This window comes from Akebia trifoliata, chromosome 7, assembly GCF_017979445.1.
Source record: "Akebia trifoliata isolate Shusen 1 chromosome 7, ASM1797944v1, whole genome shotgun sequence".
Lineage (NCBI taxonomy): Eukaryota > Viridiplantae > Streptophyta > Magnoliopsida > Ranunculales > Lardizabalaceae > Akebia > Akebia trifoliata.
In genome coordinates, this window is record NC_141381.1 from 12,923,387 (window position 1) to 12,995,475 (window position 72,089).

General features: G+C 37.0%; 1 protein-coding gene and 1 long non-coding RNA gene across 3 annotated transcripts; one reads left to right on the top strand and one right to left on the bottom strand.

Moving 5' to 3' along the window:
- The first annotated feature begins 33,561 nt into the window (after nucleotides 1–33,561).
- On the top strand, nucleotides 33,562–38,603 carry LOC147398237 (uncharacterized). The gene is made up of 6 exons (XR_015180152.1): nucleotides 33,562–33,718; nucleotides 33,817–33,910; nucleotides 34,169–34,223; nucleotides 35,635–35,704; nucleotides 35,902–36,004; nucleotides 38,360–38,603. It is a non-coding gene; the product is annotated as an uncharacterized LOC147398237 (long non-coding RNA).
- A 3,466-nt stretch (nucleotides 38,604–42,069) lies between these two features.
- LOC147398238 (DDB1- and CUL4-associated factor homolog 1-like) lies at nucleotides 42,070–57,028 on the bottom strand. Of its 2 annotated transcripts, none has more exons than XM_086447394.1 (14): nucleotides 56,660–57,028; nucleotides 53,649–53,730; nucleotides 53,326–53,442; nucleotides 53,051–53,226; nucleotides 52,033–52,954; nucleotides 51,862–51,959; nucleotides 51,360–51,780; nucleotides 50,681–51,274; nucleotides 50,404–50,583; nucleotides 49,702–50,256; nucleotides 45,552–45,662; nucleotides 45,265–45,383; nucleotides 43,608–45,180; nucleotides 42,070–43,043 (listed from the first exon to the last, which is right to left on the bottom strand). In XM_086447394.1, exons 1-14 carry the CDS (start codon nucleotides 56,839–56,841, stop codon nucleotides 42,318–42,320), a joined length of 5,856 nt encoding a protein of 1,951 aa, XP_086303520.1. In that variant the 5' UTR covers nucleotides 56,842–57,028; the 3' UTR covers nucleotides 42,070–42,317. The 2 variants fall into 2 exon arrangements, with proteins under 2 accessions (XP_086303520.1, XP_086303519.1); XM_086447393.1 differs by having other exon boundaries at nucleotides 51,360–51,783.
- Between the last annotated feature and the right edge of the window lie 15,061 nt (nucleotides 57,029–72,089).

Here is a 72,089-nt window from a genome sequence, read left to right on the forward strand (position 1 = left end):
CACACACCTACCAAAAATAAATAAATAAACAATCGTCTAAGAATAGATCGGCAATCTTTCTACTTCCACAATTATTAATCCATTCTTAATAACACCAACCTTTAAGATTTATGATCACCCTAAACAAGCCTTGTTTAAACCATAAAATTGATGTTTGATAGAACCATAATATACCAAAATATCCGATATTCAAAGTCCAAACGCATAATTGATAATCGAACAATAAAAGATAAATAAACAACATAAACTGAACTAAAAAAAAATATAAACAATAAAAAATAGAATAAAAATAAAATAAAAATAAAAAACTAGGTCAATATGGCAACATACCCATACTTGGGGTTTTTCAAGTCTGATCCTCAATATCCCCAGTGGAGTCGCCAATGAAAGCGCCCTCGATTCGCGGGGTGCGCGGATCGGCTTTTGACCCTTGAGGTTTGGGAGTCGCCACCTAGTTATTGTGGTCTAGGAACCAAACTGACTCTAAAATGGATAAAAACTAATCTACTACAGAAAATCTGAATCCGGGGATCATGTTACGGGGTTGGAAGGTGTTAGGCACCAACCCCGCCCGACCATTGCCGGTCTCTACTTATCCCAAATAAATCTACATCGTTAATGACAAACCTAGATTAAAAAAATAATAAAAAAAGCTTACCTTTGATCTGCAAAAGTACTATTCCCTAAGATCTGGTGAAAATGGCTCCTTGTACCGTATTCCTTACTTAGTTCTATCTCCGGATCTGATTTCTGATCTCCTAGGTAAGGTATCTCCTTCTTGGATCTGGGTGCTTCGAATTTGTTGTGGATTTTTGGGATGTTTTTGAGAGGTTTTTTGGTGTTTTTTAGGCTAAAATCAGAGCAGGGGTGTTAGGTAAGGAGTTGGGGCTCCAAAATTAGGGTTTTGGAGAGGTTGTGGAGGCTTCTTCACCTACTTTTCCTAGGGTTTTTTCTTTGATACGAAAATAGGGTGTGGAGACTCCTATTTATAAAGTTTTTTAGGAGAATTAGGGTTTCATTAGGGTTTCTTTTAGGGTTTCAATTAGGGTTTAGACTTTGGTCTAATGAGATGGACTTAGACTTTAGGGTTTTGACTTTTAGTCTTATGAAATTGACTTGATTAGTTTAGATTAGAGTTTTGATTTAGGGTTTTGAATTTTAGTCTTATGAGATTGAATTTTTCTAAAAAAATCAACTTTTTGTTTCTCCGATCAAATAATTTAGAAAAAAAATCTTCTGATTTCCCGTCGAAGTCTCGATTTTTTTTTTTTTTTTTGATTCTAAGATGGGTAGATTAATTTAAAACCAAAAAACAGGAGCTTGGTTCATCGATTTTGTCGGAACCACAACGCATATGGAGCTTTCGAATATGAACCCAGCCCCAACACAGAGTGTGGAGTTCTCGGTTTCGTTTTTATTTTGGTTATTTTTTAAACAATGGTTGGAGGGGTTTAGGAACTTTATTGGATCTGTTTTCATGGAGTTAAAATCTGGAATTTTTGAATTTGCAAAATCTCAATCGATTGTTAAAGGTGTTGACGATGAGAGGATGGCTGAAATGTTTCTAACCGCTAATCGATCATCTTCAAAGTCAATCCGGTTGATTTAGTGATCGGAAATCAACAATGATGATGTATGGTCCATCAAGACCTTTATTGTTTTTTTTTCTTGTTGTTCCTACCCTTCGATCAGTTGAACCTTCACTGATTTTTTCTCTTGAGTCTCTTACATCAGATATTAGATTATTCCACATTGGTTTGATTTAAGGATCATTTTGAGTAGAGAGACTTTGGAGTTTGGACTCTTCTCGAAATTTCTAAGGGTAAAAATCATCATATCATAAGAAAAATCACTTTCAAAATTTTTTTTGTGTAAATTCCCTTTTATTTTTTTTTTTTTAAATTTGATTTTAAAAAATATATATATAAAAAATAAAAAATAAAAAAATATAAGTTCAAGAATAATCATGGTTTTCTATTTCAACAATTATCATCATCGTTCTTGGTACGATATTATTTGGAATCTCAATTTGATTTGGATCACCCAAAATGACCCTTGGTTGGACTATAAAAATTACAAAATCATGCTTATTGCAATGATCGGATTTGATTCATTATCATATGCCATATTTATCGATTAATTTACCATGATCAATGTATGAAGGTGATGTGCATGTTTAGATCTTAAATCGGACCATATTATTAGTTTATGTTAATCACCCTTCTAACATGCCATAATCTTGCTTGAAATACACGTTTGATATTGATCATATTGTTGATCGTGATTAAATATTCATGTGATTGGAATGATGTTGATCTTGATTAAAATTTCATATGAGTTGAATGGTGTCGATCTTGATTAAATGTTCACGTAATCTGATGTATGATGGTATGATCAGGCCCATGGGCCCATTTGTTTAAAAAAGGCCCCAGGCACACCCCACCCTGTTTCGCACACACCACATGCACGTTTACTGCTTTACTCACTTACACGTCCCATTTAACCAACGTGGCACTAGTGCGTGGCCCGGTCTCTTCGGAGATGCAACGTCATTCATGAAACCCACAACTCCAGCCACGTACCTTAGGGTATATCAAACTGGGGCATCAATATTGTCTGATCAGGTGATTCTGAAAGGTATATTGATGCACCCAGGCTGGAGCGACCTGAGCCTTTGACCTATTGTGAGCCACACAGTCACATGTCCCGATTGCCAACGTAATACTAGTACGTGGTCAGTCCCCTCGTGGGATGCCAAACCATTTATGAAAGCTACAACTCTTGACTCGTACCCGTAGGTATAAAAGATAATCTAAGTATATCAATTGCACTTCTTGGTCAAAATCGGTGCCTAAGCAAGATCTTGCCCCGCTGTACCCTACTGTACGAGGGGGATAGACTACGTCTATTCTAGACGAAAGGTATTTAAGTGGGCCCTTGCTCAGCATTGTGCACCACCTCTCAACTGGAGATCAAACTGGCTGTTTTTGGCTTCAGAGAAGTGAATTGAGGTTTTAGATTATCACCTATACGGTATATCAAACTAAGTCACCACGTATCGAAAGGTATATAGGTGTGCTTGGGCAAGGGTGGCTAGATGAAAATGCATTGCACGTAGTAAACTTAGAGTCTAGAAACCTTCCCAGTAGGTCATGACTCAAACTTATTGTGGGTGTTCCCGGGTTGTTATTGAATGAATGCATGTGATTGATAAATGTATGTGAGTGATGTGAATAATAAGATCAGAGTGTATGATTGCCCTCAAGGATCAAAAAAAAAAATTTTGAAAATTAAAATGGGTGCACCGACCCAATAAAGAATCCATTCTTTTACAATAATGACCCAGTCCATCCCGATCCAACAATCATGATGGACCGGGCCAGTTAAATCAAAATGGGAATCGAATTTTCGAAGAAGAAAAAGAAAATATTTTTCAGAAAAGATTATTTTCCAAAAGAAGTGTTCTTTAGAATAAACGTTTTTCAGAAAAAATATTTTCCAGAAAATATTTTCCATAAGAATAAGATTTTCTGAAAGAAAAATATTGATCTTTTACATGAACCATTGGAAGAGTACTAAAATACCCTTTTGTGTCAAACCAGGATGCTAGTCGCAGGCGATAACCCAATCGATCAGTTAGTCAAAACGACCGTTGTAGGGATGCACCCTGTAAAGAAGATCAATTTTGGGAGATTCATGTTGAGGAGTGCTCTTTACTTCCATGAGTTTGAGATAGACTGGAACCTCCTACGTGCTATGGCTAAGCGTTGGAACCCCTATCTTCACATATTCCATATGGGGTATATGCATTTGTGCCTCACTCACGAAAATTATTGCGGCATCATGAGGATATCCACTTCAGGACCTCTAGTCAGGCCCTCATTGAAGACCGGATATTCTGGTGAACTCTCCACAGGACTAAACATTTCCAAGGAAGAAGCCAAGGCCTTAGTTCATAATGGGAGATTGAACTTAGTACCTTTACTGGGCCCGTATCGCTCCCGCAGTCACCCTATCAATGTAAAACCCGAAGCCTGGCGAGCTACTAGAGATTATCGATTGTGCCTAGGAATCCTAGTCCAATACATACTGACCTCTAATAGTGATGGCCAAACTATCCCTGAGTCCTTCATAGATATAGCCTCTCAACTCTCAAGGAAAGCCAACCCCGTCCCTCTCATCCTAGCTGAAACTTTCTCAGGTTTAGATGCCATAAAAAATGGTGAGCGGGAAAGCTTCAAGGGAAGCCCTTACTTGCTCTATATGTGGCTTTGTGATCGTCTCAAAATCGTAGAGGTTCCTTCAAACCTCGAATATGGGCCAGAACATTTTTCCAAGAGAAACCTGTTAGTGCGTCACAACTCAGTCAAAACTTGGAGCAAATGGTTAGACTCTCGCCTCACCTGTCATATTGATTTTAGGTGCCCTTGGTGGATGACTGATCCCCCTGTTCTAGGAACCAAAGGATCCTACTATGTCCGTCTGATTGGTTTAGAAGAAACATCTTTCTACCATCCTAATCTAATCCCAGAACAGTACGATGTACCTACAGAGTTATCCTTACCTCAGCACAAAGCTTTCTTTTCCCCCGAGCCTTTAACTGAAAAGTTAGTACACCTCATTGAGAAAGCTTGGAACAAGCGCACCTTAGGGTATCCAGACGGACCAGCAGAATTCAGAGAGCCAGTTGTTAGAGCCAAGAGGGTCAAGCCTGATAGCAACCCTAATGACCATCAAGACAAAACCAAGCGTCCATGTAAAAATAGTTCAAAACAAATTTGTTGAAAGATGTTTTAATAAGAACATATTGTTTATCATTTTCAATAAAACTATCTTTCTTTTCAAATAAATATTTATTTTTCAAATACTCATTGTGTGAATGGATTAATTAATGGATTGGTGCACAAACCTCAATAAAATGATTCTTAAAAATGTTATCAAGGGGGTAATACCGAAATTGACTAAGTTTACCTTTGATGGGGTCATATAGGATTATCATTGCGCCCAAACTCAAGCGTCCACCTCCTAGTTGGAGTCGTAAGTCTAGTCGGTTAGAACGAGCTACGGTACCAAGTCAACAAGCAGAGATGGCTTTAGAATCTGAACTTACAGAGATCCGTAAGATCTTGGCAGCATTTGCCAATGATATCACCAGCATAAAGGGCAAAGTGGAAGTGCTAGAACAGACCTCGGAATCAACAGGCAATCCCTTAAATGATCCGAAAGGAAAGAAAGTAGAAGAGAGACGTCCACATGAAGTCTTCGAACTCAACGGAGATGAAGAATATGTCAATGAAAATTCGATGTTAGCTAACAGAATGTCTCAATTAGAATCGACTATGAAAAGTATAAAAGGCATCGATGAAATTGCAGCAGGTATTGAAGCTCTAAACCGTATCCCTAGAGTTCATCTGCCCGAGAAGTTCATGATGCCAGAAATGGACAAGTTTAGTGGTATAGGGTGTGCAAAACACATCTTAAGGTGTATGTTACTAACATGCGCACTATGGGGCTCAGTGACGAACATATGACGTTGTTGTTTCAGAGGACTTTATCAGGGTCAGCACTACGTTGGCTAATGTCTCAAGATCCAGTTATTGTGGGCACCTGGGAGAGCATGTCAAAGGCCTTCTGGCACCAGTATAAGTACAGTACCGAGATTGAGACTTCAAAAAGAGATTTGGAGGGACTAAGCAGAGAAATGGTGAGACATTTACTGATTTCATTGGTCGTTGGAGGGCCAAGGCTGCCCAAATGTGGGATAGACCGTCAGAGAAAGAACAAGTAGCGATTATCCTAAAGAACCTCTCGCAAGGAAATGCTCAACACCTAGTGGCCCAATATCTCCCTACTTTCGAGTCTTTGTTACAAGCCGGGAGCCAACTTGAGGACGCTTTTGCCTCTGGGGTTCTTTCTAACCCCTCAGATAACAAGCTTAAGAAACCCTATATTTCTAAACCTAGTACCAACCATGTCTACATTGCCAACACATCATCTACCCCAGCTCAACCCCCAGCCCGGACTAATAACCAGGTTCACCCAAGTGAACCTCGAACTCCACGTCAATTTACCAATTTAGGGATAACCCTTACCGTAGCTTTGCAAAAACTATTGAAAAAAGGGTTGCTTACCCCGATTCAACCCCGGCCTTTACCAAATCCCTTGCCAGCCGGACACAATCCCAACTTATTCTGTGAATTTCATCAAAATCCTGGCCATCACACAGATCGATGTATCACCTTGCGCCATGCCATTCAAAACCTGATTGATAACAAAAAGGTCACAATCCCTAGTCCACCAAATGTCACCACTAATCCACTACCTGCTTATCAACCTCCACCGACCCTGAACATGGTTTCTCACACACCATTGCCGTTCGATCCCGTCTCTCTTATCCATCCCATCCAAGTCAAACCACCTAGTTACCCCCTTGCCGGGATAGCCTTCACTGATGAGGTTTTCACCACAAACTATGAACCATTTGATTTAACCTCAGATGATACGTATTGTTTATCCCCGCCTCGATACAGTAGCCCCGCATTCACCAGTTACTTGTTGGCTCAGATGAACTTGAAAAGTCCTGTACCTTCAACGGATGAAGATCCATAATTGCTGACTGAAGATGATGAGCATTTCTCCCTCTCTTACGATGAAGTTAGACATATGACTCGAGGGAGAAGAGTCTTTAAGCCACAAGAACTCTATGTTGATAATCCGGCAACCCTGGCAAGAAGAGAAAGAGAAGATCCTATCAAAGAAAATATCGAAGAAGATAACTCTGTGATCAAGCAGTTGAAGAAATCAGGGGCCAATATCTCAGTATGGGGTTTACTCATGGCTTCCACTGCCCATAGGGAGGTTGTTCTCAAAGCATTAAATACCGCCCAAGTCTCCCTTGACACTTTCCCAGATCAGCTGGCCAACATAGTAGGGACAACCTATGTGGAAAATATCTTATCCTTCTCGGACTCCGATCTCCCAAAGGAAGGAGCAAACCACACTAAACCATTGCACATCACAGTTGACTGTAACGGGATGAGGGTACCTCTGGTATTGATTGATAATGGGAGTGCATTGAATGTTTGCCCTTTGAAGACCGCCATTTGCCTTGGGTTTAAAACTGAAGATCTCAAGCCCACTAATCAAGGGGTTAGGGCCTATGATAACACTAAAAGGGACGTACTGGGAATTCTGCACCTTCGATTGTCCACGGGCATAGCTGAATTTCTGGTAGAATTTCAGGTCATAGACATCCAGTCCTCCTTTAATCTGTTATTAGGAAGACCGTGGCTACACCAAATCAAAGCCATACCTTCCACGCTGCACCAGAAGGTCAAGTTTATCAGAGATGGGCTAGTGATCACTCTCCATGGAGATGCTGAAATCGTAGGGATCATAAATAGTACTGAAGCTAAGGATGAACCGCTGCTTGAGATTCAGCCAGAATAACAAGGAGTTGAGCTCAGTGGGTTCGAGTTTGAGAAAATATGCTCAGTCCAATGGGATCAAGCCATGAAAGAATATTTTCCAATGAAAAATACTTCTAACTGCAATATGGCCAATATATTCAAGAAAATGAGATTTTTCCCTGGTATGGGCTTAGGCCGCAAGCAGCAAGGTATTAAAGAGGCACCAGTGATTAAAGAGGTCATTGGCACATTTGGGCTAGGATATAAGCCTACTAATGAAGATTGGGCCCAATACTGGAAGACAAAGCGAGACAAGGCAATGGCGAAAAGGCAAAGACGAACCATGGATCTCATCAAGATGAAACCTTATCGTAAGACCCTTAATGGTTATTTTGTGAAGGAAGGAGAAGATTTTCGTTACTGTGGGTTCCCCGAGCCATTCATTGACCACATCACAGGTACTCGTCTACCGAGGTTTGAGATCTTCTTTGGTATGGATTGGCCTGAAGAGGAAGCAAGCACAGAAGTTGAAGAGAAGAAAATTGAAGACTGGCAGTTCAATCTAGACTCCCTCAACATCGACCAGTTATTCATTGAAAATCACAGTGTCTTGGTGTTGTCAACTGAGAAGGGGATCCCAAATCCTTAGTCTGCAATCAAACCCGCCGTAGGGTGTCTCTCTAGCTATCATGTAATTAGTCCTGTATTGCATGTCAAGACTGGGTCTGTCAGTCCCCTTAGTCCTGTTCAGTCTGACATGCCAGATGAGTCATTTGTTTCTATTGAGTCAAGTAAGTCCACTATCGCTGCTAAGTTAAGTGAGTCTGTCAAGTTGGCAATGAGTCCTGTTACCCCATCTTCTTTTAATGAAATGAAAGAAATTCTTGATTACCCCGAGCGCAATAATAATTTAACTAATAATCTGACTTCAGAGAGAATCTTCTGATGAAGAACCTCCCCCTGAAATAATCAAATTACTTGAACAAGAAAATGAACGTCGGGCTCAACCTCCAATGGAGAAAGTAGAGGTTATCAATCTCGGAACAAAAAAAAATCCTCAAGAGATTCGGATTGGGATCACATTATCCCCCGATGAACGCAAAGGGATAGTAGAGTTGCTCAGAAAGTTCAAAGACGTGTTCGCGTGGTCTTATGAGGATATGCCGGGAATAAGCACAGACATTGTTCAACATCGGATTCCGTTATATCCAGATGCTCGACCCATTAAACAGAAACTTCGACGTATGAAACCAGAATGGACTCTTAAAATAAAAGAAGAAGTTACGAAGCAGATTAACGCTGGATTCTTAGAAGTAGTAGAATATCCTGAGTGGATTGCCAATGTCGTCCCGGTGCCAAAGAAGGATGGAAAAGTCAGGATGTGTGTGGACTTTAGAGATCTAAACAAAGCAAGCCCGAAGGATAGTTTTCCTTTACCACACATAGACGTTCTAGTAGATAGTACAGCAGGGCACGCTTTATTGTCCTTCATGGATGGTTTTTCGGGGTACAATCAGATAAAAATGGATCCTCGAGATATGCAAAAGACGTCATTTATCACACAGTGGGGAACCTTTTGCTACAAGGTTATGCCTTTTGGTCTGAAGAATGCCGGAGCCACTTATCAAAGAGAAGCCACGACTCTACTACATGACATGATACACAAGGAAGTTGAAGTCTATGTAGACGATATGATAGTCAAGTCCAAAGAACGACTGGGGCATGTTGTTGCTTTAGAAAAATTTCTCACGAGGATTCAAAAGTATAAACTCCGTCTCAACCCGCAGAAATGTGTGTTTGGAGTAACTTCTGGAAAATTGTTAGGATTTGTGGTCAGTCAAAGAGGGATCGAAGTAGACCCTGTGAAGATTAAAGCTATCCAAGATATGCTACCGCCGGAAACTGAAAAGCAAATTCAAGGTTTTTTAGGCAGAATCCAGTATGTCAGTAGATTCATCGCTCAACTCACCAACGTCTGCGAACCTATTTTCAAGCTCCTCAAGAAGAATGAACCAACAGTTTGGAATGAGCAATGTCAAAAGGCCTTCGACCAAGTCAAGGAGTATCTCTTGAACCCGCCTATTTTGGTTCCACCCACACCGGGTAAACCACTTCTTCTTTATCTGTCAGCCACAGAAGAAGCTATGGGATGCATGCTGGCACAATATGACAAGGATACTCGCAAAGAAAGGGCTATCTATTACATCAGTAAGAAGATGTTAGAGTATGAACGAAAGTATTCCGTCTTGGAAAAAACTTGCTTGGCTAGTATGGGTCACTCAGAGACTTCGACACTATATGCTATCTCACTCAATTGTCTTGTTATCTCGGATGGATCCTCTCAAGTATCTTTTCGAGAAACCGGCACTGACAGGGAGAACTGCACGATGGTTATTGTTGTTATCAGAGTTTGACATCACGCACGTTACACAGAAATCCATCAAGGGAAGAGCTGTAGCAGAATACTTGGCAGATCACCCAGTAGCAGAAGGAATAAGGCATGTTGATCAGTTCCCAGATGAGAACATCTTGCATGTTGAGGAAGAGCCTCAGAACCAAACGTGACAGTTGTATTTTGATGGAGCCGCCAATCAGAATGGGTATGGAATAGGGGCAGTCCTGTTTTCTCCTGAAAGATGCCACATTCCAATCGCTATTAAGTTAGCCTTCTCTAATACCAATAACACAGCCAAATATGAGGCATGCATCGCTGGACTTGAAGCTGCTTTGAATCTGGGCATTACAGAAATCGAAGTTTTTGGGGATTCAGCCTTGGTCATACATCAGTCATTGGAAGAATGGAAGACTAGGGACGAAAAGTTGAAGCCTTATCATGAATATTTGTTAAACTTAGTGAGTAAGTTTGAAGCTATTCTGTTCCAACACGTGTCAAGGGAAGATAATAGATTTGCTGACTCGTTAGCCACTCTATCTTCAATGATCCATTTACCCCCTGGCATGAAATTGAGGCCGATCACTGTTGAAGTCAAAGACAAACCTGCATATTGTTGTCAGATCAATATTGCTACTCGACTACCCGATGGAAAGCCGTGGTACACAGATATTAAAAAGGTGTTGGAAAAATAAGAATTTCCAGAAGAAGCATCGAGGAAGGAACGACAAACCCTTTTAAGATTAGCATCTCAATTCATCCTGTGCGCAGGAAGTTTGTACAAAAGGTCTTATGATGGGATTCATTTGTCGTGCGTCGATGAAGATCAAGCTGAACAGATAATGGTTGAACTACATTCAGGAGAATGCGGCCCTCACATGAGTGGGAAAATGTTAGCTAAGAAAATTATGAGACAAGGGTACTACTGGCCTACGATGGAAACAGATTGTCATCACATGGTCAAGACCTGCCACAAATGCCAAATACATGCAAATCTCATACATGTGCCACCTTCTCGATTAGTTGGTCTAACTTCACCATGGCCATTCTCAGTTTGGGGAATCGACATTATCGGTAAAATATCGCCTAAAGCATCAAATGGGCATGAATACATTTTGGTTGCTATCGATTATTTTACTAAGTGGGTCGAAGCTGCCTCTTATGTTGTTCTCACTGCGTCTCGAGTTGCAAAATTTATCCAAACGAACATCATCAGCCGATACGGGGTACCTTCGAAATTGATTTCTGATAACGGGTCACATTTCAAAGCGGAAGTTATTACTTTGTGTTCAAAGTTCAAAATCTCACACCACAAATCATCTCCTTACCGTCCTCATACTAATGGAGCAGTCGAAGCAGCTAATAAGAATCTCAAGACTATCATCAGGAAAATGTGTCAATCACATCGAGATTGGTCTGAAAAACTGCCATTTGCACTATGGGCATATCGAACTTCAATTCGATCCTCTATTGGAGCTACTCCCTACTCCTTAGTGTATGGCATGGAAGCAGTCTTGCCAGTTGAAATGAAAATTCCATCTCTGAGGGTCTTGTTGGAAAGTCAGTTGTCAGAAACAGATTGGGTTCGCCAGCGGTATGAAGAATTGAATTTGATTGAAGAAAAACGATTGAGAGCTTTGCATCATGTGCAAGCTTATCAAAGAAGAGTTGCCAGTGCATTTGATAAAAAGATCAAGGTTCGTCACTTACAAGTCAGGGATTTAGTACTTAAAGAGAATCGGGCACCTATCTTTGACCCTAGAGGGAAGTTCAAACCAAATTGGGGAGGTCCGTACATCATCAAGGAGATATTACTAGGAAAAGCTGTCAGGCTTCAAGATCATGATGGAATCGAGTTACCAGAACCAACCAACCTTGACCAAATCAAACGGTACTACATTTAAGGAGGCTATTTTTGGCCGAATCAATTTTCCTATTACCTAGTTCTTTATTCTCCTTTCTCAACCCCTTTGCAGCCTGTTCAAAAAGAGAAAAATTGTGCCTTTTATTTCTTAGCCTGATTACCTAACCCAGGGGAGGGAAAAATCCGAACTACGTTTTGGTCTGATCCCAAAATTTTGGGGTACGTAGGCAACCTGAGAAGTTACTTCAGGCCCGACCACATCAAAATAAAAAAATAAATTCCCTGACAAGAAAAAAAATCTAAAAATAAAAAAATTCAAAAGAAAAAGAAATATCTTCAAAATAGGGAAGAAAATTCAAAGTAAAATAAAAGAAATGCCACACAAGGGGCATTTGGGTTTTGAGCCTCAAAATCCCTTTCACTTTATGCCTAGTCCCAAGCCTACCTATAAAAGTCATCCTAAGTATCGTATGAAAAGGTCAAGGAGGGTAGTAGAACATGATCAGACAGCGATTCTAGAAGGTCAGATGAAAAGATAAAAAAATGATGAAGCCTGCTAAGTTGAAAACCCGAAAAGGGCGACTTAGGCAAAAATTAAGGCAAGCTCGCAAAGTTGAAAATCTGAAAGGACAACTTTGACAACAATCAGAACCAAGAAAAAAAGAAAAAGCTCGCTAGATCGAAAACCTGAAAAGGCAATTTAGACAAAAGTGAGAGCAAGCCCGATAGATTGAAAACCTGGAAAGGCGATCTAGGCTAAAGTTAGAGCAAATAAAAAAAAATACAGAAGAAAATCCCAAGCTGAGAGTGGTTCGAGCTGAAGTATCAGAAGTCCGAATAATCAAGTTCAATACTCAACTTAAACTAGGCATAGATTCAGAAGCCACAAGTATCTTATCTACGATCGATCTGAAAATTCTTACTTCCCCAAGTGAATCAATGGAGAGAAGAGTGAATTCTAGGATGAGTCTCAAAAGGAAATATTTTGTTCTCTTGAGCCTAACTCAAAATCTTCAATAAAATTAATCAAAATTAAAAGTTGGATCTTTATTGCGCTTGTGGTAATCAAATATTTCAAACCTTCATACAAGGGGCATTTTTTTCTCTAAATTATGTAATTTCCCTCCTTATACCAGGGGCATTTTTTAATGATGTGTTCAATTATTTTCAATGCCATGTTTATTGTCAAACTAGAGACATTTTGTTTTTGGAGCAATGTTAATCCTAAAAACCTAAAACTTAAGGTTACCCTCTTGATAACAGTTCTTCAAAAAACTCTTGAAGTTCAGAAGAAATTAAAACTCAGGTTTTAAATTCATAAAACTTTTGGATAAATCCTTGAGGTTCAAACAAAAGCACTTCGGATCTCACATTTGACTGTGCCCAGAGATCAACTAATATGGTATTCCCATATCCAATCATTCCTGGATTCGATCATTTCTCTTCCAGATTCAGTATCTTCTAGATTTATTCAATTCACTCTGATCAGTCTTTTCCAAATTCATTCATTCTTTCCCAAAAGTCCTTCATTCCTTCGCCAATTTTGCTCAGTTGCCGCCAAGGGTTAACTTGGATTTTGCTCAGTTACCGCCAAGGGTTATCTTGGATTTTCCTCAGTTTCTGCCAAGGGTTATCTTGGATTTTGTTCAGTTGCCGCCAACGGTTATCTTGGATTTTGCTCAGTTACCGCCAAGGGCTATCTTGGATTTTGCTCAGTTGCCGCCAAGGGTTATCTTGGATTTTCGGCCAAGGGTTATCTTAAATTTTGCTCAGTCTCCGCCAAGGGTTATCTTGGATTTTGCTCAGTTGCCGCCAAGGGTTATCTTTGATTTTGCTCAGTTTCCGCCAAGGGTTATCTTGGATTTTGCTCAGTTGCCGCCAAGGGTTATCTTGGATTTTGCTCAGTTGCCGCCAAGGGTTATCATGGATTTTGCTCAGTTGCCGCCAAGGGTTATCTTGGATTGCTCAGTTACCGCCAAGGGTTATCTTGGATTTTGCTCAGTTTTCGCCAAGGGTTATCATGGATTTTGCTCAGTTTCCGCCAAGGATTATCTTGGATTTTGCTCAGTTTCCGCCAAGAGTTATCATGGATTTTGCTCAGTTTCCGCCAAGGGTTATCTTGGATTTTGCTCAGTTTTCGCCAAGGATTATCTTGGATTTTGCTCAGCTGCCGCCAAGGGGTTATCTTGGATTTTGCTCAGTTACCGACGAGGGTTTACTCGGAATTATGATCAATTTATGCTCAATTATGCTCAGTTTATGTCTAATTTATATTCACTTTATGCTTAGATTTTACTAAAATTTACCTTAGATTTTTGAATCCACACACTTGCACAGTTGTTACATCAGTCAAGGAGAATTTTTTTAAAATTCAAGGATCTGACGTTGCCAGTGAGAGCTCGCGCTCAAGGACCTGAAAACCTTTTAGTTCGGGGAGAGTTTATGCTCAAGGATCCGAACACCCAGACGAATTGCTAAATCAGACTGCAAAATGAACTGTCACTAGCTTTGGCATTCGGATATCGCACTATCTACCGAAATAGATTTGTTATCTAGTTTGCTTCAACCCTCTGCCAAAGAGGGGCATCTGTAGACACCCCATTTTTGCACTCGCCTGATGAATCAACTCGTCAACCCGATCGCAAAAGTTCCCAATGATGGATGTTTATTCCAATGCTTCATTTTGTTACCAGATATGTTTCAGAAATCCAGATGAGGTATCTCGAACTGACAAAACTTAGAAACCACGCTACGCTAGATAAATACGACCCCAGAAACATAGAAATCATCATCTTGGAAACCAAAAAGAAGCTTCACGATAAAAATCACTAAAAATGACCAAATTACCAAAATAACCCTAACATCAAAACAATCCTAGAGGCTACATTACGCTTAGAAAAACCCATTCAAACATATAAAACAACAAATCGAAACCAAATAAATCATTTCACCAATTTTCACAAAATTTGACAAAAGTACGAAAATACCCCTCATAAAATTCACGATCATTTCACGCAAAAAATTTCGTAAATGATAAAAATAAACTTTTCAATTGAATTCCTTACGAGAAAATGATTCCAAAACATCCTGGAACGTTGAAAAACGACTTAAAACGTAAAAAATCCTCTCCGAGGGCAAACGGTAATTTTACAACTTTAATAATTAAAATTTTTGAAATTAATAAATAAATCATTAAAAAATGTAAAAAGAAACATTAAAGTCAATCAAGTAAGACTAAAGTCAAGTAAGGCTAAATTCAAAGCATTAAAGTCAACCAAAAAAGACTAAAGTCAAAGTATTAAAGTCAATATCATAAGACTAAAGTCAAAACCCTAAATCAAAACAATAATCAAGTCAATCTCATAAGACTAAAAGTCAAAACCCTAAATCAAAATCCTAATTTAATCAAGTCAATTTCATAAGACTAAAAGTCAAAACCCTAAATTAAAACCCTAAAGACTAAGTCCATCTCATGAGACCAAAGTCTAAACCCTAATTTAAACCCTAATTGAAACCCTAAAAGAAACCCTAATGAAATCCTAATTCTCCTAAAAAGCTTTATAAATAGGAGCCTCCACACCCTATTTTCGTATCAAAGAAAAAACCCTAGGAAAAGTAGGTGAAGAAGCCTCCACAACCTTTCCAAAACCCTAATTTTGGAGCCCCAACTCCTTACCTAACACCCCTGCTCTGATTTTAGCCTAAAAAACACCAAAAAACCTCTCAAAAACATCTCAAAAATCCACAACAAATTCGAAGCACCCAGATCCAAGAAGGAGATACCTTACCTCGGAGATCAGAAATCAGATCCGGAGATAGAACTAAGTAAGGAATACGGTACAAGGAGTCATTTTCACCAGATCTAAGGGAATAGTACTTTTGCAGATCAAAGGTAAGCTTTTTTTTATTATTTTTTTAATCTAGGTTTGTCATTAGCGATGTAGATTTATTTGGGATAAGTAGAGACCGGCAATGGTCGGGCGGGGTTGGTGCCTAACACCTTCTAACCCCGTAACATGATCCCCGGATTCAGATTTTCTATAGTAGATTAGTTTTTATCCATTTTAGAGTCAGTTTGGTTCCTAGACCACAATAACTAGGTGGCTACTCCCAAACCTCAAGAGTCAAAAGCGGATCCGCGCACCCCGCGGATCGAGGGCGCTTTCAGTAGGGTTTGTCTATTTTTGTTTTGAAAAGGTGATCTATGTCTCCTCCCAGCGTCTCTCGAATTTGTTTAGACTGGAGATTTGGGTCGAGCTCAAGGTCAAGTAGTCGATTTTTGACTTTTTTTATTTTTTTATATTTTTAGTCGTTCATAGTTTATCCTCATATGGGCCAAGAGTATTTTGATGCTTTGATTTTTCTTTTTTTTTTTGTACTATTGACTTACCCCAGTTTTAGGTTAAGAAATGAACGTGATGGCTCAAAAGGATTGAGTAAAGTTAGATAGTTATTTTCATGATAGCAAAGATGGCCTTTCGTCATCTCAGGGTCGGATCTCAAGCGTAATATTTCTTGACAGTGTCAGCATTGATCAATTGCGGGAAGACTTGTCCATCCATCTCTGTAAGAATCAGATCTCCTCTAGTCATTACCTTTTTCACAATAAATGGTCCCTCATAGTTTGGTCGAAATTTTTCCTTGTCGTCTTCTTGGATTAGCAAAATTTTCTTCAAAACAAGGTCTCCTAGCGAGAAATCTCTAAGTTTGACCTTTTTGTTGTAGGCACGAGCTATTCGTCGCTGATAAATCTGTCCGTGGCAAATAGCTGAGAGGCGTTTCTCTTCAATCAGATTCAGTTAATCAAATCGGGCTTGAATCCATTCTGTTTCGTCTAACTCTACTTCTTTTGAGATCCAGAAGGAGGGAATCTCAATCTCGACGGGTAAGACTACTTCCATTTCATATACCAATGAGTACGGAATTGCCCCAATTGACGTTTGGAATGAAGCCTGATGGCGTGAAGGGCGAAAGGTAACATGTCGTGCCAATCCTTATATATAACTATCATTTTCTCGATGATTCTTTTGATGGTCTTTTTGGCAGGCTCAACTGTTCCGTTCATCTTGGGTCTGTAAGGTACAGAGTTGTGATGAGTGATGTGGAAGTCTTCGCATATCTTGATCATATCCTTGTTCTTGAAGTTCTTGGCATTGTCCGTTACTAATCCGTTGGGAAGCCTATATCGACAAATGATGTTGTTCTTGACAAATTTCAATACATTGCTTTTAGTGACATTGGCATATGATGCAGCTTCTACCCATTTTGTGAAATAATCAATAATGACCAAGATGAAGCGATGTCCATTTGAAATTTTTGGGAAATCTGCCCAATTACGTCCATGCCCCAGAGTGAGAAGGGCTAAGGTGTAGTCATACTGTGCAATTCTGAAGGCGGAGCATTGATCTTATTGGCATTGATCTGGCAGAGATGGCATTTATGAACGTGTTGATAGCAATCGCTTTCCATTGTCGTCCAGTAATATCTTATCCGCATGATCTTTTTGGCTAGCATGTGAACATTCATGTTGGTTCTGCAGACTCCACCATGTATGGTCTCGATCAATCGTTTGGCCTCTGTTTCTGTGACATAACGGAGAAGAACCTCATGATTTTTTTTTAATAGAGTCCCATTACTTAGGAAGAATTGACCTGCCAATCTTTGGATAGTCCTTCGTTCATTTACCGTTACGTCTAATGAGATAGTTAGATCTTCTGAGTATGCCTTGATGTCTGAATACCATGATTTCTCCTCGGACTCTGCTATATCCACTGGTAAACAATAGGTTGGTTCATCTTGGACGCTAATTTTGATAGGATCGATAACTAGGTCCTCTGAAATACTGATCATGGACGCAAGTATGGCAAGTGCATCTACAAACTGATTTTTGGCTCGTGGCATGTAGGTGAATGAAATCTGGTGAAGTTTGAGCTTAGTTTTTCCAAATACTCATAGTAAGGGATTAATCTTTATTCTCGAGTCTTCCATTGTCCAGTTGTCTGATAGACCACTAGACTCGAATCTTCGAATACATCAATTTCATCCACTTCCAAGTCGATTGTTACTTTTAACACTGCGATACATGCTTCATACTCTGCCTTGTTGTTGGAACATTGGAATTTTAATCGAATGGTGATTGGAATATGAGATCCATCTGGTTTGATCAAAATTGCCCCAATTCCATTTCCTTTTTGATTTGTAGTTCCGTCGAAATACATCTTCCAACCTTGCTCTTCGTCACTATCTTCAACTTCTGTCAACAGGATGACTTTATATGGGAAATTTGTCTTTAATGGCTCATAGTCAGGTAAGGGATGCTCAGCTAAGTGGTCGGTAATGACTTGTCCTTTGATGGCCTTTTGAATGGCATAGGTGATGTCGAACTTAGATAATAGTAATTGCCATTTTGCGGTGTGACCTGTCAACGCTGGCTTCTCGAAGAGATACTTGAGAAGATCCACTCGAGCGATAAGCATAGTTGAGTAATTGAGGAGGTAGTGGTGCAATCGTTTTGATGCCCAGACCAGTACATAACAAGTCTTCTTGAGAGCCGAGTATTTTACCTTATAATCAATGAACTTCTTGTTGAGATAGTAAATGACTTGTTATTTTCAATCTGACTCGTCATGTTGCCCCAATACACAGCCCATAGATGTTTTTTGCACCGAGATATACATTAGTAAGGGTCATCCTAGTGTAGGAGGAACCAAGATTGGTAGATTGAGCAGATATTTCTTTATCTTGTCGAAGGCTTCTTAACAATCTTCGTTTCATGCTTTCAGTTTATCTTTTCTGAGCAACTTAAATACTGGTTCACAAATAGGTGTGAGTTGTGCGATAAACCTACTGATATACTGTATTCTGCCCAAAAATGCTCTAATGTCCCTTTCTGATACTGGTGCTTTCATCTCCATAATGTACTTGGTATTTGCTGGATCTATCTCAATGCCCCTTCTACTGACGATGAAGCCTAACAATTTGCCTGGTATTGTCTCGAAGACGTATTTTGCTGGATTGAGCCTTAAACTGTACTTCCTTAGCCAATCGAATAACTTTCTCAAGTTTATCAGATGATCTTCTTCCAAATTAGACTTAGCGATCATGTTTTCCACATAAACCTCCATTTCTTTATGGATACTATCGTGGAATAAAGCCGTCATTGCACATTGATAGGTTATCTCAGCATTCTTAAGCCCGAATGGCATGACTTTGTAATGGAACGTACCCCAGGGTGTGATGAATGCTATCTTCTCTTGGTCTTCTTCTACTGTGCTATCGACTAGAGTGTCGATATGAGGTAGTGAAAAATCATCCTTAGGGCTGGCTTTGTTCAAATCCCAATAATCGACACACATTCACACTTTCCCGTCCTTCTTCGGTATTGGAACGACATTAGCTAGCCATTCGGGGTACGTGAAGACTGCGAGAAATCCTGCTTGGAACTGTTTCATTACTTCATCTTTGACTTTAAGTGTCCATTCTGGCATGAGTCTTCTCAACTTTTGCTTGATCGGTTTACTCCCAGGAGCGATCGGTAATTTGTGAACAACGAGGTCTATGTCTAAGCCGGGCATATCTCTGTAAGACCAGGTGAAGATGTCTTGGTAGTCTTGTAGTAGTCCAATCATTTCTTCTTTCTGTTGAGGTGTTAACAAGGCTCAGATTTTTACAACACATGGGTCATCTTAAGTACCGAGATTAACTGAGTCTGTATCCTCAATGTTTGGCTGAACATCTTTTTCTTGTCGTTCTAGGTCTTTGATTTTTTTAGGGGGATATTCCACTTCGTCCTCAGACTCTTTCTCAATTCCCATGAGATCGAAGTCATACTCATCCCTTTTATATTTTGTCATGTCTAAAGGTCCATTCGATTGAGGCAAATCCCTTAAATTCTGAGAAAACTCTTTTTTTGATTTTTGGAAGATATCTATTTTTTTGAGATTTTGAAAGTTTTTTATTTTTTTATTTTTTATAGACTTTTTGATTTTTTTATTTTTGAATACTATTCTCCGGACATCTGAAATAAGAAGAGTAATCATGCATTAGTAAAGATAGGGAGCCCTCTAAACAATCTTTACTCGAGGACAAGGGCTTGTTCTGATCCTCGGGCAAACTAATTTTGTCTAACAACGTTTTCTTTTTTAGGCTATGGTAGCCTCAAGGGTTAGAGGGAATTCTTCCCAATTGTTCAAAACCTCTCCTTTCCTAAGGGGGCAGATGAGGTAAAGAAAGTCGTTTTTTTGGTGGTTCGATGATGACCATGATCTCTGGTGGATTGGGCATAGCTCCTCCCAAGCTTGGTGGGATGACGACTGATGCCCAGTCAATGCCAGTGGGGAAGGGTGAATCTTTCTCTTTGTTCACAGTGATTTCTATTTTTGTAGGTTTCCTTGTCGTTTCTGTTAGATTCTCTTTGGAATCCCCATTGAATAAGACATCAATGCCCTCCACGAGAGATAGTTGGGACTCAACAATTGAGTCTTCTTGAATGCACTGGGGTTTGAAACTTACTGTTTTCTTTTTTCTGACTGGCTTTGTTGGCAGTGGTTCAGATAGACTGTCGGGTCTGACTTGTGATTACGGGAAGTTGATGCTGATGTAAGGAACCTTGCCCAGATTCCAAATGTTTAGTTCACAATTTTGCTTCCTTGCTAGTCGAAGTTCTTTCTTTATGTCATTCATGATCGATATATCATTTTTCGTAAGTCTGAACCCCAAGTCGAAATAAGGAGTCTGCTTCTTTGCTGTAACTGGCGTAGGTTTCCCTTTTACTCCTGGTCCTAACCCTTGCCTAGGTCAGCAATCAGCTTTCTTCAAGACCCAACCAATCATCAAATTAGCCTTTGATAGTTCTGTCTTTACTTTCTCTTACCCTTTTTCGACATGATTAACAGCCGTAAACTGATAGGAATGATATAACGCCTTGTTTTTCGTCATTTCTAGGTCAATAAAGGGAACGTCCTGAGCTCTTCCAAATGAAATCAAGTTTTTTGGTAGTACAGATATCATCCTCTGTCCCATAATAAATTTGACTCTTTGGTGCAAAGAAGAAGGCATTGCCCCAGCAATATGGATCCATGGCCTGCCCAGCAGCAAGTTGAAGGTTGTAGGTATCTCCATGACCTCTAATGTTACCTCAAAGGTGCAGGGTCCTATAGTGATTGATAAATATATCTCTTCTAGAGAGTCCCTCCTCGAGCTGTCGAAACATCGAACAACCATATTGTTGGGTTTAACATGCGACCAGTCCACATTAAGTTTTTGAAATGTTTCGAGAGGACAGACATTGAGGGCTGAACCATTATCGATTAACACCCTAGCAACCATCATGCCTTTGCACATGACCATGATATTTAGTGGCTCGACGTGCCCCCGTCCCTCTGGCACGAACTCACTTTCTATGAAGATGTTGGGGTTGGGAGCCATGATTTGACACATTGTTTGTTTTAACTGTGTTGGCGAAGTAGTTGTAGGTACATGCGATTTTCTCAGAATTCTCAGCAGTACTTCTTGATGTTCTTCTGACTTTTGTAGCAAATCCAGAATGCTGATCTGAGCCGACTGTTTGTTCAGCTGATCTACGATATTGTATTCACTTTTGCAAATGAGCTTAATGAAGTTTGATGCTTTGCTGTCTGTCACTTTCGCTATTTTCTCTTCCTTGCCCTCTTCATTTATCTTGTCCTTCCCCTTTTTCTTTTTTTTCTCCTCATCCACTGTTTCTTCCATGATCCTTATCTCTTTTACTGGCACTCTTTGGTACCTTCCTATTTTGGTCATGTGGCCAATGTCAACTACCATTGCCTTCTTCATCATTTTGACCCTACTGATGTGGTGATAGTGGTCTCATAACTCCAAGGGACTACTTGGTTAGAGTTGTATGGAAGGTTTTGGTGAGTGTATGGTGATTGGGGATGGATCGGGTTTTACATTGAGAATAAGAGATGACAGTTGTGATTTGGATGTCGTGGTGATGGGAGGGATTACTTGAAGGGATGGTGGAGTGTAAGGAATAACGAGAGGTGGTTGTGAGGATGAATGGTAAGGAATGTGAAGGGGGTCGAATCGAGTTTTGAGGATTTGGCGATGTATAGGGTATGACGAGTGGTGGTCGAGTGGTAGGATTGGGAATTTGGTGAGTAAGATAGATGGTGAGATCAGCCATTTTTAGTGGCGATTGTGTATTTCGGTGCTGGTTTGTCATGTATTAGTTGACGGTGCTGACTGTTGGTGTCTCTATTTCTCTTATTAGATGGATTATGATGTTTTACTCGATGGGAGCTATCAAAGTTGATGGGTTAAAGTCGAGTTACCCCATAATGACATTTACCCTGTGCCCACTTCCCCTTCATTATAGGTAGGTAGGGGGTTTTGGTTGATGTTCTGTTGTTGAGTGGGGTTTGCAGGTCCATCTAGTATAAGAGCCTTTTTATCTATCAGGTTTTGTACCTGATACTTGAGTTGCCAGCACTGATCTGTGGAGTGTCCTGGTGCACCCATATGAAATTCACAAAACAAGCTAGGGTTATACCCAGGTCCTTTCGTAGTCTCTGGATTTGGTGGTCATGTTGCGAGGTACTCTCCCCTTACCAAAATCGGAAGTAATTCTGATAACGTCATAGGCAATCTGGTGAATAACCTCTTTATCCTATTGGACCGTGCTTGTTGATTTTGCCCATACTGTGGTGCTTGTTGTGCTTGTGGAGGAACCACCCGGAAGGAGTTCTACGGTGTTGGAACCCAGGCAGCTCGAGGTACTGGCGTCCAAGGGAATTGTGGTGCCGGTGGCCTCTGAATTGGTGCTTGAATAAGAGAGGTCGACTAGGTTGTACATTATTGACTTGCGTTTCCTCTATCTTTTTGACAAAAGGTACTGGCTTTTTCTGTGTCGATGTCCCTACTGTTGCACTTAGGGCTGTGAAGTCAAATATTAAACCAGTTCGGATCCCGTCCTCGACCCGATCTGCTACTTGAACAAGATTAGAGAAAGTGCCAGTGGTATGCCCTACTAGATGGGTATAGAACGAATGTCCCAATGTAGAGATAAACGTGGTGTTTATCTCTTATTCGATCATAGCGGGCCGTACCTGGGAAGCTGACTCTCGCTACCTCTAGGCATACTCTTTTACTGTTTTCCTCTACTTCCTCATCATTCTAGCCATATCATGCCGGTCCAACCCCACATCTGTGTTGAACCTGTAGTTGTGCTAGAACATCTCAGCCAAGTCCTGCCAGTTCTTGATAAGTGAGTGGTCCAACCCTAAGAACCATTTAAGGGTTGGTCCCGTTAAGTTTCTTTGGAACAACTGCACCAGTAGCCTGTCATCCTCGCCATATTGGCACATCGATCCGCAATATAGTTTGAGGTGTGACAAAGGACACCCAACACCAATATATTTATCAAATTTCAGGCATTTGAACTTAACCGGCAGCTAGGCGTTGGGATAGAAGCAAAGGTCCCTAAATCTTGTCCTCAATGTATTTATACCCTTCATTCGTCTCATTTCCTCTTGGAGAGACTCAATCTACTAGGCCATTTTGTTATTAGTGGCATTTTTGACCTCGAGCACCCTAAAGTCACACTCATCATCTGAGATTACCACCGGACCGGAGGTGGTTGATTTTGTGGGATGTAAAGTGGAGGGTCCTGATACATTGGCAGAGTAGGAGGTGGGGTAGTCTGTTGATCTGGTCGTGTCTGTTCAGGGGGTTCTGGATTTGATCCAGATGCTTGGTGCTAAGCGGCTTGCACTTGTAGAAAGTTAGTACTACTAAAAATAGCCATCAACATTTGTTCATGTCTTTTCGTTGTTTCTACTATCTTCGCTATCATTGCATTAGCTTCGACAAGTTCACTTGTCGCAAGTTGTGAGTTCTCTGAGTTGCTTATAGTTGATGTAGATCGAAGGAAATACGGAGGCTTCTTAGGGTGTTTGTACTTCTTTCGCTTGGCCACCTTGTGCGTACAGAAGACCAAACGTTACTATCTTGTTTACAAAAAAGAATATGCATGATATTTTATTAAGTCTGGCAATTATTCGGGATAGCACCCAAAAGGAAAATTTTAGTTATGTAAAAAAAACATGGTTCGTCAGCGCGGAGATAAATCGTTTGAGAAAAAAGAATTACATCAGCACGAGGCTGGCATCAGTACGGAGTCGGCATCAACATGGAGTTGGAAGAATATTTTGAAAAAGAATTACATCAGCCGGAGTTGGTATCGACACGGAGTCGGTATAATTAAAAAGTGATTACATCAGCACGAAGCTTACATCAACACGGAGCTGGCATCAACGCGGAGTTGGTAAAATATTTAAAAAATGAATTACATCAGCCGAAGCTGGCATCGACACAGAGTCGATAAAATAAAAAATGATTACATTAGCGCACGAAGCTGGCATCAATATAAAGTTGGTAAAAATATTTTGAAAAAAGAATTTCATCAACACGGGGTTGGCATAGACACGGAGTCGATAAAACATTTTTTTTTAAAGAATTACATCAGTCGAAGCTGGCATCGATACAGAGTTGGTATAATTAAAAAGTGATTACATCAGCAAAAAGCTGGCATCAACACGGAGCTGGCATCAATACGGAGTTGGTAAAATATTTTAAAAAGGAAATTTCATCAGCACGGGACTAACATCGACACGGAGTCGGTAAAATATTTTGAAAAAAGAATTACATCAACTGGAGCTAGCATCGACACGGAGTAGGTATAATTAAAAAACGATAACATCAGCCTAAAGTTGGCATTAGCACGGAGCTGGCATTAATACGGAGTTGGTAAAATATTTTGAAAAGGGAATTTCATCAGGATGGGACTGACATTGACATGGAGTAGGTAAAACATTTTGAAAAAATAATTACATCAGCTGGAGCTGGCATCGACACAGATTCGGATAAATATTTTTTAAAGAGAATTACATCAGTCGGAGCTGGCATCGACACGGAGTCGGTGAAAAGATTGCATCAGTCGAATCTGGCATCAACACAGAGTTGGTATGACATTTTTGAGAAGTAGATTTAACTTAAACAAATTGAGTTGTTTTATTGGTTATCATCCTTGTTAGATCATTGATGGGTCATGGGCTTGATTCGAAATCGGATATGGGTCGTGGACCCAATCTGAGATGGATATGGGTCGTGGCCCTAGTTGAGGTGGATTATCAATTGTTGTGTTATCCCTTTGATAACATTTTAGTGAATCCTGAGAATTTATTTTGTACACCAACCCATTAAATAATTCATTTATGAAATGATCACTTACAAATAAGCTAAAGAAAATTTTATTGAACTATTAAAAATTATTTGACAGATAAGATTTTCCTTAAATAACAACTTTCAATAACTCTGACTTATATTTTTTTACATGGACGCCTAACTTTGTTTTGATCGTCATCAGGATTGCTAGGATAATTAGACTTGTTTTTCTTGGTTCTAATGACTGGCTCTTTGAACTCTGCTGGTCCATCTAGATATCCTAAGGTGCGCTTGTTCCAAGTTTTCTCAATGAGATGAACTAACTTTTCAGTCAATGGTTCGGGAGGAAAGAATTCTTTGTGTTGAGGAAGCAAAAATTCTATAGGCATTCCGCACTATTCTAGGATCAAGGCAGGTTGGTAAAAAGAGGTCTCCTCCAGTCTAATCAAACGGACATAATATGATCCTTTGGTACCTAAAACAGGGTAGTCAACCATCTATCAAAGGCATCTCAAGCCAATATGACGGGCAAGACGAGAATCCAGCCATTTGTTCCAAGCCTTGATTGAGTTGTGACGCACTAACATATTTTTTTTGGAAAAGTGCTCTGGCCTATACTTGAGGATTGAAGGAATGTCCACAATTTTAAGACGGTCGTAGAGCCAAATATAAAGTCGATGAGGGCTTTCTTTGAAACCCCTTTCCTCACCATTTTTTATGACATCTAGACCTGAGAATGTTTCAGCTAGAATGAGATGTACAGGATTGGCTTTTATGGAGAGTTGGGAAGCTATGTCTATGAAGGACTCAGAGACAGTTTGACTCTCACTTTTGGAGATCAGTATGTATTGGGCTAAGATTCCTAAATACAACGATAGTCTCTAATAGCTCGCCAGGCTTCTAGTCTTACATTGAAGGGATGACTGTGGGAGTGGTATGGACTTAATAAGGGTACTAAATCCAATCTTCCGTTACGGACTAAGGCCTTGGATTCTTCTTTTGAAATGTTTAGGCCTGTGGCGAGGTCACCAGAATATCCTGTCTTCAATGAAACTGGAGGTACTGTCTCAACAATCAGTTGAGAACATACGTTCTCTCTACCCATCCATCAATCAATCAATCAACAAATAGTCGAACTTCCTATATAACTATTAAAGTATCTTCGCCTTTAAAGTTGTTTAAAATCCATAAAGCATCAACCAATTCCATTCAATGATTTTGGTTGATTAAAATGACTCGAAAAACGTATTGAAATCATAAGACGTAAAAATTGGGAATCTGTAAAAATTTGACTAAGTGTTAAAAAAATAATTTTTCAAAGTTGTCGAAATTGAAAAGCCTTCAACAACATGAGAAACACCATAAAAAATTTATTACTTAATTCAAATGAACGTTTAAGATATCGCATTTTGAAAATCGGGAGAAAATGTTGAATTTTACGTTTTGTTTTTGAAATCAAAATTCAAATTTTGGTATGATGAGATTTGGATCTTAAAACCATTCCCAACGTTTCGAAAATGAGGGTAAAACTTTAACTTTATTAAAAAAAACTTAAAATAATTGGAAATTACTCCAATGTTTTTACTGAAATAAAAGTAGGAAATGGATATACATATTATATGGAAGCAACACAAATTAAAATTGGAACTAAACTCAACATTTGGATTTTTTTTCCGAATTACTGATTTTTTCATCAAAACTTGACAAAAATCGATACAAATCTTATACTACTTATAAGATGCATAAAATACATCAAATAAATCAAATGAACTAAAATAAATAAAAAATAATCATGCAAACATGATCCAATACATTCAAATATATATAAATATGATGAAATAGTCGATCTATTGAAGATCGCATGGATTTTCTATTAAATTATTACATGACTAGAAGGTAGAAGGAAAGACAATGTACTTCGAGCTATATTCGACGGTTGAATGGAGTTTAGGATCTCCTCCGGTCAATCTTCAAATTTTTTCTCCAACGAAAATCGAATTTCTTTGCGTCCACGCGTAGTCCTTAACGACGTGTACGACTTTTCTTCTTATGGCAAAGTTTGAATCATTCTAATTCAGTGTAGATCTAAGTTGCAAATTTTGAGGAAAAATGGACGAATTTTTTTTGAAGAGGAGAATAAGAAGAAATCAAAATTCTCTAATAGAATTCAAATATTTATAACTTAAGTAGGACGTAAACATCATTTCGGGAGTTATTTTTTCCAAATGTCGATTTGGATAATCTTATACTCTATTTCGGGTTATTTTTCGATACGAATCTAATTGTATGATCTGATTCCTCAAAAAAAAAAATTTTAAGTGTCATTTACCTACTTGGTAAATATCTAATGCAAAACTCAAGAATTTAGTAACTTTTTCAATCGACTTCTGATTAAATCATGTTTACAAGCAAAAGTATGTTTCTCGATCATTTTGAATCCAATGAAAAAATCCAATTTCGTTAAAGATGGACAGAACAAAATCTAAGTATTTTACCTTAAGTCCTTCTGTTAGAATTTCTCCAAATTTCACTAGTTTATTTTCTCGAGATACTGATTAGAATTCGGGGTATTACAACACTAATAACGAAGAGTTTTATAGAGACGACCCCGTTAAGAAGTCAAAAATGTATGAGATGAAGGTAGACCCTGATCTCAAGAATGTTATGTCAAATTTAATGAATAGTATGCATAGTCTTACAAAGAAACAAGATGTTTTTACCTTCTCAACATCTAACCATCACTATGACTCTCGCTCAATTTCACAAGTATCAATCGATCCAATTTCTTTATTTGTCTTATGCGACGACAACGACCATTTGGTTGAATGTTGTCCTAACTTGCCATACATTATGGTCGAATAGGCTAGTGCTGTCAATGGCTACAGCACTTTTAGGAAACCAACTCAAAATTCTTATAGCCAAACATATTATCCTTATAATATGTTATATCCTAATTTTTCATACAAACAAAACGAACATATTCAGTCTAGTGGTCAGGTAGGTTATAGTAGAAGCTACCCTAAACAAGTCGGTCCTTCCATGACCCAAGCCATTGTTGCACAAGTACCTTATTAATGTCGACAATCTACGAAATATAAAGCCATAATCCTAGATTCCATGACCAACTATATTTCGCCTAGCCAACAACAGTTAGAATCTATGATGGCAGAGTTGATGAAGTAGCAACAATAGCTCATCCAAACTCAATAGTAGACCAATCAAAACCAAACCTAGATTAATCAGGTCATTGTTCAGTCAATAGCTAAAATTGAATTTCAATTGGGTCAGTTAGCTTTTTCCCTTGAAGGGAGAGAGAAAGGTCAATTTTTCAGTCAAACTATTCTTAACCCTAGAAGTCAACTTACGATTCTCAATAGACCGAAGGATCAATACAAGGTAGGAACTCTAGGAAAGAAGGTGGACAATAAGGTCCAGCCTATTGACAAGGAAGATAATGTCCCAGAGAATGAAAAAGTTCAAGTAGAAGAAATCGTAAAATGTCCTAAAGAGAATGAGAAAGATTTGGAAAAAATTTTTATTGTTTTACCAATTCTAAAAGTTTCATTCCCCCATCGTCTTAGAGATAATAAGAAAAGTAAGCAATTTGAGAATGTCCTAGAAGTTTTCTGAAATATTTATATCAATATCACATTTTAGATGCAATTAAGAAAATACCTTTTTATGCGAAACTCCTTAAAGATTTGACCACAGCTAAAAAAAAAAATAGAATTTCCTTAGAAAGCCATCATGGCAACCCAAGCTTCGTCTCTTATCCAACAAACAGTTGCACTGAAATTTAAAGATCCTAAATGTCAGATAATTTTCATTCACATTGGAAATCAAGTGGTTGAAAAATATTTCTTAGACTTAGGGGCGAATGTGAACATTTTATTTTACTCGATTTATAAACAACTATGTTTGGGGGTTTTGAAACCCATCGATATCACAAATTGTTTAGTCGATAGGTCTATTAAGGTACCCAAGAGTATAATTGAGGATGTGATAGTGAAAGTCCAAAATTTATATTTCTCGATTGAATTTGTTATCTTAGACATAGAACCAATCATCAATCTGCATAATCATATTCATATCATCTTAAAACATCAATTTTTAGCAACTTTCGACGCAATCATTCATTGTTAAAATGGGATTATGACTTTAACATTTGGGGATATGAAAGTCAAATTGAGCGTCATCCACAATTTTCAAAGAATTGATGTAGATGATGATGTGGAGGAAGTGTACATGATAGATATGCTAGGTATTCTGATCCCCTAGCAAGATATTTGACCCATTTTGATCAAGATTTTGACATAGAAGAGTCCATTAGTGAAGTCAATGCTTTATTTGAATATGTTCTTTACTTAAACTCTACACGTTGATACGCGAAACTCGAAAGCCTTCATGTTCATATTCCTACTCTTGTTCCTTCCCAAATCGAGCCTCCCAATTTAGAACTCAAATCCTTTTTAGAGACTTTGAGATACGCATTTATTAACAAAAATCAAACTTTTCCTGTGATCATTTCCTCCCATGTTAGTGTAGTCCAAGAGAAAAAGTTATTAGAAGTTTTGAGAGAACATCAAGAAGCTATTAGTTAGACTATAACTGGCATTAAGGGAAATAGTCTATCTGCGGTAATTCACCACATTTGTCTAGAGAATTTCACTAAGCCTTTCTTAGAACTTCAGAGATGGCTAAACTTATTGTAAAGGATGTAGTCCGAAGTGAAGTGATGAAATTATTAAATATGAGTATCATCTACTCTATCTCCAACAGTCGTTGGGTGAATCTCATTCAAGTTGCTCCTAAGAAGTTTAGTATCAATATAGTAGTGAACCAAGATAATGACTTAATACCCACTCGAGTACAAAACATATGGAGAATGTGTAACATAGTTATTTGCAAAATATCCAATTCTAATATGACCAATCATAAAAGATTTGGTCCATTGGATTGAACTTGGCTAGAAGAAGTTGGGAATGTGTTCTCCTTTAATTTCAAGTTGGGCCAATTCGACCCAATGGATCTAAATATTTTATTTAGATCACTTCATGCAATACTTTTAAGCTAATTAGTTCAATCGGTCCATTTGTCGATCAATAAGAATCATTTATCAATTGCGCTAACTAGTTTAAGTGGTGTTGACCACTACGTCTCATCAATTATGTCTATTGGGTTGGACCGATTGAGCAGTGTAGACCAGATCACCCACTTACCTTCTGGTTGGATTGAATAAAGCAACTCAGGAAATCGATTCGGGTTGTGACTTAATAGGATTGCATCAAGATTTGGATCTCTAAGCTCACTAAATGATTGAAGTAAGGTTAGGACAAAGCTTAGGTCACTTCAACCTGAAACATCAATATACCTCTCAGTATCACTTGGTTAGATAGTACGTAGTACTCCAATTTGATATACCCAAAGGCACTGTACAGAAGTTATAACGTTCACGTGCATCTCCCGTGTCTTGAAGAGCCAGATTAGCTTAGATCTGGCTATGGGCTTATGGGGACATGTCATGATTCAAATACACATCTTCATAAGTGTGTACATAAGGACAGGGTAGCTTGAGGCACTTTCGAGAATAGTCTCCCAAGCGATCAATAAGTACAAATAATCGCATCCACCACAAATAATTACAAGAATAAATTACAAAATGACATCTACAAAAGAAAAGTCCAAAGCTAACTATTCTAAAGTCTTCTCGAGTCAACTGGGTTGATTCTAGGGAATGTCAACCAAAGATAGTCTTGGATCGAGTTAAGTTTGACCATAAAATCTCTAATGGAGTCGTCACTGAAAACCCCTCGACACTTTTTTATGATGAAACAAAAAATATCTAGTGATTTGGGAGATTTTTGAGGATATAGGAACTAGCCACCTAATTTAGGTTTAGAAATCATAAAATACCTCTAAATGGATCTAGAGCAGTCCACGAGTAAGAGAAATGGGCATGGGGTCAAGTTACAAATTTCAAAATATGTTAAGCACTAAATCTGCCCAAGATTAAGAAGAAAGGGATTGAGAGAAGGTGTTATTTAAGAATGTGAGAATCTGAGAGAGGTTTAAAGAAAGTTTGAGAAGGAAAGGTGTGAAAGAAGGAGGGTGAGGAGTTGTCCAGTTACTGATATCGTGAAATGTTGCTGCTACTGTGAAGGTAAGTGAGGATGGTGGGGCTGTGATCTGTGTCATGATCAAGAAGAAAAGGATAATCATTCAATGTTGGAAGAAGAAGATGATGAAGATAGGTAGGGGCTACTATGTACTATTGAGGACCTTGAGGTGAGCCTCTTCTCCTCATCTCTTTTATTTTCTTCTTCTTTTTTTCTGGTTCTTCGAACTCCAGCCCTTCTCTTGCATTTTCCTCTACTTTTCTTTTTCTTTTCTTTTGTTTTTTTGTTCTCTTTTCTCACCAATTTTTTATCTTTTTTTTGAAGATTCCTCTCCGCTCAAGAATGGACATCTAGCCCCTTTAAATAGATTTTTTACTTCTAAAATTGTACTTCCACTATGCGAAAATCACAATTTTTTCTAAAAAAATTTGTTGAGCCTAGCCCGTCGAATTTTAAACCTGAAACTTCGCGGCCCATGGACCACGTTTTCGATCGAATTTTAAACCCGAAATTCTCTGCCCCTCTTTCCCTCTCTTTCCCTCTCATACAGTCGAATCTAATAACGGTTTCTTTCCCTCTATCGCAGTCGAATCTTACTATTTCTCTCCTTGTCTCTCTCTCACAGTCAATCGATCGACCTCTCACTCTCTGCCTCTCTCTCTATCTCACTCAATCAATCGACCTCTCCATTGCTTTCTCACTGTCGATCGATTTCTCTCCATGTCTCCCTCGATCTCATCTCTGGATCGATTTCATCGCTCAATCGCTCTCTATTTGATCGCTTGAAGTGATCTCTCGATCTCTCAAGATTGGAAACAATGGAGTGATCTGTTGTTTTTTAAGGTGACTCTCTCTCTCTCTCAGGTTGATGGATCCATAGCGTTGTTCAGATTGATGAAGATGAGATCTAGGGTTTTGGATTCCACAAAATATATTAACTAGAAACAGAATAGTTCAAAAAACCCTCCATCCAAACCCTAGGATCTCCTTTAGGTTTAGATTTTGAAATCACCTTAACTTCCTGTATAAAATCTTCTTTGTTGATTTCTTCAACAGATGTCGTTTCAACATCAGAAATATCTCCTTCCTCGATATCTTGAACTAGAGAGCCAACTTTCTCCATGAAAACTAGGGATTGCAAATGATTTCATAGATCTGAGTGTTTTGATATGATTAGATCTGAATTTTTTCACCATTTTTTTTCTTTCTCCTTCGATTCAAGTAGATATTCTACAGTGAGATTTTGAGAATTTGTGGTTTGTTTAATCTGATTATAAAATGGAGGGAAAATTTTCTTTGTTTAGCTGCTTTAGAGCTCTTCAATCTCTGAATTTTCTTTACTTTTTTATGTTGCAGGAAGCATGTGAGACAGAGAACAGCTTGGGGAAGATCTTTGTTGCACGATCTGAAACGTTACAAATTTTGGATTTTAGCTTTTTTTGGATTTTAATGTTTTTTGTTAATTTTGAATTTAGAATTTGGAATTGACAAATTTCAAGTTAAGATTTGATTTTATGTTTTAGTTAGTTTTTATGAATTTTCATTATATATATTTCATAATTTTTCATATATTTTTTTATTACTGTTTTCAACAATTTTGGAAGTTTTCCCTTGTCTATAATCCAACTTTGTGACGATTTTTGAGACATAGTTGACCTAGAATCAATGTTGGGTTGGAACCTCATTGTATCATATATTTGTCGAAATCCAAATCCTTGATCTAGACCTAAAGTTATTGGATTGGATTTTACGTTTGATTCGATCTATTAATAATCCTATCACACTCAATGAAAGAAAAAATAAAAAAAACAGTCTAATGTGCCCGCCACCCAACAGTGTGAGATGATCACCAAACATATTGTGGACCACACCATCAAACTTAGCCAACCATGATGGATTGAGGTGCATGAGATGCACCCTATCATTATCATTTTAGGGATCCGAATAAAATTGGGACTATCCATTTGGTTTTGATATGGTACGGCTCTCTACCCATCTCATAAACTAGTAAGTGAAATATTGAATATTATTTAGACTGGAGAGAGGCTGATAATACTAATATGTTAAATGTAATATTTGGTTGCTCTTGAATCCTGAAAAAAAAAATACACTTTAGGATAAGATTTTGATCATTATGATATAGTTTTTGAACTTTTTATTAACAAAGAATGGTTATCAAGTTTTTTTTTTTTGAGAAGTAATGGTTATCAAGTTTATTTTACTAGGATTTTGATGTAGATGCCAGATTAACACCCGCCTTTTAAGTTCTTCCTAGGACTTCGAAAATGATTGCCCTTTTCTTGTTTCTTGCCCTGGGATATTAACTAGCTTTCCTGAATCTAAAGCCGTGGATGAGTGAAATCCATTCTGATCAGTTTACTCCAGCAAGACAAGTACAATCGATCTCAATGGTACTTAGAGTCTCTCTCTCTTCATGAACCTTGACATCCAATAATTTGAAGGAGGAGGGAAAAGGATGATCCTCAAACACTTAAACCAGTGGTTGCTTGGGTTAGCGGAACTTGTGCACGGCTCTTCAAGTCAGAAGTGCAATTTGATCATGCTGTGAGTTATGACCCTAATACCTAGGACTGTTCCCTTTTAATCCACCACTCTTTTAATTGTAGCATTGTTTAAAGCCAAAAGTGGTGGTGAGATGGAGTCTGCACAAGCAAAGAATGAAGCATTAAGAGAAGCAGGAGCTGTTGTTCCCACATCATTTGAAGCATTTGAGGTCACTGATGTTCCCACATCATAAGAGAACCCTGTGTATGTCACCATTGTTATATCCTTGATTGCTAGTGTCAACTAACAAATGTCCTTCTGCTTCAGGTTTGTTGCATCAGCTCGCCAATTGGCAAAGGCGTTGGAGGTGCCATTAGTAAATGATTTAGGTTATACAAATAGATACGTACGGTGCCTTCAGGTATTGTGGCTTGTGCCATTAATATCAATATAATCTTTTTCTTGATTTCAAGTTTTGTGTGTGAATTCTAAGGAAACATCTTGAATCCAGTGAATCTTCTGCTTCTAACAATTGCAGAGTGATATGTTGTTAGGGCCCACTTTAAATTGTGAAAAGGACAGCTAACATTTGATCCAACAAATTTGCTCCTGAATTTTTTAAAATTATCTAACTGATACTTTTTTCTTGGCCTGTCAAATATCTGTCTGTTGGAGTCAGGTTAAAGATAAAGCGCTTCTTCCATGGCATTGCTACCTTGATGTATTTGTTCTATGTAATGCATTTTGCTTTCTATCTTCTCCACACTCATGTTAGATAGGTAACTTATACTTCCTTTCCCTACGGAGTATCTAACCTCTGAAAAAACCCCACTTTATTTTACTCTTCACATGAACAAAATAAATATGGAATTACTTATTTATTGGTGCAGACTTATAGTATACCAATGTCTGTAAGCGATGAGCCTGGTTTTTGGTATCTTTAAGCACTTCAAACCCTCGATTCAGAGAAATTCAACTCATGAATATTTTTTCATCAATGTACTCTTGAAACCATAAATCGGGGCATTTGTTGTACTGATTTTTGGTCTGTTTGGTCTAATCTAGATAATGATACCTATCAATGTTCAAAGACAGAAATGATCGCTTCAGGGGTTTCGCTTGATTTTTGGGTGGGGCCTAGAGATTACCTAGAACCTGGGTCATTAGTGGTCTCAGGGAAGCCTAGGAATCTATAGGGACTCCTTCCCAGACATCCTAAGCTCCTAGATGATGTGGTCTCTTTGACAACAATAGGGCATTTTCCAGCCCGTGGTGATAATGGGGCCAACCATTGCTGTGGATGAGCAATGAAGTGATGAGTGAGTGTTTGATATGGGGGCAAGTTCTGCACTAGTTGTCATTAAGAACTAACATACATGTAAGCATGCACAAATAATGATAAGAGAAAGGTGTAAATTGTTGAAAGAGTTAAGGGGATTTTCTTGTAAGATGGGAGTGGGTTTGTAATCTTGCTATTGTTTAACCTCCCTGGCATGGGTTGGTTGTCAATGTATTCTTTTGAGTTGACCATCTCGACCTCCCTAGTTCTAATAAATGTTTACCTACCAAAGAAAATAAGAGAAAGGTTCTGGTGTAAGTTTTCCAGAGTGTAGAGACAGGCTTTAAATAAATGAGGTTTCTTGGGATGCGCTATCTAGACGTGCATATTTTTGCCATCATATTTGGCATAGGTTGGCATGTTTACACTTGCAGCCTCTAGTGGAGAAGACTGGCTCCATAACCTTCCCCTAATGATTATATATATATAATGTAAATTGTATACCCATTCAAAAACCTCAATTCTTGTCAATGTTGTCAACAGGTGCACCATTTGACATTTTCATCTTGCTTATAATATTATTTTTTTCAGAATGGGCTATTTTTGTTGAGGAAGCACTAATCTCAATTCCATAGTGGCCCACAAAGCCATGTAAACACTTCATAACTTTATCTGAACCCTATATATTGCTGGCATGTTTCTATTTAGAGTTCTCATGATTACAATGCATTTTTTATGTTTGTTTTCATTCTCCCATCCTATTTTTGTTTTTTTGGATATGGAATAAGTTTGAGATTAGAGGAGTGAGGGACTGCTTTTTCTTCTTCCTGCGTATGATTTTTTTTTTTTTTGGCGGTGTATTGCAGATATCGGAGGTGGTTAATAGTATGAAAGATCTGATTGACTATAGCCGAGAAACAGGGACTGGACCTATGGGTAAGCTTCATGTCTTCCAGCTCTTTTTATGCTATAAACTCAAATGCTTGACATTATTCCTTCCAATGTGTTATACCCTAATTTCAGTGTTAGTATTGCTTGACATTATTCCCTATCTATATATATATATAATTAAACTTGAATTGTTGTCTCAAAACTATTTATGTCATTTACTCTGCTTTAATAATACATATCAGGGTCATATTCAACACTCTCTTTGGCCTCAGTACAAGCTTTTGGATGGCACTTATTACAAGGTTTCTTCTTGGATTTATAGATGGTCTAGTTGGTACAATAAAGGTGTGTGTACGTGCATGCGTGAGACTATATATTGTTGAGTGTATATTTTCTTCCACTCTTGGGTGTGTCATACGAATCATATCCCAATTAAGCACCATGACCCTCTTATTTCATAATTCACCCTCTCTCCAACATATCCGTCTTTTAGAGTAGTTGGTTGGTTAGCATATATGAGTTTGAATAGGCATTAATCGGGGTTATAGTTGGTTGATTCTTTCCACCCTTGTGGGTGACGAGGAGTGTTGAGTGTATATTTTTCTCCACTCACAAGTGTGTCATACCCTAGTTAAGCCCCGTGATACCCTCTTATATTCATAGTTCTACCCCTCTTCGACAGATTGGTCTTTTAGAATGGTTGGTTGGTTAGGATGTATGAGTTTCAATATGTGTTAAATGGGGTTATATGCCAGATGAAGGTTCTAAAAGATTGAGAGTAAGACCAAAAGAATGTTGATTGAAGTAGAAAGAGCTGATGAACACACTTGAATTAACAGAAGACATAGTCTTAGATAAAATTGAATGGAGGAACATAATTCATTCAACTGACCCCCAAATTGTTGGGATATGGTTTTAATGATGATGGTGGGTTAGATGGTGTTTGTTTAGATTTTTTATTTCCATTACCTGTGTTTCTCCTATACATATTTAAGCTTCTCTATTTGACTGTATTTAAGGCATATGCTTGCGAAGTTTTCGAGTAGAAGATCAAGCTTTGGGACTGTCACTTGTAAGAACATTTTCTTTGTATTCGTTTAAAATCAAAATAAAATCATATCAACCTGTACAGTAAATTACCCAAACATACACACATCAACCAATTCACCAAATCAAAATAGAAAACCACACGCCAAGATGTATACCAAATCAAAAGAGAACCACACACACACACACACGCGCGCGCGCGCAGAGAGAGAGAGAGAGAGAGAGAGAGAGAAACCTTAATCCATGAAGAAGGTCTGAGGAGAGTGAAACCCTCATTTGTGTCTGTGTATCTCTCCAATACCAACTGTTGCTCTTCTGGAGCCATTACATTTGAAGGAGCAGATAAGATTACTGAAATGGCAGTGCTAGGGAAGCCTAGAAGTAGGGAAAGGCAAACATTTCTCTTGCTTGTTAAACTATTTGCAGTTGTTTATGAGGAGCTACAGCCATTGTTGTTGAAAACAGGACCGACGGTGCAGACAACAGTCTTTGTTGTAGTTGTTGTTGTTGTTGTTGAGGTATAAAGAGATGATGAGTTAAAGGACCAAAGCAAACACTCAAAACAGTTGCAGAAGACGAAAATAGGGACACTCATATTTATGAGGTAAGATCAAGCTTCTCTATTTGACTGTATTTAAGGCATATTTTTGAACGTTAGTATACTTGCTTCACACTAATTTCAAACACATTCTTGTGAGATGACATGCATCCATCCTAAACTAGGTGTAAAAACACTCCACACTAACATTTTTAAGCATTATACCTCTTAATGCAGGGCCCAGCTATTAGATTTGGCCATGTCACTTCTGCCTGGTTTGGTTGCCAAAGAGATTGATTTATTGTTTCTTCCAATAAAACCTGCATTACAGGTCTGTTAGAGTTCTTGTATTATAGTTATTCCATTTTATTGCTGAGGCAACTTCTATAGATAATCCAACGCAATTTATTGCCTAGACTGTTGGAAGTATTTTGGTGTTGCCTCCATCCCACAGGGCCAACTTTGTGTATGGCTCACTCATCTTGTTGGGTCATAATTTCAAGTGCTGTCACACCATTTGTGGTATGATTTTCGGGTTACTTATAACCAAGGTCTAAAATCTATTGAAATTGTTTTGACTGAAACCTTCTAGAACAAATCACAACATTCAAAGAGGTTTACATGTATATTGTCAGTTATTTGTAGCTTCGACAGAATTTTCGATAGTGTTGATGCACAACAACATAAATTAAGTTGGTGCGTTTTTATTTCCATTACTAATACTCTCTACTAATTTGGCATTGAAGGCTTTGTTCTTATATAGTCTAGTCTTCAGATTCGCCTAACAACAATTAAGTTTTATTCTTAATATTTCTCCAATGAAAAAAGTTTATTTGATTTTTGTGCCATTTACCTAAAATCAGCTTAAACGTATCAACTTTAGGTAATTTTGAGTCTACCATTGTGTTCGAGAACTTCACTTTCTATGTACCCCCTCCCCACCGATGTAATAGTAATCTAATTAACCCGGTTGCCTATATCATGCTTCCCGTTCTTGTTCTTTTTTTTTTTTTTTTTTTTTAGTAAGTAGTTATAGTTCTTCCCCTTTGAATGGTTTTTACTTATCGATGGATGCAATATAGGGAAATGGATTAATGAAATGCTGCATGCAGGAGGATGTACTGGAAAAGGCGAAAAAGGCCAAGGAAAAAGCGGCACGTGAAGCACAAGGGTTCATTCCCCAATCTACAACGATAACAACACCGACCTCCACCAAAGATGTTGCCGATCCAGTAATTTCAATATCATTTGGTCTTATTTAGTTTAATTATTGTCAGTTATTTGTAGTTTCGACAGAATTTTCGATCTTAACAAAGAGGTTTACATGTATATTAAATTTGGGTTATTTAGTTTAATTTGGAGCTTTTAATGATTTTTCTTCTGTTTTTTCTTTTTCTGATTTTTTTTTTTTATTATTTTGTTCATTGTGATTGGTGAATTAGAGGACCATGTTATTGTTTGTTAAACCTCCAAATTTGACGGTCATACTCTATGGATTTTTTTTTTGTTTTTTTTTAAGTCCATTCTCCAATAATTTGATAGTCTAGGGCCGTCAAAAAAAAAATTCTACAAGAGAATATTTGACGGGCTAAGACCGTCAAATATGGGCCTTTTTCACATAGTGATTCTCTTTCTATTTTCCATGTTGATTTCCTTAGATTGAGTGGTTCCTATTACTTTGATCTAATGCCGATGGATTTGGAAGAATTTGACGTGGGTATGTCATCTTTGATTGCCAACGTGAGATGTATGGAGAATCCAAAATGTAAGGGTGGACTCGTTTTGTTTCAATTTTTCCAAGTTGGTTATGCAGTTTTGGCAATTGAGAGAATCTCACACGTTAAGTAGATGAGATGGCTTTCCCTTTTTCTTTTAATTTTTTTTTTATCCTTTTATTCCTTTTTAGCTTGGTCGAAACTATCACTTGTGTGTGTGCGTGTGTGTGTGTGAACGTGGAGAATAGAGGGGGGTGATCCCATACTTCTCATGTTGCTCATGTTATTTATTTTAGGTAGTTTTAGTCAATGGAGATTTAATTGATTGGTGGTTAGATCAATTGATTTTGATTTGGGTGATTCGGTTATTTAATTATGTTTAAATTTTGATCAAGAATTTGGTTTATCGAGTGGTTAATAATACATAAAAAATTTGTAAGGGTTGACGATTTTTAAATTGATTGGACATTTTAATCAAAAGTTTGATCTAATGTTTGGTTGATGAAGTTGATTAAGAGATTAGTGGTTTAAAATGCAAAGTTTTGTTAATTCGATTAGTTAATTGTTTATGAAATTTTTATTGATCAATTGGTCAATGGATTTATGATTGGTTCAATCAAGGCTTAATTTTCATCATTTCATACAATCGAGGGTTGCCATTCTATGTGACGAAATCATCATTTTATGTGACGATGGATGTCATTCCATGTAAGTGAAAATCGTCATTTTATGTATAAATTTTTCATTTTATGTGATCAAGGGTGTTATTCCATGTGATAGAAATCGTCACTTTATGTAAAATTTTGTCATCTCATGTGAAAATTTATTATTGTATGTCCCTAAGCGTTAGAAATCTCTAAATTTTATCGATTTACGTGAATGTTAGTGAAAAGTTCAGTTTTTTCTCGAAATCACATTTTTCTAGCGAAATGGAGTTTTCTAAATGTAGGTAGAATGTCCAGGGTATTTTTGTCATGTTATCAAATTGTGTAAATTTCGACATGAGGCTTCTTCTTGTTCCCATATGCTTATTTCTAAGTCTCGATGTCTCATTTTCTTAGTATTGTGAGATCTTTAGGTTATTGAAATACGTAGTGAATCTAAACGTACGTACTTATTAAATCAAGTATAAATTGTGACAATCATAAGCGTGTGTAATTTCTACGTCGAGCATGCTGAAAAAAAGAGAAAGATAGAATCACGAAAAACATTAGGGATGACCTCTCACAAATTTTCGATTTTTTCACATATCTTGTGCTCATCATTAGGAATCCACAACAACCAGGTGACAAATTGTTGGATCAAGAAGTACACCAGACACCACCTACCATCCAACAAGGGATTGATTTGGAGGCATTTAGGAATTTCTATTATGGATGTATCAGAGAGAAACAACTCACTTATGCAGCGCAACTACGAGATAATGCTTCGACTTTTAAGACCCCCATGGGGGAAACTGCTCGATTACCTCGGGAAAAGCAATTATCAAAATAAAATGAGGCATTGAAATCTCTAGTGGCTCAGCTAAAGGAAGCATATGACAACACAAGTCTTGAGAAGGAGGATACAAATATACCCGACAGAGAATACAGATATCATGAAACCATGTGGAATCCCGAACACCCTTTAGATGCACAATTGCAGTGCAGTTTGACTTTAAGTAATATGGCAGATGTTAAAAGCGCCATGCACTCAATGATGAAGGATCTAGTTAATGCCGACAAAGGCAAAGGCAAGAATTCGTTTTTTTTTTTTCAATGAAAGTATTATTTCTCAAATTATTTAACTATTCTGAATAATTCACGCATTTTAAGTTAAGAAAGAATAATACGTGTTTTTTTATGAATTTTTATATAACTCGGTTGAAAAAAGAAAATGCTATTGTAAGTTGTTGTATGTTGCAAAGTGTAAATTTGTAAGTTATAATATGTAACACAAATTAAGTTTGAAGTAGCTATTGGAGGAATCCACCTTTTTAGATTACAAATGTCCATTTTATCTTTGTAAAAATAATGATAATATTACCGAATTTTTGAAATGAGAGGGATAATACAAGTAAGGAAGCATATGCCTCATATTTTCCATCTATTGAATTTTTTATTGAATTTTATATCATATTTTTGCAATCCAAAATTGAATAGAACTCAAAGTTTTCACGTATCGAATTTTTGCCGTATTCCAAATTACTAACAACGGTCAAAACAACATGTTGGACAGAAGTGTGACAGGATGAAGTCTCATCACACCTCGATTGAGTAGTAGAAGATACAAAATACTTGGCTTTGGTCATTGCGGAACAGAGGAACAAAATTTGTTTAAGCCAACCCCAGATCTTTGGGATATGGCTTTGTCAACCGGATCCAAATTTTCTCATGATATATCAAAATTTTGATTATTTTCATGGGGAAGTAGAGAATCGCACAAATGCATAGGCTAAGACATTGAATGTCACGCACACAAGAATTTAGGGGTGTCAATGAGTTGGAATTGAAAACTTCAGTTATTTGAACCGCTTTAAAATGGGACAGATACCTGTGGGTACTTGGCTGGAATCATTTTTTTTTTTTTTTTATCATTTTTTTATTATATATTATAGATAATTTAAAATATTTTATTTCAAAATTAAGGCATCTTTTATACAGTTCTTCAATTTTTCTTATAAACTTCGAATTAGAACTTAAAATGAGCCATCTCTTCTATAAAAAACGTTGTTCTTTACTTCAAAAAGAAGAAAAAAATTATTTTTGAAAAACGTCATTAATTTATATCCTTAGTATAATTTTATTTATAATATATTAAATTTTTGAAAGAAAAAAAAAAAAGTTTATGGTTTAGGTACCCGTGATATTTGACGGGTTCGAACTGAAACCAACAAAATCTTGAACCAAAAAAATATATATTATGATTATAGTTCCAAGTGCGTTAAGGAACCAAACTGGAACCTACCCAGTGACCCCTATATATATATATATATGAAAGATCAACGAAAGAAGCACATAGTGATAGATATGGTAAACTTGTATCTCATCTATATCATGCAAATTTTTCCCAGTGTAGTAAGATGGTATTCCAATGTACAAGATCTCCCTAAGCAAAATCAGCCCAATCAGTTAATCTAATCATCTTTTCAGGAGATTTTTCATTTTATTTCTGACCATCCAAAAATATTACAATTTCAACAATTTAATGTGCATCTTGGAGATCAAAGAAGACCCTCTCCTCTTAATCTTTCTCCCTTTAGATCAAAATAAGAACCCTGAAGTTGTGTTGAAAAAAAAAAAGTGAACATAATTACATCATCTAAGTTGACGAAAATCTCATTTTGATCATTTAAATAATATATATCATTATAAAACAATTAGAAGCCAAAACCATTCCCAACAAAATCACCCTCATCCCCACTACTCAAAGACTCTACCACCTGACTATCATCGTCATCGTCACCCTCTGTAACAATTTCTAACATCCCTGGGGCCCCGTCGAAGTCCACACCATCCATGCCGAAGTCTGCATCTTCATCATCATCATCGTCAAACTCATCCCCACTGTCATCACCGTCTTCATCATCATTGCTCATATCATCAGCATCACTGTCCATGTCACCATCGAGATCTGGGCCGAAGATTGGGTCTTCATCGGCCTCTGAATCATCATCATCCTCCTCGTCTTCGTCACTCTGAGCATCATCAGGATCAGAGTCATCGTCAGTGGGCCGTCGCCGACCAATTTCATACAGCCTTGCGGAGGCAAACATTTCCTCATGATCATCCATGGATATCAACCCAACAAAAGAATCCGTCGGTTCAGTTGCAAAATCCAGGACACATCGGTCACCAGGGACAGTGGCAGGGACGGTGGCAATGTCATAATAGTTTACAGCATCTACAGTGCGGAATGCAGAAAAGAGGGGGTGTCTGACACGGCGTGTGTTGACTGCCGAGGTTATGTCCTCAAGATTTCTCCTCAGAATTGCATAGATCACATCCCCAGACGCATTGAATTTTATCACCGTCTGATCCAAGGAAGGTACGGTGCGGAGGAGCTTGAACTTCCGTAGATCCCAGACTTCAGAGTTGATAATTACCTATCGAGTAAAAGATCATTAAATTTAATGAAATGTTATCAAGGAAAGGGATAACACCAGATGGAAGCATGGATTTAAATCTCACATCGACGTCTCGTTTATGGACGAGACCGAGTTCTCGGATGAGTCAACTCATCTTGTACGAGATAAACCATTTAACTTAAATAATAATAATTTTTTTTTTACAAATAAGGTTGATTAGAAGATGTTTTATCATGAAATCATATTTTACTAGCATAATATGTAATCAAAATTTTAAAAAAAAAAAAACGAATTATTTTGATAAAGATTTTCAAAATCTCGGCCCTTGTCTGAGTCATCTTATTTATCTCCTGAGATTCAGCAGGCTTTGAGATGCCTTTGCTATCCATCTAGTTGATTGATACCAAGATGACTCGGGTGAGTCATCTTGGTCTCAGACAAGATTTGAAACCATGGATGGAAGAGAATGAAAAGAGATCTAATCATCCAACGAAAACACTTTGCAGGAACTTGAAGTGAAAGTGAAGGGGTGCCAAAATCAAATACTGGAAATTCTAAGCAGATCGTTAAGAATGTGCATACCTCATTTCCAGCAGGGTGAAAGCCACCCCCACCATAATCCGTGAACTGATCAAACCGGTGAACAGGGCCAGAACCCCGTCGATCCCATAAAACTCCATTCCACAGTAGCATTGTATCAGAAGGGCTAAAATGTATAAGCGACTGTACATGCCCCCTGTTAACCAAAGGACTAGTGGAATTATCAGATAGTTTCAGCTCCAAATTGTAGGTCTGGATGTCATACAAGAGAACTTCACGTCTGGATGATTCTATTGAAAGGGCTGCGAATGTGGTGCAAGAGTTGCTGAGTCGTCCTCCCTTTCCCTCAAACGAATGCAGAGCCCCACTTGATACTGACGACGCATCCCACAGCTGCACGTCATAGGAGCCCGAAGTGAGCAACAGCTGGGTCCCTCCAGATAGGGCCGATTGGACAAGTGTCACAGGCGACTGGTGACCTGTATGGCTCTCCAGAACCTTACAGCTGTTTGTATCAAAAATTTTGAGCTCGCCATTATGGCTTCCAGTCACAATCTGAGAGGCATCACCAAGAAAAGCTATGCATGTCAGAAGAGCAGCATCATCTCGGCAAGTGCGCCATGGCTTGAATCTGCTGTAGACGAATTGGCGATCCCTACGGTTTCCATGAATCCCGCCATATTGGTTTCTGAACTCACGAGTGCCTATTCGTGATGTTACATTTGCCGGTAGATCAAGACTTCGTTTTGCTTCAGGGCACGTGTGCGGTTGTAATAGAGAGAGCGGTGGTAAAGTTGTTATAGGAGCTGGGCATTGGCGATGCTGGTGCTTCAGATACTGTACCACAAGAGAATCTAAAGTTACTCGTTCTGGGTTGCTATGTTGCGGTTCGGCTTGAAGACCGAGTTGGAAGGGAGAAGGTATCATCTGTCCTGCAGGAGTGCTATTGTACAAGCTATCATCCAAATTATCAGAAAGAATACCGCCACTTGGATTTGACCGCCCAACAGTATCTACTGGAAGAATGCTTTTACAAACAGTCCTTGGTGTCTGGCATACTGGAGACCGAAACATATGTTCACTGGTGAGATGTTTCTTTGGTGATGGGAATCCGGGATCTTTTATCTCTGTTATCTTCCGCTTCAATGGAAGCACTATTGGAGTCTTCAATTGAGAATCTAAATCTGAAGTCTTGATCTCAGAAACCACGGGAGTTCCTGGTACTCCAGTAGATATAGACGGGTTTCCAGATGCACTGGAGATTTTGTTGACTGGTGATGGATGGGATACGGACTGGTTTCTTAACTGAAAGCTGAGACTAGGTGAGAAGGCCAGTGGTTTTTTCTTTGAAGACGCAGCTAAATCAGACTTCAAGCCGTAATAATCATCTCGTGATGCTGGACTTGATGAATCTGAAAGAAACCCACGAGGTGCACGGCCAGATGGCCAATGAAATTGCATTACTGGGGTTTCTTGCACAGAAGTTTGATGCAGGAGAGGAGGTGGTGCTGCCAAGGATGGCAAAGGTGTTAATCGAGCCTCCTTTAGCAGTGAAGCAGCAGTTGTGGCCAAGCCGGATGCCAGGAGATGTTCATGTATAAGGAGTAACAGCTCCCTGAAAATAAGTGTACGTAAGAAAAACTGTGTGAAGAGAGAGAGAATTAGAGAACTACACACAAAACAGTAAAGAGTTAATTACTTGGAATGATAAGTAATAGGAGTGGCGGCAGCTATTGCTGCTCTCTCTATGCGTCTTAAAGTTGGGGCAGCGGCATCAGTTGCTGCTAACGTACTTGCACGCCCTGAATTTGTTACAATCTGCAACATGCATATATACATGAAATTGAAATTGAAAGCCAGTAAGAGAAGAAGTTAACATGAAAAAAAAACTTTCTAATGAACGTGTGCAGCTCAAACAGTTGTGCACGAGTGGAGAAATGAATGTTCAGTGAGAATGCTCAGTTAGTGAGGCTTCTTCATGCTTACCGCGATTAACTCAATTGCCACTTGAGCAAGTTCAGATTGCCACCTTCCCTGCTCACTTCCATGAGTCTGGCCGCCAGAATCTCTTATTAGTTCTGATAGTTTTTTCCCCACCTAAAATACCACATCAAACTTAGAATTGATGCATGACAATGGAACTAAACTAGAATGACAATTTTCAAATTAATTACAAATAGCAAAGACAATCATAATACATAAAAGAAGCTAACTTTACCATAAAATAAAAAAGATCTAATATAATTAGAATAGTTCTAGGCTAAATATCTATACAATAAAACACAATGGTAGTCCTCTCCTTTATCTCCCACCCCCAAAAATTAAAAAATTAAAAATAAAGAGGGGCTGGGATTTAATCTCACTGTGAATCTCGAGGAATACTTTCAACTTTATTCCTTTTCTCTTTCCCTCTTTCCAAGAATACCGTTCCAACTTTATTGTCTTTCCTCTTCTACCCCTTAACCTTGAAGAGAATGTCAGTGCTGGCAGGCACGAGCAAAATCTAGAAGTCCTACGAGCTAATTCCCTAAAATATGGAAAGAGGAATTTGAATAAATCCAATGTCTATATCCAATTAGCCAATTTAAATTATCTTGATCCTTTCAAAGATTTCAAGAATTAGTTTAAAGCTTGTATAGCTGGTGCAAATTGAATCATAAGGGCATCTAGGTCATCTTAATGAATCTATAACAAAAGACTAAGATCAACAAGGCTTTCCTATAAATAATAATCTAGGGCAACAAAGAAAAGGGTTGGAACCCTAATTTGGGGTGCTCTCTTGTTGGGGGGGGGGGGGGCTTCCCCTTTGATCTGAGGAGCCACCATCTTCCCTCCCATGATCACTACCATTACCCTTTATCCAAGACCTTATCCACTATTTACTACCTCTACATTTTGGCAACTCCACTGGGGAATCTGCATCTAAAAGAATCAAAGAAAGAAAAAACTTCAAAAAGACTATTAATGGCGTCTCCGACTCCCAACTCTCTTTGGTTTTGGTTACTGTGAAACAATAAACAGGGCATCACCCTCTCTCTCTCTTTCTCATCAGATCAGATTATCAAAACCTATTTCTCTCCCTTGGCGACAACAAACTCCATGTCTCATCCACCACCAATGCACCCAATCACTCTCACCTTCATCTTCATCTCTTTCCCACTGTACGTCGATTTTGCTACAGCTCACACATGTTCTTCTCCAGCTCACACGTGTCCTTTCACCTCTCCTCTTTCATTCCCCTTCAGTTCCCCACCTGGTTGTGTTCACCCATCATTCCAAATCCTCTGCTCATCACCTCACTCAACTATCTCCATTAGCAGCTTCACCTTCTCTATCATCCAACGTGAACCCCACTCTACAACTCTTTCTCTCCCCAAAACCCAAAACCTCTAGTTCTGATGTGATTTCTCCCTCTTCACCTCATTCGTTTATCTTCTTTTCTTTCGTTTTTAAAGTTGGTCAAACCAATGAGGAGTGATGGCTTCATTTTCGACGCCAAAGAGTTGCATGTGGATTAAAATTGGAAGGTTGGCCTCAATCTTTGCCGTCAGACTTGGGAACTGGGTTTGTCACCAAACCATCTTATAATTTAAAGGTTGAAGATGAAATCCTCAATCCTAATCTCTCCTTTTCTTTTCTTGGGCCAAGAATGGGCCTGGTTGCCGTGGGCCAGAACATTTTAATTTTGTTAAACTGGATCCCAATCCAATTTGTGAGGCCCAAACTTTCTTCTCCAATCCCTGGCATCTCCTCATCTTCTCTCTCTCCGCTTTTATTGGCTCTTTTTAGAGGTCTAATTCAAGAGACCAAGATTCTTAAGCTCGTTGAACTTAAGTTCCCACCCGACTCTCCGTTGCAATGAGCACTAGATCACTCCGTTTTGGCCGGAATCCTTTGTTGGACTCAAAACCCAACTCCCTCGTCTGTTCGACTATCTGTCTATCGAAGAGAATCTTTCAGGGGAGAAGAGAGACGGCGTTGACCATTTGCTTTGTTGCAAAAGAGAAGAAGAAACAAGGAAGTATCAGTATTGAAGAGGAAACCAAGCATACCCCTGAGGATACGAAGAATCAAATCTTAGTACGTGTGTCAGAGAGATTAAAGAGGAAATCTGAAAGAGAAACTTAACTCGTCGCAACAATGATGTCTAGTATGGGAATCATCTCTATGGCTATCACTTCTATTTATTACAGATTTTCATGGCAAATGGAGGATGGTGAAATTCCTCTTTCCGAAATGTTCGAAACTTTCTCTCTATCTGTTGGTTGTTGTAGGGATGGAGTTTTGGGCAAGATGGGCTCACAAAGTGATCTAGCACTCTTCTTTGTGGCACATGCATGAGGAGTTTATCCAGGTTTTGGTGATTATATTTTGATGGCTGATGGGTTGTGCTTTAAAGGGGAGAAACATGAGGCTCTCCATGTGTTTGATGAAATGACCCAATTAGGATGGTTTTTGTGTATAAGTATCGAAGTGGTAATGGCGGAATTATCATTGATTCAGAAACAGTCGTGACTCGGTTACAAACCGACGCGTACAACTTACTTATAGTCAACTAGTGGCATTACATTGTTTGATACTTGTTACGATCTATCATCAACAAGGACGGGCATCAAAATTCCCACCAATAAGTTCCACTTCCCCAATGGAAAATCGTTACCGTTACCCGCAAAGAACTACTTCATCCCAATTGACTCAATTAGAATGCTTTGTTTCGCGCTCGCATGGACTTCACCATCAGGCCCCAACGCCTCTTCGACTTATGGTCACTAGGCCCTAGTGCCTCAACTTATAGTCGCCAGGCCCCAATGAGATTCTGCCTTTAGATTCTACCACCTAATGGTTCTAGCACTCTAGCGTGATGTTACACTCGTGCGATGTTTCTTGTCTTCTCGAGTGGTTGTCTTTTTACTTCTTCTTGTGCGTCACCTTGATTTGCACTAAGTATTGCCAGCTGTAGAGATCGTCAAAACCTCTATGTGATGCAAGGGGGCTAAATGTAGATGGTGCAAATTGAATCATAAGGGCATTTAGGTCATCTTAATGAATCTATAACAAAAGACTAGGGTCAAGGTTTCCTATAAATAATAATCTAGGGCAACAAAGAAAAGAGTTGAGGTGCTCTCTCATCTCTTTTTCTCTTTGAGGGAACCCTTCCTCTTGCTAGAGGGCTAGCCCTTTGATCTAAGGAGCCATCATCTTCCCTCCCATGATGATCATCACCATTACCTTTCATCCAAGACCTTATCCACCATTTACTACCTCTAAAAAGCCCAAAAGGTTTTTTTATGGGCTATTGTGAAGGGCTCAACAATGACGATTGACCATAAGTTGAAAGGGTATTTGCGAAATTTTGCAACAAGGATATGATGCAAGCATGCACAAGAACCCAGCAATAATAATTGAATTACATCCAAAAGTGATGTTAACTGGTTTAATGGGAAGAGTTTAGGATATTTAGGTTAGGTTTGGGTTAAGGTAAAAGGTTTAGAATTAGATTTTATAGAGTTAGAGGGTCATGGTTGTACTCAAATAGGTTTGGTGATTGTGAGCAATTGTAATGCTTTTGGTAAGTCAGGCTTTTCAAAAATGAGAATGGGTGACTCACATAGCATTTTGCAGACCAGTTGGAGTCCTTGATTCTAATGAAGTGGAAAACAAAGTTTTCCTTCTTCTCCATAAAAATAAAATTAGAGCTCTCCCTCCATTGCTTGTAAGTTTTTGAGAACAAACACCATTGGAACATTGGAAGTGGGAAGGAAACTCAGAGAATACCAACCCACTGGGCGAGAAGAAAGGTAAAATATCCGTGTACATTTTCAACGACTATAGACCATCTTAGAAAGCAAGCTCAGCGTTGGACTAAAATTTTCTCCCCTACTCAACAGGAGGTGAATGACAATGTAGACCCTCTCACTAAAAGTGTTGTAAAACCGTAAATATGGATATGTTATGTACTGGGAATTCTCCTTCCTATCATTTCTATTTTTGTTTTTTTTTAAATAAAATACATGAAGTTACTCCAAAATGAAATTAAATATCACCATATCCATCCCAAAAGAAGTGGCAAAAAAGCACAAAAGGGAGCAAGTAAAACTCACATGAAGATACCAAATTATTAAATATGGTCACTCACCTGAAGCTTTGTTAATATGTGTGCAATCGTATCATCTCTAGCTAAACCAAGCAGGACTCGGCATGCGAGAGCACGGACACAGTCAAGGGCAGGAGGAGGTGTAGGTATGCGAGGATGGAGAAGGTGCAAAAGAACCTTTATGCCATTGTTGGCACGTACAGCTTCCCTTGCTTGATGATATCCTTGTTCCAATTGTGCAGCAAGGCCAGCACAACCTGCCCCAGTACCTAAAGAAATTCTACGGTCTCCAACTACCCCCGAAGTGACAGTAGGCACAGTCGTTTGTGAACTACTCACCGTGGATGAAGCACCAAGTACTACAGAACTGCCCGCACAAGATTCTCCATTTCGCTCCCTGGACTCATTCTGGATGGACAAGGAAACAGCTCGATCTGTATTTCGTTCTGGAAGCCTTTCCCTAGTCTCCACACCAGGACCATGTGAAGTTTGAACCGAAACAGACTGCTGACCTTGTGTAATAGCAGATGGTTTGTTGCTGATTGAAGGTGGAGGGCAAACAAGATTAACCAAAACATTTAGTGCTGGTTGAATAAACTGCCAAAAGACAAACAAATGCATTACAAATATGGATTAACAATTTAAAATAAGAGAAAAGACTGGTCTGCAAAAGTATCAAAATGGCTCAAATATATTCCTTTCAGCATACAAATTAAGAAGAACGTCAAAATAAGGTATATTTACCTCTGAATCCACATAACCAGCACCATTTGCCGCATCCAAAATAACAGCCATACCAACACGATCATTGCTCAATGTGGCATTTACAATTAACTTACGACTGTAGGGTACCAATGTAACAATTTGTAGAACACCCAATGCATATTGCGCCAAGTCATGCAAATAGCGCTCAACAGGTGGGGCCTAAAGAAAATAAAAAAACTAAGTCAAGATAACTTTGGCGATGGACAAAAAAAAATGAAAACCAAATATGGAGGGATAAAGAACCATGAAATCATACTTGACACAATTCCAGCATTGTAATATGTCCATTAGAGCCTAAGAACTTGTCTACTGCAGGCCAACGAGCTCTCACAAATGCAGTGCCAAGCTTTCGGTCCCGCTGAATCTGAAGAAGCACTGCATCTATAGCCTCATTACTTATGTCGAGTGGTTTATAGGCAGCCCTTGCACTTTGAATATTTCTTCCTACATTTGATGCCTTTTTGTTCGGACGAAGGGATTCCACAAGCAAGAGAAGATGTGCCCTAAAATACTGCCGCAGTGCAATACAGGTGTGAAAAGCTACCTGTTTCTCCGATGTTGTCAGTACCTCCGCAGGCGATCCATCATTTCGAAGCGATCCCAGATTAGAAATCCCAGAATTACCTCCTGATCTCACGGAGGCGGCACCTTGTAGAAGGCTCAGTGATTTCTTTAAACCCTCTTGTGCGTCAAAAGAGTCCACAACTGCTCTGAAGAAAAATGCAGTCGCAAAGAATACAGCAGCATTTTTTCTGGCAAGATCTTGGGGGCACTCAAGAAGCTCAAGAGCTAACTCAACCACTTGGTGGACAACATCTAAAGGAAGAGCACACGCGCGTTCCATTATCCCCTGCAAGATTATTCTACAAATATAAGAACCCTAAGATTTGACTAGATTAGAATGAGAATCAGTATGGAATCTCGGACGCATTTACCGGAAGAGAACAGATTGTAAATAAGCACGAAGAAAGACCAAAGAAGGTATGAGCAACTCTTGGCACAGCAAGAAGTTTTTGCATGCCACCGCGGTCCACAAATAATGCAGCGAACTTCCGGTGTGCAGCTAAAGCACAGATTAGTTTCAGTATGTCAGGCAGAAGTATCATGACCTTCGACACCTCTTTTTGTTTGGAATTTCGCTGCAACAATGAAAGACAGACATCTACTCCCTTTTCATGCAAGACAGGACCTAGAACTTCAACATATTCTCCAAGGACCTCAAGGCACTGAATGCAATATTTTTCTCTCAGCTGCGCAAGAGAGTTGTAATCCAAGAGGAAGAATCCTTCTATCTCATCATCTGTTCCCGACTCTATGGCTTTCGAAGTTGTCATATCTTCATTAACATTACTGGAACTTCTGTGGCCAATTTTAATATTCGAATAACCGCCATATTGCATTTATAAACTCATCAGATTCAAAAACAAAATCACTTACCTTGATACCTCAGTTGCATTAGCTGCATCGACGACAGTTGATGCAGCTTCAGAAGCAGCCAAAACTGCAGCCTCTTCATCATTTGTAAGTTTCAATGCCTACATATAATACAAAGCAACTCAGACGAAAAATACGTCAAAAGAGGGGGTGGGGGAGTGACCTAACACTTACGTCTAATGCAACAGTCTTGACGAGGTCAGCAGCAGCATCAACAGCAGCTTTGATGGCCTCTGCAGGTGCATTGGCTGCCCTAGCTTCTGCTTCAGCAGCTTTTATTGCTATTTTTACAAGGTCAGATATATCCCTTGTGCCAACTTTGCATTCTTGGAAGCAATCATCATTATTATCCCTTTCTATGACAAAAGCATCATCATCGGTCCTGTTTGAATACTTCTTTGCATCCGGTAATCTTTTCATCTCTAGATTCCTCTCCCTCATACTCCTTCCATGTGCCCCTAATCGTAATCCGGATCCTGGAGAAACCAAAGCCCTTTCAGTCTCCACAGCTCCTTCATTAACCTTTCCCTTGCCTCTAGTTTTCGCCCATCCCCGATTTGCCTTGTGCCTGGACAAGTCATCTCTTTCATTCTCATCAACATCTTCATCTCTCAAGAATTTGCTTGTACCATACCTGTCACCAAATTTTGCCATTCCTTCATACAACTCTCGGTGCCATCTGTCCTCACCAATCTCTTCAACATCATGTTCATCTACATCACACATACCAGCCCTTTCAACTAAATCATCAGCTACTTCTCGAGATTTCAGCAACTCCCCAACATCTCCCTGGCACTCTTCTCCACGTATTTGCCTATTGCTGATGCTTTTATCTTGGTCCCTTTCAAGGCAATGATTATCCTCATCTCCAATCCCGGGACCACCAAAATGAGTGACATCCAAGACCTGTCGGAACCTGCCCCTATTTTCTTCTCTACCTCTCATGCAAGTAGCACCAGAGGCATTCTTACCCTCTGTTTGATAACTAGCATCTTTTTGACTTGTATTTGTCTCCCCAAGAACTCGGGTACGAAGATAACGCATAAGCTTGGCTGGCAGTCCAGATGTCAACACATCTTCCACCAATTGACCACCACTGAATCAACATTATTAAATATAGAAATATTACAAACAAAAGAAAGATTAAAAGAAATGAGAACAGCAAAACAAGATAACCAGTCATAAGAAATACCCAGTTAAGCATACAGCAAGAAGTCCAGTAGCATAGGTCCTCAGCATTTCCAAATCTGTGGGCTCATTTCTCCCCAAGTCATGCTTCCCATTGCATCCATCAGTAGATCTTACATTGTCATCCATTACCCAGTGTTTTAAGTTCTCCAAAACTGTGTCTTCAAAAACGTGAGGATACTGTATTTGATTACAAAAGTATCCATTTGAACAATTAGTTGAAACACTTCAATTACATGTTCAGTTAAAAGAGTTAAACAAACAAAACAATGAACTTACCACCCAGGTCGTAGAACAGCTGAGTAGTAGCCTTGCAGCAGCTGACCGAACACTTGTGGAGTATCTAGTTTCAGATAGAAATTCAGATGATATCAACTCAAAGAACTCGTCGTTGTCCTGAGGAGAAAAGAAAAATTAAACCAGAAAAAATTTGCTAAATCCAAACTATTCCACACAAAAAATTAACCAAATATTATTATCAATGGCCAATGAGGTGCAAAAGCCACTAAAATCCAAATTGATGAAACGATCATGACTCTCCTTCTTTTATCATCTATATAAACAATTCCAAATTTCAAGTCCAAAATATGCAAATTGTTTACCCGGATCAAATTCCCCAGTCTTCCAATATTATGAGAAGCCCTTCCAGTGTTGGGAGAGAAATGACCCAGCTCCTCTATGTACCTGCAGAACCCCATCAAGAAAATAAAAGAGTGATCATCATATCAGAAAAGCTAAAAGCACCATAAGAGAGAGATTTATAAAGAAATTAGACATGAGGATCTTATCAACCACAAACTACTTAGTGTTTTGGAGTAACCGCCATTCATTGTTAGGGTGTGGAATGGTAACCATTCATTTTTTATTTCCCTATTTACCAGTGTTTTACCAAGTATTTTGAAAAGATTTACAATTTTGGGGGAAAATTTGTTTTAAAAAAAAATTGGCGTATATTGTTGTTGTGAACAAAATATTAATATTAAACCAAACTTTTAGTTTTAGTGCTTTTACGAGATTCTTTTTACCATTTTGGGGCTTGTTTTCTCTTGGAGCGCAATTTTGAAGGGATTTAGAGGAATCTTTTTGCGAGGATTTTGTATTTAAGTGGGATCTCTTATGACATGCTTGAGTGTGCTTTAATTTGTTATCCTCTTTTTTTTCCTTCTTCAGATTTTCTAGGGTAGCCGCTTCTTTCCTCTTTCTAGTCAACAAAATCTTTTATCTACTAAAAAAATGATGTTTTATCTCTTTTGCGAGATGCACATAAGTTGTCAACACATCCAGAAACACAACCTCACAGCAGTGTCACCCTTCATTTTTACTGTTTTTTAAATATATAAAATAATGGTTTCTAAAAGGGGGCTAGTATTTTCAATCCTGCAGTCACTATTTTTTGAGTTCTTAAAACCCCATTTTGTGATAAGTCTTTTCACTAAAAAAATTAATAATATTTATTAAATTATTCAATAGCTCTAGTTTGCTTGGAATTATCTATCAAGGGATGCTATAACAAAGACGGAGATGGGATTCTGACACTAAATCTGAATAGAAACTGAGAAAGATAGATATTCGGAACCACGAAAGGGATGACACTGACCTGACCTACCACAAATCCTTTCTCGGTAAGGTACCTAAAATTTCACTCGGGCTTCTATTAAGGGAAGCCCCTCACTCCCGCTCATAAGCCAAGGTTGGGCAGGGGAGTCAAGACTTGCCCACCGGATATATATTGCCATGACCATGGCGCATCAAGCAATATGTATTGATATATTGTGAGTCTGAAATTTTGTGTATATTCATTGAACCTACTTTTTAAAATATGTTAAAAAGAATAAATTTTTTTTTTTAAATGAGCATGGAGTATATAAGACAATTTTGTGGTACATTATATAAATGCTTTTAATATCTAACTTTTGCAGAGCCACTTTTTCCCTACCTTTGCCCCTATTCATGGCACCAAGAAGCAAGAACTAAAAGTTCGCAAGCAATTCAATTTCACATTAAAATGCTATAAAGGGCAGGGTATTGATGGAGATATCAAATATTGAAAAGTAGATTTTAATTTTTATTTAGTTTTCTATTTTAGGGCTTTAGTTTTATTTTTTTTAGCTTATTTTGATGTTTTATTAGCATATGATGTTAGTATAGATGTTAGGGGGCAATTTGATAACTTTATATTGATTTTTTAATGAGTTTTTATAGACTAAAAATTCAAGGAAAATAAAATTACGGGATTGGGACATAGATGGTATTTATACTTTTATTTTATTTAAGTTATTTTAAGTTTATTTACAACCATTGGATCTCCTTATTTTAGTTAGATAGTTGATATTAGATTTAGGGTTTAGAGAGCATTATAAATATTTGCTTCTTGTCATAATTTTCTTGAATGATGAATAAAATTATGATTGAAGCTTTGATATTCTCATTAATGGAGTGGTGTGAAATCATTTCGGAGTGAGTCCAATATAACATTATTTTCTTCTAATCTTTATTTTTTTTTTTTTTTAATTCTTTTATTTTTCTTGATTTTCTTTTAGTTCCTTGTTTTTTATTTTCTTGATTCTTGAAACCCCTTTCATGATTCTTGATTCTTAATTCTTGATTCTTGAATCTTGAATCCTTTATCCTTTTTCTTAACCTTTAACCGTTCTTTAATCATTTTCATCTATCCTACTGAAATTGTTGTAATTGCGAAAAAAAAAATTATTTTACTTTTGGGTTTACCTATCCTTACTAATCCTAAACTAAATCCTTAACGCAATCCCCAACCAGATTTCCCTAAATCCCCTATTTTGCCTATATCAAATTCCATTTTCTTATCTCCTCTCATCGTCCTACATTAGGTATCCTAAGACTCTTTAGAGTAACAATGGGTCAATCACAAAACGCATAATACTCTTGACAGTTCGTAACAAATTTAGATATGCACTCGTAATATGCAGTAACCGAAACACAATTCCTGTATGGTTAAAATTCTCGATGGGTAACAAAACGAAATCGGGTCGAGATCTATTTCGTCTATAGAATAAAACATGGAAGGGCGGGTTTTCTTACAATGACCGCTGAGGTGGCAGGCCAAAAATGGGTCCCCACGTGTTTCATCACCTCAATGTGGCAAATTTGAGCCAAAAGCACACATGCAGTGAAAAAGAGTATTTTACTACCACTTTACCACCACTACAAAAATTATGATGATCAAGAAATGAATTCAACCTTGATACTAACAACATAAGAACACGACTGAATATGCAGTAATATTTAAATTTAAGTGCTATTAACAAATCAGTTGGAACAAAAGAGCATAAACACTAAATTAAAAAGGGAGGGAGGGGGGATAAACCAAAAAAAAAAAACAGCAAAAATAACATTTCTAGCACAGATGCTCTTGCGATAATCAATAAAAGAAACTCACAATATTGCAAAACCTAGTGACTGTTTTTTTACCAATAATAGATTCTTGCTCTTGTGATTGTGATTACCAAAACCCTAATTCCATAAACATAATTTAATCGAAACCCTAAACTAACATAATTTTAATGGTATTAGTTCGGCCCGAATGAAGAATCGAATAAGAAATCAAAGAAAAATAGAGAAAGAGAAAGATAGAGACCTTGATTCTTGTGTCTCGAGCATGGAAGCTAGGGCATGAAGGACTTTGGGGCTAGGTCTTGAACTTGAAGATGTAATCTTCAGCATTAATTCTTGTGCCTTCGTTAACAAGTTTTCGTCGTCGTTTTCGTTCTTCTGCTCTTCGGATTCAGCTTCTGCCTGAGAATCCTTGACGGATTCCATGAGAATGTAAGTTAGGGTTTTTTGTTCCTCCGCTTCTATAGTGAATCTGTATTTTTTTTTTTTTGAGCTTGAAAGTAAACGAGAGTTTCAGAAGGAGAATGGAAATATGGAAGGGAAGCTCTACTTTCCCGTAAACCTAATCACTGAGTGAGGCACGTGCGAGATTTTGATGGACCGCCTCTGTTTTGTTGGTTCCACGGCACGACCGACTCTTATACGTGCATTTCGTTCGGATCCTTGATTCTTGGGCAATAATCCGATCCAGAATCTGCTTTTAAAGTAGAAAAAATTATCAAAACGGTACAGTTTTTGAAAATATTTACCAAAACGGTACACTGTAGTAATTAATTCTGAAAATGGTAAATTTACCGTTTTCAAAATTAATTTTTTTTACCAAATCGGTAAAAACAGTAAACCATATTTTTTTTTATTCCGAAAATACCATTTTCTCAATTTTGACTGAAATTATCATTTTGTCCTTTTTCTTTCATAAAATTTTTATAATTTCATTTGTATAAGGGTTTCCTTCAAACAACTTCTGCAAGAAGTCGAAGACGAAGAGTGCAACCTCTCTCCCTCTCTCTCTCTCTCTCTCTCTCTCTCTCTCTCTCTCTCTCTCTCTCTCTCTCTCTCTCTCTGTTGTGAGAACGTGAGAAACTTGCAAGTTTCTCCGTCTTTGTTATGGAGATTCTCCGTTGGGGAGATCTAAAAAATATTACAAGTTTCCCTCTTTCTCTCTATCTCTTTTCGTTGTGGAGAACGTGAGAAACTTGCAAGTTTCTCCGTCTTTATCTTTCTTTGTTGTGGAGATTGTTAAAATAATTTTGATTCAAATCTCTTTCTATCTCTCTCCATTGTGGAGATTTTGATAAATTTGAATTGAAAGTGTTTGTGTATGTGTTTTAGAGTATTCGAACCATAAACTTTCCATAATATTTTGTCCAAATTCTTTTTGACTTTTTATTAATTATTGTCATTATTTGCATGTTGTTAAATCTCTTTCAACAGGAACCTTGAAAAAATTGAATACTTCAAGGTGACAATTTTATTTTTTTTAATTTTTAATTTTTTTTCTTTCTACCAATGGAATGCAAATTATTCATAATAAAAGTTTATTATTGATAAATTTAATTACGTTTAGGGGAAAAAAGATTGTAGTCCTCAAATTATTAAACCATGATATTTTCAGGATAGTGAAAGGGTTTTAACAAGCAACATTATATCAGAACTATTTTAGTCAGTGTCAAAAGGTGCCTTTTGACATTAGATCAAAATTATTTTAGTCAATGTCAAAATGTACTTTTTGATATAAGATCAAAATTATTTTATTCAATGTCAAAAAGCACCTTTTGACATTAGATCGGAACTATTTTAGTCAATATCAAAATGAGCCTTCTGACATTAGATCAGAACTATTTACTCAATGTCAGAAGGTTCCTTTTGACATTAGATCAAAACTATTTTAGTAAATGTCAGAATAAGCCTTTTGACATTAGATCAGAACTATTTTAGTCTATGTCAAAAGGCTCATTTTGACATTAGATCAGAACTTTTTTAATCAATGTCAGAAGGAGCCTTCTGACATTAGATCAGAATTATTTTAGTCAATGTCAAAAGGCTCCTTCTGACATTAAATCAGAACTATTTTATTCAAATGTAAATTGTACATAGAAAATCATTTTGATATAATTTATTTTTGTTATGAATTTAATGTTAGAAGGATCCTTCTGACATTGTCTAAATATTTTTTTTATCTCACGTCAGAAGGTTCCTTCCGACATTATATGCAATACATTTTGATATAATGTAAAAAATATCATTCTGATATTATATTGTATTGCTTATGAAAATAATTAATTATTTAGAATGGGTCTACGTTAGGTCAATCGTATTGCAAATAGTCTTTCATGTACGTTGACATGGTATGTTATCATCTTTTTATGACATTAAGTATCATATTTTTTACATTTTGAAAAATACGATGACATAACAATATATATTTTGCAGGCACGTGTTGTGTATAACGCGAAAAGATTTACACAATTCTTCTCAAATTTAACATCTGAGCAGATGACATGTTTAAATTATACTTGTTTTGCTTCACTACTATCTATGCCACGCGTCCCAATGTGTAGCAATTTGATTTTTCTCCTCATATAGAAATTTAATCCTAAAAATGGTTATTTTTCATTTGAAATTAAAGATATTTCTATTTTAGAAGGTGAGGTTGCATTGATATTAGCTTTGGGAAGTTTGTATAGTAGTGATGGAATCGGTTCTCTCTCAAAGAAAGACGAGCTTTGTGTACAATTATTTTGGAATAAGTACTTTGACATGCCAACAGAGATAACCTTAGATTCTTTTGAGACTGTACTTAATACAGTCTTAAAAAATGAAAATATTATTGAATTTAAAAGAATATTTTTATTGTACATAGTTACTGAATTTAAATGACACACTAAAGATTAACAAAGAACTTTTAAGTATGGTATAGTGCGATGAGATCTTCAATAGGATCTCATGGGGCAGATTACTATACAACCACCTTTTAAAGTCTTTACGCATCTGTGCGACGAAGTTTAAGGAAACTATTAAACATGGACATTTCTATAGTTGTGCATTGGTGCTTCAGATAGTTAAAGAAAAATTTGAGTTATTAATTTAATCTTACTTCGAAGTACTAGTTTTATAAACTATTGATGTTTATTTAAGCACTCATCCTGTATTCTTATGCACTTGTAGGTATGGGCATTCGAACATATACCGATAATAGCCCCCCGCATATTTCCCAATCATTTTCCAAGGTACCTGAAGTATCCTTATTATTTGAATAAGGAACGACAATTTTACATCGATAAGTTTGTCAATTGCACGGTATGAATTATTGAACTTCAATTTCAATCATATATATATATATACCTCCATCTAATACAAATTTTTTATATGTATGTATCATTTTTAATAGATTATCAATAAGTTGAAATTGACCGATTATGAACTTTGTGAGGCCGTTCTTGCTTCATTTTGTAAGGGTTATAAGAGGAAAGAGGAAAATAGTCTTCAGCCTAAAAGGAAAAACTCAGAGGAAGTTGATAAGTTGAAGAAGAAAATGACGGTGATGGAACAGAAGTTGAAAGATAATTCTAAAGTTATCCAAGAATTAAAAAAGGACATCAAATGTTTGTAGTCATATAATAAATCTAGCCTTAAGGTATTGTTTCTCTACTGTTATGTGATAAATCCACATAATAGGTTACATCCACTTAGAAATCATTATGAATGTTTATTTTAATATCAAACAGTACAACATTAAATTCGATAAAACATCGAACTTTACACCTTCGAAACCAAGTCATCTCCCCATACCAACACCTCTGTCGATCCTTTAAATATGCCTCAAGTATCGACCCCTACCAAGGGCTTTGACGATCCTTTAGGTATATCGAAGTCATCGCCTCCGACAATGGGCTCTAGTGTTCCTTTTGGTATACACAAGGCATCTCCTTCCACGAATACTTCCACAAATGAGTATCCACCTCACGAAAAAAAATTTGGAATCGACGCTAAAAAGACATCTGAAACAATGCTAATGAACCATTCACCTGCAATATCATTCTCTTCCTCCACAAAATACAAGGTACCTTGCATGAACAATATTTAAAATATTTAATAAATTTTTCATGTGAGTTGGTTTTTATGATCATGTCCTATTCTTCTTATTCAGCTGTCTATTAAGGTTGATAACGGACGTAATTCGCCTAATATTTTGAAAAGTAATTATCTCAATAATAAACAAAATTCAGAATTCAAATTTGACGCTGATAAGGTATGTATATACTTAATATTAAAATTTTAATGTAGAAAAAATCACTCACATTCGGCTTCATGTTTTGTCTAATTTTTAGACCTATATGTTTTTTGTTAGAAAATTATTATCTATATAATAAACGCCTCTTCAATAATACCTCTCTAACTTTTATTTTTTATAGGCTGAATCCTCATCTCCTCCTATAAAGCTAGAGTCTGAAGACAACAACATTCTAGCTTGGGGGAAATCATCTAATTTTGATCAAAAGGTGTGTGGTCATTTGTCTTATAATATTCCCTTTTGGGATCTATCCAGTATATTTATTATGTTGTAAGATTTTCAATCGATTTCTTTGATTTGAAATGTGTATCTATGCGCATTTATAATTTCTTATTGCATGTCGTCGAAATTGTTAGGATAAAATGAAATTTGTAATCCTCGTATCAATTGATTTCTTTAGCGAATAAGATGTATAAATTTTGAAAAATATATTATTTGAAATATTATGTCATGATCAATTTAAATACAATCAGTTCGCTATTCATACGTAATTGTTAACTTCAAATTTTAAAGGTGTAAAGTATCATACGAGTACGAGTAATTTATGCAATGTTGTCATTTGTTGTAGGATGGTGGGTATTCCATGAATCCTAAGAAGCTTGGGTATTCCATGAATCCTGTGAAGTCTAAGAGAGATGTGAAACCTTCAGTATATTTGAAGCCACCCTATGCACCCTTAGATATATGAAAAAAAAAGATATGCAAAGAGTTGAAGTGGGGTGTATGCATGTTTCAGATTTCATTTTGATTATGTTTGTTCTAATATTATTATGAATGAAATGTAATTATTTTACGTACTAATTTGTAGAGCTACGTTCGTAATTATTTTCATGATCCTAAGCGTCCTTTTACCAACGAAGAATTAACGTTGATAAATTCACATCACGCTGATATAAATTTGGAAGACGGGTATTGTATTCCGAGCGCATCTATTGAATCACTTAGGGGGGTTGGGGGGTTGGACGATCAGGTAACATTTTTCCATATTTTAATTTTAATTTTTTTGACAAATCTAGAATGATTAAATATTTATTTGACTTTGTTGTCACACAGATAATCGATGAATATTGCAAATTTCTTAAAAGGAGAATATTGCAACATCCAGATCATTTTCTCAAATGTCATTTATTTAGTCAAATGTATATTGTACGTCCAATTGACATAGACACATCATTTACATATATTTAAATTAGATGTATATATCTTTATAAAGCATTTTGTATTAATCGGTATAGGTATTACTTAAGGAAGCTCAAGAAGATTACTCTGGCTGGTCAGTGGGTAAAGTCTTGTTGAATAATTTTGAGAGTGTGACGGGCGAAAAATTCCAACTAAATAAAAACCTTAAAGCGTTTACCAGACCTGATTATCTTAAATATCATATAATATCTTGTGATAAGGTTTGTTTTTTTCTTGTCTCGTGCCTCCGTATATTTATTTTGTTGTTAAATTACCTCTCATTCTCACATTATTATTAATCACTAGGTATTTTTTTCCATTCACGCAAACGTTTATTGGGCCGTTGCAATATTGGACATAAAAAATAAGAAATTAGAATTTTTGGATTCCCTCTCTAAGGACTGTATGTCAGTCTATGAAGTTGAAATTAAAGCATTGGTTTGTATTGATAAGTTATTTAATAATTATTACGCTAATTTAGTAAGGAATTCCACAAGTACTTATCATATTATAATTTGTTAATACGTAGAAAGAATTTTTTTCGATAGTACCCAAGCAGATGGGATCAACGAAGATTGACATCCCACATTGACCTTGTTACGAGCAAGAACATTCCCAAACAAACCAATACATGGGATTGTGGAATGTTTATTTTAAAATATATTGATTATGCAAGTCGCGGGTTGAAATTTAATTTCAATCAGGTACTACTATATCCCATTTATCTATTTTTAACTTAATTTGGAAACATTCAATTAGTCAGATTGATGATTGTTTTAAACATCACTCTTTGTATGAAGATATGTCCTACTTCAGGTTGCGAACTATTCTTGAGGTGGTTATACAGATGGTATTACCTTAAAAGTTGTTTGTTCTTATTTTTGTTCATTACATTGTTATTGACAATGTAATCGTGCATGAATTTAAAGATTTGGAAGTCATAACCAATTGGGTGGTTGGGAAGATCGATGTTGGAAAATGCAAAGTTATGGTCTTCACGTTTAAGGTAGAAATCCTAATTTACGTTTATTGACCCTATTAAAATTATAGACTCTACATAAAATTTCGTAGGGAGTTGTGGGACAAAATTAAATAGTATAATATAGTTGCATGGTGACACAATCATTCATGATGAGTTAAATGTCGTTTGATAAGCAATCAGATCTTTGGAACTATTAGTTTACGTTCAATCAAACTTAAGCATAGTATCCAACTTTTCAAACATGTGGAGATTATGTAGGTAGAAGTGTTAATCTACATATATTGACCATAATAAAGTGATAAACTGATTAATTTTTGTGCAGGAAGTTAGGTGGGCAAAATGAAATATGGTGGCATGAGCATTCATGAGGAATTAAATGTCATTTGGTAAGCATTGAATTTCAATGTAAATACACTTACGTGTACATTAATGATAATATGACTCCGCCTTCGATATATAATCTAATTCAGTGAATCAGTCCAAATTTTATTCCTACTTAGAAGCTGCAATGAATGTAGATAAGAATATGCGTCTTCAATTTGGACAGGAGATGCATATAGAAAGCACATGCTGGAACGGGAATGGATTCTACTTGTGAGGTGCGAATGGGATAAGGTGGTTGACATTGAACATGTAAAATGTGCGAATGTGACTTGATAGCTTTAGTTGGTATGCATTAAGATTAATAAGCTCAACAATTACTTGTAATGGACCAATCATCCATGCACCAAGCTTTTTATATTTTTACTAGATTCGAGTAGATTTTTTGTAGTAACTGAGTACATGTGTTGTATTTGTTCAATCATGACTTCAGCCTTCCCATGAGGCCTTTGCAAATCTTGAACATGTGCTGAATTTAAAGTTGTTTGTGGATTCTATCCATTAACAACCTGAAAAGGGTTGAACCCTTTATTACTATTCTTTGATCGTTCTTGATAAAGTTATTGGTCCCACTTCTTCCCATTTTCACCAGTAAGACTGCATAACAAATTTCCTAACGATCGATTAACAAACTCAGTTTGACCTTGTGGATGCTATGCATTGCTATAATCCAACTTGGTGTTAGTAAGTTTACACAATCTCCTCTAAAAGTAACTCAGGAACCTTGTGTCATGACAAAACACAAATCCATGAAGACGATATAATTCCTTGAAGAATAATTGAGCTACGTTTACCACATCACTATAGAATGAGTCATTTTTGAGAAGTGTTCAAGGACCACAAAGATGGAGTCCATACCCTGCTGTGTTCTATGTAGGCCAAAAATAATGTTCATACTCAAATCGGTCCATGGTTCATTCGACACTGACAACGACATGTATAACCTGGATTGGTTGGTAACCCATTAGGAACTTGAAAGACATGACAACAATCCACAAACTTGCATAAATCTTTTCTCATGCTCGACCAAAATAGGAATTAAAAATTAGTTAGAACGTCTTGTCCATACCAAAATTTCCTTTCCCAACAATCATGTATTTGTTCAATCATGACTTCAGCCTTCCCATAAGTCCTTTTTAGTGGTTGAGAAAGCCATTGTTGCTTTAGAACAATGCATGAGTATCAAACAGCATGAGCACTTTCTTGTTTTACAATTAGGCCTAAAACGTGATCAAAAGGTTTGTTTCATTCAGATGTACTTGCAATCATTATAAGGCTCTATATTTTCATCTTGGGAAAATTTTGAAGTTCAGCTTTTCGGTTGTCACTGTAGGTGTTGGACGTGGGATGTGGAATTAGTGGGTTGTTGAGAGAAATTGCTATTTTTCTATTACAATTTCATCGGTTAATATGTTGTTGCGGAAGCAATGCATGTTAATTCTGCAGTGACCAGACAATTGCCCAGTACGCAAAAGAAAACTGGATTAGTGAGGAGTGCGTTGTACCATAAATATTACTCTCCAACTAATGTAGAGTTCTCTGCCATGTAGGGTTTGTGAAGATTTTGAGACTTTCAAAGAGTCTTGTGACATTGAAAAGGTGCGAGTCTAGAACAATGGCAATGTAGGGAAAATGTAAATCGTGAGGAAAATAAGAGGACACGATATAGCGGAGAGAACCAAAAGATATGAAAGGCATCATGACCATTTGCTTCTGATTGTGTTTTATTTCTAAGCAATTATGTGACTCAATTTCATTTGTTAGTGCCATATTGCTTCTCATTGATCTTGTTTAGTAATGGGATTTCAATACATAATATGAAATTTGAGCTTGTTTTATGATTTATCTTTTATTTTTTATTTTTTTATTTTTTTATTATTTCGTTTATTGTGATTGGTGAGTTAAATGACTGTGCTATTGTTTGTTAAACCTCCAAATTCGATGAAAAGTTAAGATCACCAAATTCAGGGAGTTATCATTTTTCTTCCCCTTGATTGCAATGTAAATGGTCATATACTTGTTTTATCCACTATGTAAAGCAAGAATGAGTAAGAAATTTGAATAGATTTAGTGAACACTAAAACAATGGTAGAAGCAAGTACTGAAACATAAAAATATGGTATTGGATGCGGCATTAAAGGAGAATGAACAATAGTAACCTTTGTCAAAGTTCGATTAACTCCGAAGATCAACTCAAGTCAGGCACAAATGACTGTGCAGTTTGAGAGAGGGGTTCACCCCATACAGTACACATGCAATACACTTGAATCATCACCTTCAGTGACATAATAATTTTGTTAGACATATATGTAACAGAGTTCTTTACGGATGATAACCAAATAACAGAAAATGGTACAAATAACTCAAAACTGTAGAACTGGAAGAGTGAGTAAAATAGAAACTTGATGAGCTGCAATGGTCATCGTCTCTTTGAAGGCGTTTTACCAAAAATCACCTCTATTTTCTGATCATTTGAGGCGTTTCTCACCAAATGCCACTGATTTAATCTCTTGGAAGGCGACTAATCTAAAATCGCTATTGATGTTGCTGTTTAGGCGACGTTTTGATAAATTGCCCCAAAAAAAGGCATCTAAAAGCCCCTTTTTTGTAGTGTGTCAAAATGCTTCTTTAGATATTTAATAAAAAAGTCATCATCTAATCTCAAAATGAGCTTTTTGACATTGGCTAAATTACTTTTGATCTAATGTCAAAAGACTCATTTTGGCATTAACTAAAATATTTTTGATTTAATGTAAATAGGAGTCTTCTGACATTGACTAAATTACTTCTGATCTAATATCAGAAGGCGCCTTCTGAAATTGACAAAATTACTTCTAATCTAATGTCTGAAGGCGCCTTCTGACATTGATTAAAATACTTCAGATGTAATGTCAAAATGCCCATTCTGACATTATTTCAGTGTTCGTTAAATCTATTCAAATTTCTTGACAAGTATACGATCATTTACATTGTAATCAAGGGGAAGAAAAATGATAAACAGATTATGAATTTAGTAAATGACACTTCAAACACATAAAGATGATCTAAAAGATCCTCTATTGCCTTGTCAACTTTTTAAATGCTACATAAATTAGATGAAAAATAATTTACAAGCGACACATTTAATATTGTGATGAAATTAATCAAACTTGATTTTTCAACAAAAACTTTAGAACCTAAACATACTTACTTAAATTCTTAAGTCTATAGTAACGAAATTAATCTTCAAAATCAGAAGAACTGTCATCGTCTTCATCCGACATAGTGTAAGTAGATGCATAGTTGGGATCGTTATCAACTTCATGTGATGAAATCCTTACAACTCGTTTACACATTCTTGATACTTCAGCTCGCAACCTCATAACTGTCGCTTGGAACGAATATAGGTTATGCAGCGGCATCGAAATCGCACGTCTTTTTGGGATAGGTATTTACACGAGTTTGGATGCTTTAATCAATTTCTTTGAATCCCTCACAAGTACAATCCATTCACGTTTCGGCATGTGCTTTCTATATGCATCTTCCGTCCGAAATCCACGACGCATATTCTCATCGTGATTCATTGCAACTTCTAAGTAGGAATAAAATTTGGATTCTTTCCCTGAATAAGACTATATAATGAAGGTGAAGTCATATAACTATTAATGGAGCTATTAAGTGCATTTACATTGAAATTTAATGCTTACCAAATGACATTTAATTTCTCATGAATGCTCATGTCACCATATTTCCTTTTGCCCACCTAATTCCTTGCACAAAAATTAATCACTTTATTTATTAGGGTCAATAAATGCAGATTAACACTACTACATACATAATATCCACATGTCTCAAAAGGTGGATACTATGTTTAAGATTAATTAGATGTGAACTAATAGTTTTAAAGATTAGATATTGCTTACCAAACTACATTTAACTCATTATAAATGATAGTGTCATCATGCAATTATATTATACTATTTAATTTTGCCGCCACAACTCCCTACCAAGGTTTTATGCACAGATTTCGCATCATACGCCTTAGTTTCTTACCGTCATCAAGCAAATCTTGATAAGTTTCGAGTATATTTTAGGCTCGTAATAATCAAGTTTGAGCTCATCAACCTCATTCGATAGCACATTTGCCATGTTAGAACTGATTAACCTTTGTAAAAATAACTCTGAAAGTATTGGTATTTTTTGGGTAAAAGCATATTCCTATTTATAGAATCTTAGACTCGTTTATTGTGAATCATTATTTTATTTAATATATGAAAAATAAAAAAAGAGATAATGACTTGACTTGACATATGTGACACATTGATTCTTTTGTAAAATTTCGAGAATTTTTTTTCAAAGATCTGAGTAAATCTGAGTGAGTGAATGACTTGACTTGACATCTGTGACACATTGATTTTTTTGTAAAATTTTGATAAATTTAATTTACAAAGATCTGTGTAAATTTGAGTGAATGATTCGACTTAATATCTTTGACATATTGATTCTTTTGTAAATTCTCGGGACAAAAATATTTTTAAATATCTGTGTAAATCTGAGTGAATGATTTGACTTAAATATTGAATAATTTTATTTATTCAATCCCATAACTCTCATTCTATGATTTGTAGTAGTCTGTAAATATTGAAAAAAAAAATTGAAAACAAAATTTTGGAAGATTTTTCAATAGTTTCAAAAAAATATATCCACTTTAAATTTTTATTGTCAAATTTTAAAAATAGACATCAATTCCTTAATTTTTATTTGATCTAGGTGAGTGAATGACTTGACTTGACATCTTTGACATATTGATTCTTTTATAAAATTTCGATAAATTTTATTTACAAAGATTTGAGTGAATGATTCGACTTAACATCTGTGACATATTGATTCTTTTGTAAATTCTCGGGACAAAAATATTTTCAAAGATCTATATAAATCTGAGTGAATGATTTGACTTAAATATTGAATAATTTTATTTATTCTATCCCATAACTCTCGTTCCATGATTCGTAGTAGTCTGTAAATATTGAGAAAAAAATTAAAAACAAATCTTTAGAAGACCTTTCAATAGTTTCAAAAAAATATATCCACTTTAAACTTTTATTGCCAAATTTTAAAAATAGACATCATGTGGCGCCTCGCCGAACGCTAATACAAATCCCCATGTCAGATCTCGAGGTATTATGTAGCACCTCGAAATTTCGGCATGGTCTCCTCTGTTTATGTTAGCATTCCAAGGCGTTCAACCTGCACCTGATAAACGACATACAATCCTGCATACATATACAAAATATAATACTAGCGGAAGCTTATACACATCTAATATTGTACGATAGATCAGAGTGCGGAAGAAGAAAATTTATATACAGGATTATATAGAGATTTTCTCACTCTAACAAAAGTCCTAACACTCAAGGCAGAATCCATAAGGCTACCTGGGGGAACTGACACCACTAGGAGGTATAACCCTAGTACTTACCAGGTGACGGACTCTGATTGTCTATCTGACCAACCAGATGATCATCATTCGTGCTGTATACTTGCCTCGCCAAGTTCTAAATCTGAAACTAAAAAAAAAATAAAGAAGAAAAGGGTGAGTAACAATGGTTACCCAGTAAGGAATAACACAATTTCTGCCAATAACCTCTTCTAACATGAACGAATAAGCATACTAAATCATTTTAAAATATACAAAATTTTACAGAAGAAACTATGATTAACTGGTACATATAGCCAGGGATGAACAACTAAACATTTTAAAACTCACATTACATCGATCATCATTACTCACTATAATATTTTCTTTTTATACAAATCTAATTGGTCAAATGGAAACATTAAACATGGATTTCATTTTATATATCAAAATAAGCAACAGATACATAATACACAATGGTGGAGTATTGGAATTAGAGAGTTGGGATTCACGACTGGATCGCTCCCAGTCAGGACATGATGTTACAATTCTTCTCTGGCTTTTAGTTCCTGATTTTGTGGTCGGTCGCTGCACTTACCACGTTTGATTGACCATTTATCCGGCTCAGGCTGGCCGTTTGACGTGATCGTAAGCAATGGGTCTCTTTTCGATGTGTCAAAACGTTCGACTACTATAGATTGTTAGTGATCACTGACCAATCATCTTCGTCTATGCCTATCAGGCGTGCATATGATTCCCAAATATACAAACCATTCGTATACGACCACCTTTACATTACAAGTTCACTAGTAAAGATAGAGAGGAATATCCCGGATTCCAGTTGTGACTCCACTCTCATACGCGTCCCATACCACGTATGAGTTTGGTGGTCCCTACCGTACATCCTAGGATAGTACATCACTCCGGATGATATGACGCACTATCCCTTCAGGCATTCACAAACTCTTTAACAGCTCACAAAATAGTTACATATATATATATATTATTTTCATTTGAAAATAAAAGAGAAATTAACAATACAAGGTTGAGAATAGATATCCAGTTTCCTACCATGCAAGTGTGGCCACCCGGCCTAAAATAAATAACATAACGAAAACGTAAACAGCGCCTCGCGCTAACAGAAAGGAAATAAACATGCAACCAATAATATTATCCCTGGATATCTGTTCACCAACCTGTACACAACACAACAACGTAAAATGCAGACATCACCTCTCGGGTGTGACTCTGACATTTTATCGTTTCATACCCTTTTTCCTTTTTTTTTTCGATTTTTACAGTTTTCAATCTCTTCAATAAAATATCCATTTTCTGATATTCATCAACTCAAAATGAGTTCATTGAATATTAAATCACATTTTCCAACTATAGAATTTATTTCTATCAATATTATTGAAAAAGAATACAATTTTTATATCAAAACGGGGTCCGAACAGTGCACAAGACCCAATTTATAGAAATAACCCGTTATAATACTCTACCCACGTATAATTTGTTAAAAATACAATTAAACATATCAAACATGCAATTTCTGGCGTGAATTTTGAAATAAACAAAGAATTCTATATTTCAGAAATACATCTAAATTTTTCCAATAAAATCCTAAATGCAATTTTCACAATCTATGATTACTAATAGAAATTGAGAGTTCCTTACAATCTCCAGGAAAAAGGATCGAGGCGTGTGTGCGGAAATCGAGGCCATCGGCACGGAAATCGAGACGGATCGAATTTTGAAGCGGCTGATTTTTGAAATCGATCAGGTGGTTTCGAAAATCTCGATGTGCTCGTCTCTTCTCCCTTCTACGGCGAAAGACGGTTTGACCCCGAAATCGATGAAAACCGAGGTCGAAGTTACGAAAATCTCTGTATAAAAATACGGCTGATTTTTGACTATACGGGGTGAAAAAGACGAGAAAACGGAAAGAATTTGATTGGGTTGTGTAGAGAATGAGGCTGCGGACGTTTCTCCCTTCTGCGTCGGAAGACGGTTTGACCCCGAAACAGACAAAATTCGAGGTCAAAGTTTTGAAATTTCCGTATCCAAATAAGACTGATTTTTGACGATATCGGGTGAAATAGAAAGTGAAACAAAGAAAGGTTGGGTGGGTTTTGTAGAGAACGCAGCTGCGGATCTTTTTCCCTTCTACGGCGATCGTCGACGGCGAACCGTTTGCGAAGGATCTGAAGTAGAACAGCAGTGGAAAAAAAAAAAAAAAAATTTCGCGCGACTGTATTGACGAGTTAGGGAAGATGACATAAAAAAAAAATTAAAATATTATTTATATTAAATTTGGGACGAATTCGGCATTTTATCAATTGTTTTGATCGACGATAACTTGATCATCCGGACTCCAAAACTGACGAATGAATACTCTATTTCGCCTAATTTTTTATTCCGGATCTAATGGTATAGTAAATTTCTACAAATTTTATCTCTAACAAAAATTTACATTTTTGGCCTGAGGTGACCCCTAAACTTGATGTCGTTTTCGTTTTTGGCGATAATTCGACTTTCTGATCTCCAAAAATGAAAAATAAATAGTCTATGTTGAATAATTTTTCGTTATGAACCCAATGGTATGATTGAATTTTTAAAATTATTGCTCTAATAAAAAGTCACTATTTTAGCCTGGTCCGACCCGGTAATCGAGGATTTTGTAACTTTTATATTTGGACTCGCATTTGAACGTGCTTATAGGCTAAACTATGTTTTTCGATTATTTTGAATCTAATGGTGAGGTCAGATTCCATTAAAAATGATCAGAAACATCCTAAAGTTTTACCCCTAAATCTCACTTTCAAGATTTTCTTAAAATTTCACTATTTATTTTTTCCTCGAGATACGAATTAAAAATTCGGGGTGTTACACATCAACTCCTTAATTTTTATTTGATTTGGATTAACTTCAAGAAAAGTTACTTAAAAATGATGCCTACCATAAACCTAATGGTATATTAGTTTGGAGTCCTTAAAAATAGAATCCTTAAAACTAAGTTAGATTCCTTGTACAAGTTAAAAATTTTAAACCGTGTAAGTGAATATGCCATATGAGATAACTTTTTTTTTATTTGGCAATCGCAATTAAGTGCATTGGTCCTACTAGAACTTTAAAACGTCAAGATTGAAATTGTAGTATTTGATAATAACCATGTTGGCCAACTCACACATAATGACAAAATTTAGAACCTCTTAAATAAACTGCAATGCCTGCAAATTAATCCCCAAAAGTACATGAAAAAAATGTTTCTCATTCCAAAATATATTCAAAAATACAGTTATGTATGGAATAAAGTTAAACATTTCTTTTCTCCATAAACGACAATGACTTTCACCAGTTATATTTTTTCCTTGTTTCAGTAATCATGAACCGCCCCAAACATATATATATATATATATATATATGGGGGGAGTTCAATGGCC

What these genes read in the sequence shown, in the direction of transcription:
- LOC147398238 (XM_086447393.1), bottom strand. Translation starts at nt 56,841, where the DNA reads ATGGAATCCGTCAAGGATTCTCAGGCAGAAGCTGAATCCGAAGAGCAG. An exon ending in CAATGCTGGAATTGTGTCAA is followed by an intron (nt 50,584 to 50,680) that starts GTATGATTTCAT and finishes TATTTTCTTTAG; the next exon opens with GCCCCACCTGTTGAGCGCTA. An exon ending in CTGGTTATGTGGATTCAGAG is followed by an intron (nt 50,257 to 50,403) that starts GTAAATATACCT and finishes GTCTTTTGGCAG; the next exon opens with TTTATTCAACCAGCACTAAA.